The sequence below is a fragment of the Vombatus ursinus genome, unplaced genomic scaffold (assembly GCF_900497805.2).
Source record: "Vombatus ursinus unplaced genomic scaffold, bare-nosed wombat genome assembly UNPS02014786.1, whole genome shotgun sequence".
NCBI classification, from domain to species: Eukaryota; Metazoa; Chordata; class Mammalia; order Diprotodontia; family Vombatidae; genus Vombatus; species Vombatus ursinus.
In genome coordinates, this window is record NW_020954564.1 from 34,137,490 (window position 1) to 34,209,578 (window position 72,089).

The 72,089-nt window shown below is 39.3% G+C and overlaps 1 protein-coding gene across 1 annotated transcript; it reads left to right on the plus strand.

Annotated features, from left to right (window-relative positions):
• Positions 1 to 21,125: 21,125 nt before the first annotated feature.
• LOC114046840 (double-strand-break repair protein rad21-like protein 1) lies at positions 21,126 to 52,046 on the plus strand. Its single transcript, XM_027867379.1, has 13 exons — positions 21,126 to 21,269; positions 22,171 to 22,300; positions 23,187 to 23,286; positions 24,766 to 24,872; positions 29,322 to 29,492; positions 32,459 to 32,563; positions 33,446 to 33,559; positions 35,066 to 35,295; positions 36,000 to 36,099; positions 38,323 to 38,462; positions 41,331 to 41,432; positions 49,994 to 50,074; positions 51,858 to 52,046. The coding sequence occupies exons 1-13, from the start codon at positions 21,126 to 21,128 to the stop codon at positions 52,044 to 52,046; spliced, it is 1,713 nt and encodes a 570-aa protein (XP_027723180.1).
• The last annotated feature ends 20,043 nt before the right edge of the window (positions 52,047 to 72,089 follow it).

The following is a 72,089-nucleotide window of genomic DNA, read 5'->3' on the forward strand; positions in this document are numbered from 1 at the left end:
TGCGGTGGGGATAGATTACACAGTAAAAGAAAGGTGGGGTAGTATATATTGGATTGTGTTAAGGAGAAGAGGACTATAGCAGGCAAACTTCTTGTGTCTGTTCAAGAAAGTATTCCACCTTCTAAAGCAGATGTACCAAAAGCAGAGGCAGGCCACAAGCTGCCAACAAAACTGAGTGTAGCCCAACCTGATTAAATTCTAATTGGGAAATGTTTAATAAAATAAATAAAAATACAATATATATTAATTTATGGTTTTCTAAGTTAACATGCAGGCTTCCATTTGTATTTGAAGTTTTTTTTTTGTTTGTTTTTAGGTAATTGGAGTTAAGTAACTTGCCCTCAGTCACACAGCTAGTAAGTGTCAAGTGTCTGGTCTGAGGCCGGATTTGAACTCAGGTCCTCCTGACTCCAGGACTGGTGCTCTATCCACTGTGCCACTTAGCTGCCCCCCTATTTGAGTTTGACACTACTGTAAAGCCTATTCCACTTCTAACAGTATATAATGTATGTTCTAACATTCTATAGTTCCATGTTCTAAAGGTCCCTTCTTTCAGCTCTAACATGCTGCACTCCAAAAGTCTATGTTCTATGATGCTTTTCAATTCTAACGTCCTATGACTCCATGACTTCGCAGTTTTGCCAAGGTAGCACTGGGACTAGATCTTTGGATAGCACCTGCTCTTATTTTCTGCAAAGTATCATGGCCAGTAAGAGGGTAGAGAAAGTCAGATTAAATTACTGGGGTGGTCTAAAATGGGCCTTTAGGCCCAGAAAGGGTGCATGTGTTTTTGTTTTTCTTACAGTATCATTTTTTGTCGATTGTTTTTAACACTGTAAAGTTGGTAGATTTCTTTTTTTTTTTTTTTAGCCAGGCAATAGGGTTAAGTGACTTGCCCAGGGTCAGGTCACAAAGCTAGTAAGTGTTATGTGTCTGAGGCCGGGTTTGAACTCAGGTCCTCCTGAATCCAGGGCCGGTGTTCTATCCACTGCGCTACCTAGCTGCCCCCAAAATTGGTAGATTTCAAAGAAAATAATAATGACATATAAAACTCTGTTAGTTATGAGCCAATATAGACTCTAATTAAAGAACTACCAATTACCTATTTAAAAGAGAATATAATTATATTTAATACAATTGTTAACAAGTATTTATTTCATGTTCAGTGGTCACACAATTATGATTTGTGACCTGAGCATTTCAAGTAAGTCCCACCATTACTTTCTACACTTTGTCAGTATGGCATGCAATCTCATTTTATTCTTTAAGAATAAATCTTTTCTCTTCCTATTCCATGTTTCACTTGTATAGCAGGCAGTATATGTTTGTTTTATTTTGTGCTTACACATTAATACAAATCCTGTAAAGATTTTTAGTGAGAGAGAGTTCCCTTCCCTCCTTTCTTTTTCCTTTCCTTTCCTCTCTTTTCCTCTCCTCTCTCCCTCTTCATCCTCTTCCTTATTTGCTGGGAGTTCTGAATTGTTTTTCCCCCACAGGGTCCCAAACCCCGGCTACCAAACAGAGTGATGTATGGTGTGAGCACCCGTGTTTACGTGTTCAGTCATTTCCAAAGGAGTGAGCAGAGAAGGTAAAATCCTCAGGGGTCTGGACCTCCTGACTAAAATGTTCTGCTGTTTGAGACTTAATCCAGTCCTGACCTCTAAGTCACCTTCAGCTGTAGCTGCTGGTGCTGCTGGTGCTCAGTGAGCTGCCAGACTGAGGTGGGGCTGTAAAGGAGGGAGAACCATGAATGCTAAGGATTCAGTTCCCCAGCTGGGGATGAGCACCAAGCTCCAGTCAGAACTGAGCAGGCCCTCCTTGAGTCAAAGTCATTGACAGAGATGGATGTCATTTCTTCTATATGCCTCCTTCTCTCTTTGGTGACACCAACACCATCCTGGTGCAGGCCTTTATCACCTCAAGCCTGGACTATTGCAATAGCCAGCTGATTGGCCTCCCTGCCTCTCGTCTCCCCCACTCCAGTCCATCCTCCATTCAGATGTCAAAGTAATCTTCCTAGAGCACTAGTTTGACTATATCACCCACCCCGCCCCCACCATTTGATAAACTCTATTGGCTCCCTAACACCATCAGTATCAAATAGAAAACTCCTGCTTTACCTTTGAAAACGCTTCATAACCTGGTCCCTTCCTATCTTTCCAGTTTTCTTACAAACCTTGCTCCCTTCTGTGTGCTCTGTGATCCAGTGACAATGGCCTCTTTGCTATTCTTCAGATAGAATGCCCCACCTCCGGGCATTTTCCCTGCCTTTTGTCAAGTTTCAGCTATGGTCCTCCTGTCTGCAAGAAGCCTTTCCCAATCCTCCTTAATCTTAGTGCCTTCCCTCTGTTGGTTATCTCCAATTTATCCTGTATAGGTCTTATTTGTGCATAGTTGCTTGCGTTTTGTCTTCCCCGTTAGACTGTGAGCCCCTTGAAAGCAGGGACTGGCTTTTTGTGTTTGATGTTGTTGTTTGTTGTTTCGTTTGTTTTGTTTGGTTTGGTTTGGTTTGGTTCTGCCTTTCTTTGTCTCCCTAGCACTTAGCCTGGAACACAGCAGGCATTTATTGAACGCTTATTTACTTATTGATTTCTAATGGGCTCCAAGCCTTCCTTCTCTTCCTTCATTTCTCTGTCTTCTGGAGGCCTCTAGCTCTCTCCTTGATTGATTACTCCAAGCACTTTTCCCGTCTTTCTAATGCTCTCCTTGAGACACATATAAGGTGGTAGACAGAGACCTAGATATGGAGTCAGAAGATCAAGATCTGAATTTCAGCTCTGCTTCCTATTTCTTGTGTGGCTTTGGGCTAATCTCTGTGTCTTTTTACCTTTCTCTGGGGCTTAGTTTCCTCATCTGTGTGACAGGAATTGATTAGATGATCTCTAGAGGCTCTTCCAGCTCAAAATCCCATGATCCTACATCAGCTCCTCTGGCAGCAGAAGGAATAGCGCAAGCAGCTAGACATATTTTCCATCATACTTCAGAACTGCTCAGCACAGCTCCGGGATGGGGGAGGTTCAAAGGCATCTCTCCAGGTGGTGATGTAGTTGCAGTATCAGCAGCTCCTAAGGACAATAAAGTAGCTTCACAATACCCTGAAGGAGTTGCATCCTCTGCCTGGATCTGGCTTGGGAGCATAATTTTTTAATTTATTATTTATTTTTAACGTTTATTTTTAATTTTGAGTTCCAGATTCTCTCCTTCCCTCCTTCCCATCCTCCACCCACAGAGAAGGCAAACAATAAGATATCAATTATCCATGTGAAATCATGCAAAACATATTTCCATATTAGCCATGTTACAAAAAAAGGCAAGAAAAATAAAGTGAAAAAATTATACTATTTGCACTCAGAGTTCATCACTTCTCTCTGGAGGCATTTTTCATCATGAGTCCTTCAGAATTGTCTTAGATCATTGTATTGATCAGAGTAGCTAAGTCTTTCACAATTGATCATCATTACAAGATTGCTGTTATTGTACACAGTGATTTCCCAGTTTTTCTCACTTTACTTTGTATCAGTTCATATAAGTCTTCCCAGGTTTTTCTGAAACCATCCTGCTTGTCATTTGATCCTGCTTGTCAAATGACGAGCATTTCTTATAGCATAATAGTATTCCATCACAATCATATACCACAACTTGTTCAACCATTCCCCAATTGATAGGCATCTTGGGAGCATCTCCTACACAAGCTAGGGCAGACTCAACAGTCATAGGCAACCAGACTTTCCAGGGAGCCTTGCCTCAGTTTCTCCCAGAGAAGAATAACAGAAAAAACTTCATCCCAAAACAGGGGCTGATGTGGAAGACATTATTATAGCATAAAAAAGAGTCCTGGACTATATAAAATCTTGGTACTAGGATCATTTCTACCACTGATCTACCATGTGACCTTGGTTAAATGACATTCCTCTGGGCTTCAGTTTCATCCTCTAGTAGGCTATATGTGGAAATTGTAATACCTACCCTATTGACCTTATGTGGTTGCTTTGAGGCTCAAATAAGAGAAAAGATGAGAAAGTACTTTTAGGTTATAGTGATCCCTTGGAAACTTGGATATTTTTGTTATTATGGGCCTTAACAGGACAACATCTAGAGACCAACCAGCCTGGTCATTAGAAGCTGAAAGTGATGTTTCCATAGGGGTGATTGATTCTGGCCACAAAGAGAATAAAATGATGTCATCAACCAAGGGAGGCAAGATGGTCTAGTGTAAAGAGCCCTGGAATAGGATTCAGAGCATTTGTGCTCAAATGCAAGTCACACAGTCTTTTATAGCTTGTGTAACCTTGGGCCTCAGTTTCTTCATATATAACTTAAGGGAAATTGAATGAGGTGCCCCCTAAGTTCCCTTATAGTTCTAAATCTAGGATCAATGATGATCAACTCTGTCTCACTGGGGGTAGGCATATCATCTCAGGCCGGCTGTCTCGCTGGGAACCTAGGGAGGACTTCCCTCCCACAACCTGTCATTATCCTGCTAAATCTCTCCACCCTACCCCTGTCCCCAACCTGACAACAAGTGATCATCAGTCAGCATATTCTTATACAATTCAATCTCATTTTGATATTAGCCAAAAGGAAAAAAAAAATCACAGAATTCCCTTTCACTGGAAGAGTTTAAGTTGAGTCTGGATGACAACTGGACAGAAGTGTTCTAGAGGGGATTTCTGAATGTGGTAGGACTAGATAATGGCTAAAGGCCTGTCCCACTTTAAGATTCCATTATTCTTTGCTACCAAACAATACTAGAATCATGAGATCATAGATATAGAACTAGAAGAGTCCTCTGAGGCCCTCTAGTTTACCCCCTTATCATTTGACAAATGAGGAAACTGAGGCCTAGGGAAGTTAAATGACTTGTCTAAGTAATATCAGAGATAGAACTCGAATGTAAGTCTTCTGACACTAAAGCCAGTATTCTTTCCATTGTCCCACTAACTATTTACACATTTATGTAGCTATAGTACAGTTTACAAAGCATTTTTCCATCCATTCGAATCCTGGCTCTATAATTTATTATTCATGTAATTTCGGGCAAGTCAATGCACCTCTGAATCTCTATTTTCTCATCTATTAAAAAAAAAATGAGAGGATTGGATTAGGAAGGCCCTTTCCAACTCTAAAGTCCTACGATCTCATTTAATTCTAATAATACTGTTATGAGGGCAGATAGAATTACCTGCATTTTACACATGGAAAGAAGTGACTTGCCCAAGGCCATCCAATGAGCTGGTGGCAAGGTCCAGGCTAGAATCCAGGTCTCCAGACTGCCAGTTCAGGGCTTCTTCTACTATAGACACTGCCCTTCACATCTTGCTCCCAGAATTACACCCCTTCCATGGGAGTACAGAAGGCAAGTATATGAGGGCTGACTCTAAAATACCCTTCTCATTCCTAGAATATTGTCAGCAAAGTCCCTGAGCACTGAGACAGGCAGTAAGACTGACTGCTAAGTGCTGTCTTGGGAGGAAGCTGGCAAATGTAAGATGTTTTAGGAGACGCCTGTTATCTCCACACTGTGAATTCCATCTGTTACCTTCCTGGCTCTTTTGTGGGTTCCTGAAACTCTCCCACCAGTGATTCTGACTGATTTCAATGACATTTGCTAATGAGGGCAGAGACAACCAACTGTGGTTGTCTTCCTTTCAACAATAGCAATGTGGTGGGCTCTCTAATCTTTCTGTAAAATGATGCCTGGAGAGAGTTGACTGCCTCATGGCTTGTATTGAAACCCAGTCATGAAGGGCTCATTTCTCCCCACCCCTAGTAGTTTCCCTGAATTAAAATGTAGAAAAACAGTGAGGTTTTGTACTTGACAAAATATGGCTCAAAAGCCAGGGGTTTTTTGTAGTTGTGGGCAGATGTACATAATAAAAGCAGGAATGTGGACCACAAGGGTTGAGGGCAGTAACCCTGCCCTCTTCACTTAGCTTTTATTCATGCTCAACTACATTTGCATGCCAATTAGGGAGAATTGGGGAGGGGGTGTGTGCTTTATAGCCTCAGCCTTTATACAGCTTCGGTGGGTTGGTTGTTTTGGTTTTTGTTAAAGTCTCTAAAATTGTCTTAGGGACATAACTTCTCCAAAAGGTGTTTAACAAAAGATACAAGATATTGCTAACCCTAAATCAGATAGTTACCTGGGACCAGGGACTTCGAATTAGCAACAGAAGCAGGCAGGCAAAAGAATAGACTTAATCTTGGCCTAGAAGCACTCTGGTTGCTTCTGTTAGCTACCCTTAACTAAGTGTGGTGACTCATAGACTCAGCAATGAACTAAAGTGCTTCCAGCCTACCCTTGCCAGAGAGAGGAACCTTAGCAGTTAAGAGTCAAGAACTCTGAAAATAACCCTAACAATTGGAAGTAAGGAGGAGCTCAGCACCAGATGATTATTGGAGATACCCAGCAGAAATAATGAGCCCAGCAAAAATGATGCATGCAGCCAGAATAAAGCTGAAGAGAACAGTATGATGACATTACCAGAGGACATCAGTAGCCCTACAGCATCAGACTTATGAGTTGTTTTGTCTATATGTATTTCCTATGTATATGCCCTCCATATTTGTATCCTAGGTACATGTATTCCCAGTGTGCACATCTTCCTAGTCACATGTATGCCCTCCATAGATATTCCTTGATCACACAAGTTTTTGTATGTGCCCTTCTCCACTAATGACCCAGCAAAGAGTGTGACCCATGCAGCAATGTGCTGGAATCATGAGACTGGCTCATGAGAGCCAACTGTTAAATTTTCAGTGCAAACATTTACACCTCAGAAATTGGCAAATGCTATAAACTAGAGCTTGATTTGTTGTTTACTTGATTGTCTAGACTTAAGAAAGGAAAGGGGAAAGTGTGAATGATGAAGATTAAATTTAAAAGTGTTGGGTATACATTTGGGGGGGGTGGGGATTCAATTGTTAAATATTTACCAGAATACCCCTGACTATATTTGTGCACAGAAGAAATCTTATCACTTCATCTGCTATGCTCTTTGGTGAATAAATTAATCAGCAAACATTTAATAAGCACCTACTATATACCAAGTACTGTGTTAAGTACTGTAGAAAAAAAGAAAATAACCAGAAGAAATACCTCAAGGAGCTTACATTCTGCTAATATGTCCCTCAATGGCTGGTAAAAGTAAATACATTATTGGAGGCTCATGACTGTAGTTTTGAGTGGGTATTCACTTAAAGAGTGCCTCAAAATTGGAGTAGTTTTTCTGGGGGTCCATGTGTAAGAGGGTATGCTTCAGGTGCTACATATAACAGAAGGTCAGAGCTGAAAGAGATCTTAAAACAGAGAACATAGAATTTTAGAGCTGGAAGGGACCTTAGAGACCACTAATCCAACAACTTCATTTTATTGATGGTGAAATTATTTGCCCAAGGTCACACAAAGTAAGTCAGTGACAGAGTTGGAACTAGAATTCAGGTTTCCTGATCCCCAGTCCAGGGCTTTTGCCACTACAATCATATTGCTTCCCTCTACTGCTTAACACAGAATCACAGACCTTGTAGGCCTCAGAACCACATTGTTGGGCATGAGTCTATCCTAGAGTGTCAGGCTACTTGACTAAGAAGATGTCAAGCCTTGTCATTGACCAATCCCACCCTGATAATCTGGTCATTTCCAAATACAAGCACAGACTAGTAAGGATTCATGATCTCCTACAACACAAAGGATTAATTGATTCATCAATCAAAAACAAGTATTCATCAAGTTCCTACTATGTATTAGACTAAGGATACAAAGACAGAAATGAAACTCTTAAGGTGCTTACATTCTGTCAGGGGAAAAAATAGGAACATACATAGTTTTGTACAAAATAAAGACAAGGTGATTGATTAAGGGAGGGGAAAGGAGAGCACCATCAGCTAGCTGGGGGATGGGGATCAGAGAAGGTCACGTGTACAAGGTAGTACTTGAACTAAGTCTTCAAGGAGATTTAGGATTATAAGAGGTAGAAATGAGGTGTGTGTGTGTGTGTGTGTGTGTGTGTGTGTGTGTGTATGTGTGTACATTTCAGATATGGGGACAGCTAGAACAAAGATATAGAGATGATAAATGGAGCGCTATGTCTCTTCTGTTACCAGTGCCCAGGAAAGGCTGGCCTGAAAGGAAACACATACACACACACACACACACACACACACACACACACACATACACACACACATTACAAGAATAAAAAAAGGATAGGGCCAGTCATTAGACATAGTGAGAATGTAGGGTATTCCAGAGGATTTGATGGAGAGATTCATGGCGGAACCAAGTACAGAAGCCCTGTCAGTAACAGCAAAGCCAAGAGAGGGTCACTTGAATACCTGCTATTTTCAGGGCCAAGGCTGGGGCGAAATTCAAAGAGCTGTGAGACACCCACCCCACCTTTTAGAAACTTACACTCTAGTTTGGGAAGATAGTTCATATACATAAAAATATAGTAATACAAGACGATCTTTTTCTACATGCCTAATAGATAGTACAGACAATGATTATCACTAATTCTCCAGGAGTTCCTTAATCTCAGTTCAGTGAATAAAAAAAAAAGTTAATATCTTGATTTCAGTATAATTTCTTTGCCTTAGAATCTCATGTATTTTATGTGTTTAAAAAGCATTATTCCAGGGGCAGCTAGGTGGAGCAGTGGATAGAGCACCAATCCTGGAGTCAGAAGGACCTGAGTTCAAATCCGGCCTCAGACACATAACACTTACTAGCTGTGTGACCCTGGGCAAGTCACTTAACCCCATCACCTACCCAAAAAAAAAACCCCCCAAAAAAGCATTATTCTGAGAGGGGATCCAGGGGTTTTCACCAGGCTGCCAAAGGGGTCCATGACATAGATGATAGTGAAGGATCACTTCTCCAGAGTCTCCATTTTCTTATCTGTGAAATTAGAAGGGTTGAACTACATGATATCCAAGGTCCCTTCCAGTTCTGATATTCTATGTTCTATATTTGAAATTTCAATGCAGTTCAGATATTCTATGACTCTTTGAGATTATACTCAGTGTTTAAAGGTGATATAGACAGTAAGTACCATCAGAGTTCAGAGAAGGGAGCTTTCTCCCTACTGTGGACTGGAGTAATCAATGAAAATTTCTAGAGCTAAGGTGTGATTTGAATTTAGGAGCAAACAATACCAACATTCCATAATCCATGATCCAGAATAAAGCAAATCATTTTCCTCCACATAAACATCTTTTCTCAGTCATGCACTTCCAGTTAAAACAGAATAATAAATGTAGTTGGGAACTTATTTGAAGGACAAATAAGAAGTTAACATGAAATGATAGACCATGTTAACTTGAAAATTCAGTTTTAACATATGCATCTGGTGGCCCATATCCCCAGCTCTGGGTATATACAGATTTGAGTTAAATCTTGGTTGGGGGAGGGATAGGAAATCTTCAAAGCACTCTCTTTGGCTCATGTCCCCACTCAGTGTCTTCCCTAGGGACCACAAAAATACAGCTTTGTGTCTAGGTCTCTACAGAAAGGGTAAAAGAGCCCTTGGCTCCCATGCAAGCACTCAGAGTAACAATACATGGGGGTTCATAAAGTCACGATAACTCTTCTTTTCTCTCTAGTGAGCCTTATCTCCCCCAAAATTCTTCTGTAGGCTTCCAGACTTATAGTATTGCCCTATGGTTGAGATATTCTAAAAGGAGAAAATATCTGGGGTCATTTTAGAGTCAACCTCAACTTCCTACAGATATATTTAGTCCATGTAACTCACAACACTAACAAAGGGCAAAGTCTTAGCTTGCCTATCCATATTGTGGCTATCTGTCTCTTGCTGCTCCCCAAGTTCAGCTCTTATTTGGCCCTGGAACTCTTCTGGTTGGTCCAAGAACTTGGAACTCTTCCTCTTTGTCCAGGAGGAAGGCATAGACGGGAATCCAGCATTTTCTGGGAACTCTTCCTATTCTATCCAAAGGGCACTTGGTCTTCTATCTGCTCTGCTGATGCAGGAAACTTTCCATTGTTCCACCAGTACCTCTAGCCTCTGCTATCTTAGTAGTCGTGTGGTTCCACATTTCCCTAAAGCAATGGTTCCGTTGCTGGACTGCAGGTATCTCTCCAAGGAATAGGCATCTGTGTCTCAGCATCTTTCCCTCCCTCCCCCACCTCTTCTCCCTGCCCTGCTATGCCTCCCTTTAAAAGGCTAGTTCGATAGCTATCGCTCAATTGTACACTAATCTGACTCAATCATCCTAATTGTGGTATAATTGGGACAATACCTAGAACAGGGTATTCACACAAACCCTGTCAGAAGACATTACCATTACCAAAACAAAATAAAATGTAGTGCCAATGAGGATGTGTATGCCTTTATGCCTTCTGGAGGAAGGCCAGAACAAAGGACTCATCATCTAATGGGGCAGTTAGGTGGCACACTGCTGGGCCTGGAGTCAAGAAGATCTGAGTTCAAATCTGGTCTCAGACACTTACTAGCTGTGTGGGTCTAGGCAAGTCACTTAACGTCTGCTTCAGTTTCCTCAACTGTAAAATGGGGATAATAGCAGCACCTACCTTCCAGAGTTGTTGTAAGGGTCAAATGGGATAATATTTACAAAATGTTTAGCATATTGTGCCTAGCACATAATAAGTACTATATAAATGCTTATTCCATTCCTCCCTGCCCTTAACTCTCTGACCAGAGAGTTATCCTCACTCTTTCTCCTCACCTCCCCCCATATCCAGTCATTTGCCAAATCCTATCGTTTCTGCCTTTGTAACATCTCTCTATTCTCTCCTCTGACATTGCCCACACCCTAATACAAGGCCTCATGCCTAGACTATTGCAATAGCCCACTGGTTGGTCTCCTGGGCACAAGTCTCCTCATTCCAATCCATCTGGATGGAGACCCAGCTGCCAAAGTGATCTTCTGAAAGCAAGGGTCAGACCATGTCACTCTCCTATTTGATAAACTCCAGAGACTTCCTATCACCTTCAGAATCAAATATAAAATCCTGTTTGGCTTGTAAAGTTCTTAAAAACCTGGTCCCTTCCTATCTTTCCTATACCTTCCTATCTTCCTATACCTTCTTACACCGTGATTCAGTAACACTGGTCTCCTTGCTATTCCTCAGACAAGACACTTCATCTCTAGACTCCAGGTTTTTCACTGACTGTCCCCTATGCCTGGACTCTCATCTCCATCTCCTCCATCTTCAGCAAGAAGCCTTTTTGGATCCCCCTTCATGATAGTGCCTTCTAAGATTGTCTCCACAATATCCTGTATATAGATTGATTGTACATATTCACAAGTGTGTCCCCATTAGACTGTGAGCTCCTGGAGCAGGTCCTGTTTTGCCTTTCCCTGTATCCCTCAGTTCTTAGCACAGTACCTGGCACACAGTAGGTACTTAATACTAATTGACTGATTTATCTTTTAACTTTCACCAGGCTCACACCTGCTCCATATTTATTCTTGAAAAGGTAAAGATTTCTTCATTCCTAAAGGTCTTCAATACAGTTGACTTCAATACTTCAAAATGACTCCAGATTACATCAGTATTCCAAGAAGACCCCAAGCTTGCAAGCCTTCTGTCTGTTTAGGAAATTATTCCATAGAGTTGACATCACCCAGTGCCCAGAGCAAGTGGCTTATCCTTCTGGGCATCTGCCCTGAACTTCGAAGCCAGGAGTGCTCCATGGATGGAGCTCAAATATTCTATGATGTGGGTGCAAAGGACCAGCTGAGAGAGGGCCTGTCTCTCCCTCTTTAGTTCATCTGCATAGGTGAGGCAAATGTCTCCAAGGTCCTTTAGTTAGTCCTTTTACAACACTGAATTTGGGTCATGTATGGGTTTGAGTTGTAGGAGGAAAAAGGACTGGATTTGGAATAAAGAAGGCCTATGCTAGAATCCTATGAACATAGAACTTTAGACCCAGGAAGAATATGAGAAGCAAGTATAGTCTCACTCTCTGATGTGACAGATGGGGAAACTAGGACCAAGAAGAATGGAAATGACTTGCCCAAGGTCACATAGCTAGTGACAGAAGCATGGTGTAGAATTTAAATAGCTCCAACTAGAGAAGTAATTTACCCAAGGTTACACAGGTAGTAAGTGACAAAGCCAGGAACTGAATCCAGATCATCTGAATCCAAATTCCATGCTCTTTTTCACTCTGCCATAATGTCTCTCCTTGGTTTGCCTTCATGATTTTCAGTAGAGAGCTAGGCTCTTCCCAAGCAGAAATAAGCTTTACAGGTTTAAGACATTTCATTCACTCAACAAATTTATTAAATGCGTGCTGTGTTCAGGGCCAGGAATATAACACAGACCTCCCTAGTGATATCTCTCTTGCTCTCAAGCAGCTTATGATCTAATAGGGGGGAAATACGGATACAAATAACTGTTAAAAGGGAAAACGATATAGAGGAAAGGCAGAGAACAGGGAAAGTGTTATGGGAAATCTGAGGCTCTGTGAGAGAGGCTTTCCAGCTTCCTGGAGAAGGTGATAGGGTCCTTGAAGGTAGGGAGGGACTTCAATAGATTGACTTGAATAGAATACGAGGACAGCAAAATTACAGAGATAGGAGAGAGCAGGACAAGAAGGGGGGGGAAGAAGAAAGAACAGGAGAGGAGAAGAGAAAGGGGAGAGGGATAGGAAGAGGGGGAGTGGGATGGGGAGAGAGTGGAGGGAGTGAAGGGGGGAAAGGAAAGAGGAGGGGGGAAAGTGGGAGGGGAAGGACAGAGAGTGAGAGAGGGAGAGTGAGGGGGAGGGGAGAAAAGCCTGGGGCGCGAGCCGGTCGCTCTTGCGCATGCGCCACGTCTTGGCACTGCTCTCAGAGCGCGGCAGCTAAGAGAGAAAGAGGTGATCTGGGTCTCGAGAGGCGGCGACCCCTTTGCTCCTATCGCCTCAGAGCCTCGAGCAAGCATCAGGGAAAGAAGGTAGGGGTAAGGAGAGGCAGAGCGAGGCCAAGAGGCGATGACAGCTGAGAGGCGGGATCTTGAGGAGATGAAACCCACCCAGTCACGGCAGCGCCGGGGCTTTACCTCAGAGATCTTGGAGGACTCCCGGTCTCCGGTTTTAAGGGCCGAGCAGGCCAGTCTTCTTCCTCCTCCTCCTGTCAAGCAGCGCCCCGCCCCGTCCCGTTCCAAGCCCCGCCCCCTCCCCTTGGGTTCGAACGCCGGCTCAGTCACTAACTCTAAGTGGAAGTTGGACGACGTCACATCACAGCTCACCTGCTAGGGAGAGGGCGGGGCCCCGCTCTGACTCTGTGACGTATGGATGACGTCATGCGACAGCTCACCTGCCAGGGAGAGGGCGGGGCCCCGTGCTGACTCTGTGACGTATGGTCATCTCGGCTGTGCCCTCCCTGCCCTCTACCTTCGAGTTTTCTTTCTTTTGGCTTCACCTGTGAATTCTTCTTGTTCTTTTCTTGACCCAGCTATGATCATTTGTATTCCCCAGTTCTGAGATCCATGTATTTCTATCCCCATTCGTCAGTGTTTTGGTCTAGCTATTATTATCCATCCTCTGTAGGCCTTGTGTGGGCCACGTGCCAACCCCCTTACACCTCCTCTCCATTCTTTGTGAGTTTTTTGGGGGGAAGTATTATATTACTATTTTTAATTTTTTTAATTAGTAAAAATGTGTCCCCCCCATTTCTCTGTATTAAATTTAATGGTTCTTTGATCAGTGTTTTAACACCTATTAATTCTCCAATTCTGTAATCCATATCTATGTCCCATCTCTCTCTCCTTTTTTCTTGATTAACAACTTGAGAAAGCCATCTACAATAGGTGCTTCTGCTTCCTGTCATTCTCTTCTTAACTCTCTATATAATCTGGCTTTTGAGCAACTGAAATTGGTCTCTCAGAAGTTATCAGTGATCTCTTAATGGCCTTTGCTCAATCCTCATCTTTCTTGACCTCTCTGCAGCCTTTGACATTGGATAACCTGTTTTTGAGACTCTTCTCTTTTGGTTTTTGGGACACTACTCTCTCCTGGTTCTCCTATCTAGCCCACTGCTCCTCAGTCTCCTTTGCAAGATCTTCATCCAGGTCATGCTTGTGTCCCATACAAGGCTCCATCCTGGGCCACCCTCTTTTTAACTGTGCTGTTTCATTTGCTGATCTCCTTGGCTCCCATGGATTTGATTGTCATCTCTATGCTGATGATCTTCAAATCTGCTTATCCAACTTAACCTCTTTGCTGACCTCCAGTCTTGCATCTCCAACTGCTTATTAGACATCTTTAACTAGATATACAGTAGACATTTTAAAACTCAACCTGTCCAAAACCACACTCATTATCTTTCTCCCCCAAATCCTCTCCCCTTTCAAACTTCCATATTACTGTCAAAGGCACCATCATCTTCCCAGTCTCCCACACTTATAACCTAGGTGTCATCCTCAACTCCTCATTCCCTCTCACAACCTGTATTTAATCTGGTGCCAAGTCCTGTCAATTATGCCTTCATTACATCTCTGGTATAATCCCCCTTCTCTGACATTGTCACCACTCTAATACCGGCACTCATCAACTCACACCTGAAGTACTGCAGTAGCCTGCTGGTTGATCTGCCTGCCACAAGTCTCTCCCCACTGTAGTCCATCCCTCACTCAGCTGCCAGCCAAAGTGATTTTCCTAAAGTACAGGGCTAACCATGTTATATACCCTCCCCTCCCCACCATTCAATAAACTCCAGTGGTTCTCTATTGCTTCCAGGATCAAATATAACATCCTTTGTGCTATTCAAAGCCTCCCTCCACACATCTTTCCAGTGTTCTTATACCTAGTCCCCCACCTGCTCTCCAATTCAGTGGCACTGGCCTCCTTGCTGCTCTTCCTTGAACAAGACACTCCATCTCCTAACTCTGGCCATTTTCAGTAGGCTGTCCTCTATGCCAAAACTGCTCTCCCTTCTCATCTTCACCTCCTGGCTTCCTTAAAGTCCCAGCTAAAATTCCACTTTCTACAGGAAGCCTTTCCTAATCCTTCTTAATTCTAGTGCCTCCCCTCTGTTGATTATTTCCTATTTATCCTGTAATTAGCTTGTTTGTACATAATTATTTGCATATTGTCTCCCCCATTAGATTGTGAGCTCTTTCAGGGCAAGGATTGCCTTTTACCTTTCTTTGCACCCCCCAGCATTTATTACAATGCCTGTCACATAATAAGGTGCTTCATAAATGTTTATTGACTGACTGACTGACCATCCATTCCCCAGGTCTGTGGTCCCTATATTACCATTCAGTCCCCAAGTCTGAGATATTACCATTCCCAAGAAAACTAAAATAATATTAGAAGCTATTTCCTACAAATTCAGTTAAATTTGCCATTCATTTATTAAGCTCCTACTGTGTACCAGGCAGTGTTCTAATGGCAAGGAGTACAATTAAAAAAAACTATATAGTCTTTGCTCTCAATGAGCTCATGCTTTATAGGGGGGAGCAGCAGCAGGGAGAAATTGGTAGCATGCTATCAGAAAAATTACACCTAAATAATTTGAAATCACAAAATGCCTTAAAAAAAGTGACTGATAGTTTTGCATATGAGTTCCACATGAAAATGTAAAAGATCTTTAAAATAGTCAATAAAGAAAAGTAAAGTCTGAATTTAGTTCCAAAATGTTAGAAGGACAGGCTCTTCAATGTTTCAGGGCTCAATGCTATCACAACAATGTTGTCTGCAAAGAGGAGCATCTTGAAGACCTTACCATCTATAGAGAATCCCTCTGACTTAGAATCAGAGGTGGACGTCATCCTTGATTAAGACAAACACCTGGGCAAGCATACATTTTCCTGTTTTATACCTGACTTGATATTAATAATTGGAGGGTCAACAGAGTTTTCCACTCAAAAATTATAGAATCAGATTTAGAGCTGGAAGAGATCTTAGCGTCCATAAAGTCAAATCCTTTCAATTTACAGATGAGGAAACTGAGGCCCAGAGAGGTTAAATGTCTTTCCCAAGTTCACATATTTAATAATAATATTTAATACCTAAATAAGAGGTAGAACATGGATTCAAACCTAGACTCTCTAACTACAAACCCAGTGCTCTGTACCATTTTTCAAGGTATCTCATATGATTTTGACATGTATATGGAACATACTTTTTTGGAGAGGAGCCTTAAGGCAGCATTTCGTTGTAATAAATTAAATGCTTTTTTTATGCTGAACAAACAGCACATTAAGATCTTATATTTTCTATGCCTGTCAATTCTGTGACTATAAAGATATGGTCTTCTAGAGAATATGAAATCAATCAGCAGCAATCATGATGTATTTATTAAGTGCTTACTATGTGTTAGGCACTGTATTACATGCTGGGTATTCAAGTACAAAGAATGAAACAATCCTTACTCATAATGGGCTTCCATTCTAGTGAGAAAGACAAGGCATACATATAAAATTGCGAACAGCATAAATGTGTTTATATGTACATATATCATATAGACACACATAAATACACAAAGTAGTTAAATACAAGATAATTGGAGAGAGCATAAGCAATTGGAGGAATCAGAAAAGCCTTTATGCATAAAATGGTGTCTGAGTTGAATCTTAAAGAAAGAGAGGAACTCAGGCAGAGGTAAAGGGAGATTGCATTCAAAGTATGGAGGACATCCAGTGTGAAGGCACAGAGATGAAGGATGGAGTATCCTGAATGAGGAATAGAGAGAGAAGTTCAGCTTGGCTGGACCACAAAGTGCTGGAGGGGGAATAATGTCCAGTGAGACTAGAAAGGTAAGTTGGGGTCAGGTTATATTGGGCTTTAAAAGCTAAACAAAAGAATTTATATTTTATTCAAGAGGTAATAGGAAGCCATTGGAGTTGGTTGAGGAGTCATGGTCAGATCTACTCCTAAGGAAAATTACTTTGGCAGCAGTCTGGAATGGACTTGGATTGGTGAGAGATTTGAGGCAAGGAAATTAATTAGGAAGCTGTTGCAATAATCTAAGCAAGAGGTTATGAAGAGCTGAACTAAGATGATAGCTGTGTGAGTGGAGAAAAAGTATTTGATGTAAGAGGTGTTGTGAAGGTAGAAACAGCAAAATAGTCAACTAAAGAACTCATAGGATGAGAAGTCGAAGATAATGTCAATAAACCTTGGGAAGATGGTGGTGCCTTTTACAGAAATTTGAACATTTGGAAGAGGGAATAGTTTAGTGGGAAATGTTTACGAGTCCAGCTTTTGACAAAGTGAGCTTAAAGTGCCTCTAGGACATCCTGTTTGAAATGTCAAGGGGACAATTGGTGGTGTAGGCTTAAAGCTCAGGGGGAAAATGAGGGCTGGATATATAGATCTGAGAGACAACTTCATAGAGATGGTAGTTAAATCCATGAAAGCTGATGAGGTTGCTTAGAGAGTATAACATAGAGGTTCTTTACCTGGAGTCCATGAAATTTTTTTAAAAAATATTTTGATATCTGTATTTCAATATAATTGGTTTCCTTTGTAATCCTACATATTTTATTTTATGCATTTAAAAACATTATTTTGAAAAGGGGTTCATAAGTTTCACCAGACTGCCAAATGGGTACTTGAGACCCTAATATAGAGGGATAAGATAAGACAAATCCTCAGAAAAAATCCTTGAGGAACACTCACATTTAGGGATTGTGATATGGGTGATGAACCAACAAAGGAGACCGAGAAGGACAGGTCAGACAAAGAGGAGGAGAATCAAAAGATAGCAGTGTCACAAAAATGCAGAGAGGAAAGAGTATCCAAGGTAATCACAACGTCAAATGCAGCAGATAGGCTGAGAAGGATTAGGACTGAGAAAAACCAGTGAAATCTGGTAAACTAACATCATTTCTGACTTTGGAGAGAGACATTTCAGATGAGTGATGAGACAAAGTCAAAATGCAAAGGGTGAAGGAATGAGTGAGAAGAGAGGAAGTTGAGGCAGTGAGTAGAGACAACTTTTTCAAAGAGTTTGACTGTGAAAGTGAGGGAAAAATAGGATGATAGTTTGAGGAGACTGCAAGGTCAAATAAGGGTGGTTTTTTTCTGTCTTTTTAAGAATAGAGATTTGGAGATGTTTGAAGTCAGCAAGAAAGGAACCAGTTGATAGGGGGGTGATAGCAGATATAGTCTGCTAAAGAAGACAAAAGGGTAAGAGATCAAGTGTACAAGTAGAGAGTTTGGTCTTGGCAAGGAGAGGGATCACCTCTTTATCAGCCTGGGAGAAAGGAGGAGAGAGTGGGAGATGATATTAAGGGGTTTTGAGATGAAGAGAATGGGATAATGTTTAATGGCCTCAATTTTTTCAGTAAAATAAGAGGCAAGGTTTTCAGTTGAAGTGGGGGGAGGGGAGATGTGGGAGGCTCAAGGAGGTAAGAGAAGATTTGGAATAACTTTTATGGAGAGTGAGATTGGGAATCAATAAGAAATTCAAAGGACTGCCTTGCTATTGTGAGAGCTCAGTAGAGGTTGAATAACATGAACGTGTAATGCACAATCAGCTTGTTAGTAGGAGCAGAAAAGAAGCATGATAGGCACAATCTAGGGAAGAGGTTTTAGAAGAATGGTAATAGGACTAGGGGCCAAAGGATTCAAGAAGAGAGGATGGTTGAAATAGCTAACTAGTGGGGTGAGGTTAGAGGAGATTAATGTTATAGGTAATGTCCAGAGAAAATTCTGAGGGGTGGAGGGAATGGAAGTCTTAATGAAGGTCAGAACCTAACTGTTACCATCTTATATTTTCATCAAGGATGTCCCCGGTGCAATTTGTATGCAAATTTTTCATTTCAGACCTATGAATTCATTGGTGTAGGAAACTGCCATTAAGGAAATTCCTTCTGCTAATGAACTCCCTCTGCCAATGCAGATTGGTAACTTCTGCAATTTAAGGTCATTGAGAATTGTCTGGGGGCATTAAGAGACTTGCCTAATATCACACAACTTGCCCAGTATCCCACAGACTATATGCAGGGGAGTGGGTTGGATAGGGAGGGGAATGGAAGAGGTGAGACTTGAACTCAGTTCTTCCTGACCCTGAAGTGTCCTCCCTCTCTACTGTGCCATACATAGTGCCTGTCCTAATAATTTTTTTCATGAAATTTTTGTAGGGATGGTAAATTAGGCATATGAGCCCAGAGTTTTTTAATATTCTCAGCTACCTTTCTTTAACAATAAAATCAGATTTTTTTCCAAAACAAAACCTATATTTAAAAATGTTCTTCTAACAATGCTATAGGGTTGATAGTCATGAAATACAACATTCTCTGAAGAATTAAAGTTGAAGGTCACTCGGAACACAATGGAGAGGCGTATATGGTAGGCATGTCTGTTACAATTGGTTGCTAACCAAGAATTGCACAAGAAAAATGGTGTAGAGGCTCTCAGTCAGAGAGCTGTAGACCAGAAGAGAAGGTGGACTGCTCATTTGGAAGAGTGAGGGGTAACCAACAGACAGCCTGTGTGCTCCATTGGTAAATGTACAATGTCAAGAAACTAGAGAAAGGTCATCAACATGTTAGATGAATACTTTGTGAACGTTTTATGGAAGCACATTGGCCAAGCCTCACAAATTGAGAAGACATGGATAGGTCGTAATGTACTATGTTTAAAGCTACACCTGCATCTGTGATATCATTGATATACTTTGCCTCTTATCTCCTTTAGTATAGAAAGAAAAAATGCCATTGTGGGATACAGTTAAGATTATACATGTTGTTATCTTAATACATATATCTTAGTCAGTAATTTAACTACTCTAAAAACTAACCAAACTATACACTATAACCTCTCTTCAATTTTGCTTCAGCAATATTTCCCAGAATAACAGACATAATATGTTGGAGTGCATACAAATGCATTATGTCTTTGCTTTAAGTGAACGATACCCTTTGTGTTAAGCCATTTTAATTTACTTCTCATTTTCCTTCCTCGTTTTATCCTGATTTCTTCCCTTTCATTTCTAGCTTTCTTCCTCTCCTCTTTTCCACTCTCTGACTCTTTCCTTTTTTCTTCACTTGAAAAACAAATTTTCTGTTTAACAAGTCAGAGCAACAATTCAATTCATTTTGTCATGTTATAAAAGATCATTGGTTCACCTAAGCAGACAGACATCCTGTTTGCCAGTATCAGAAGTTTCTGATTTAGTGTGGACACTTGTTATGTCTTCTATCTCATGTTCCTTTCTTGAACTTTTTTTCTTGTATTATGTTGTTTGTTCTCTTTTCCAGCCCTTTTCTTGTCTTTCTCCTTTTTTCAAACTTGATCCTTTTTCTAAAAAGATATATGTCAACATTGTGTTTACAATTCTAAAATGAAAATTCTGGTTCTGCTTATAATGTCAATATAATTCTGTATTCTACTTAAGACCCAGATATTCTAGATAAGAATTTAATTTAAGCAATATATTCAATTAGGTGGTTTTATAAATGTTGATAAGCATTTACTGAAAAAACTTCAGATTTTCTTATAGTACTTTGTTTGGATTTCTCCTTTACCCCATCACATTCTATCTTGTTTCATACTTATTTGTGTACATGTCATATATGTGTATGTACATGCCTGTAATATGTATACATACAACCTTCATGGTTTTACATGTTAATGTGTGCACAGACTTGTCATGTGTCATATACATGCATGCCACACACTTATTTGTATACAATCATATATACTTATGTACAATATCATTGATATGTCCAGACATGCCACGTATATACTTCTTTGTGTACATGTCATATACACCCTATTAGACTATAAGATCTTTGAAAGTAGGGACTGTGCTATTTTTCATCTTTGTATCTCCACTACCCAGCATAGTGCCTACATAGCAGGTCCTTAGTAAATATTTGTTGAATTGAACAATACTGTCTAAAAATGATAACTTTATATTTCCAAAAGAAAGAAACTTTCTTTAGTATAGGATGATTAGATTTTGAGCAGAAAGGGATGTTAGAAGTCATTTAGGCAAAGCCCTAAATTTTAAAGATTAGGGAAACTGAGACCCAAAAAGAAGAATTGAATTGCCCAAGATCATATTGATAGTAAGTGGAAGAGCTGAAATGTAAACCCAAATCCCTTGATTCCAAATCCAGTTGTACTAAAAGGTTTTGATCCAGTTTTAAATATCTTCTTTTATTGTTCTTTCTAGCTCATTAAATCCAACTACAAAATACAGGCAACATGTTCTATACACATTTGCTTATGAGCAAACGAGGGCCATTGGCCAAAATATGGCTTGCAGCTCATTGGGAGAAGAAGCTCACAAAAGCTCACATATTTGAATGTAATTTAGAGGCAACTATTGAAAAAATTCTATCACCAAAGGTATGTAATTGGTTAAAATGTAATCCTATTTGTGGCAACATTTGTGGGGAGGAAAGGGATTTAAAAAACAATTGGATGGGCCATGGACGTCATACCTCCTTTCTAAACTCCTATAGTACTACTTCTGTGCATTATTTGTTTTGGTACATAGTCATACACCAATGTTTCTTTATTCGACAACTGTCTATTAATCATTTACCACATTCAAAGTATTGTGCTAGGTTTTGTGTCTGGCATAATTTAACCATTTCATAGGTTCATAGATTTGCAACTAGAAAGATTATTATGAGGTCATCTAGTCCAGCCCCCTCATTTTGCAGATGAGGAGGCTGACTTGCCCAAGGACACACAGGTAGTAATAATAAATAGTGGTTGGGATTCCAACCCAGGCCTATAACTTTAAATACAGGCTTTCATCTACTACAAAACACCGCTATGTTTTCTATTTAGGTGACAATGTGTACAAGATTGGTCCCTGAGAAGAAGGGACAATATTAAACCTGTTTTAATGTTTCTGTTATAAATAATCCACTTTCCCTAGCACAATGAGTGCATGCAGTAGGCACTCACTAAATGCTTATTGAATGGATGAAATAATATTTAATAAATCTATAATTCTTATAACAATAGTGCCATATTCATGTTATAGTTTTACTTCTTTATTTTGCATTTCACTTAAGTAGTTCATTGCTTTCAATGAATATGAGAAAATTTTGAATAGTTGAAAAGGAGGCAGAGTAAAACTTAGGGAATCCATTTGGAAAGATAAGGAAATATCTGTGATCTTTAAACAGATAAAATTCTTATTGACTTTCTGATTTCTAAAGAATTTGGTTCTATATCCTAAGTTCCTTATAAACTGATACACTAAACATCTTAACTTTTTGAATTTCTTTAAAAGGTAAAAATTGCACTACGAACTTCAGGACATTTGCTTTTAGGAGTGGTTCGAATCTATCACAAGAAGGCAAAATACCTTTTAGCAGACTGCAATGAAGCTTTCATTAAAATGAAGATGACCTTTCGCCCAGGTACATGCAACTATCAGTTTGTTTTCTTTTTTTTGGTACCTTCTTGCATTTCAATTTTATTTGGAATGTTCCAGTTTGATGCACAGTATTGATTTCAAAGTAAGTGTAGTGAATTTAAAATTCCTTTTGACTGAATTTAAATTTCAAAGGCTACGGACACATGGTATCATTTTTAATTATTTTTTCCTTCCATGTTTGCAGAGAAAAGTAAAAATTCCCCTCAAAAGTTGTATCATTTCACATTTTTTTTGTTTTTAATATATCAAATAGTATTAAAACCACCAAAAGTGTATAATAACTATTCTTTTGAAAAAAACCCTAAAATACAATAAGATTGATTAAAAATAAATATTATTAGTTCTTTGAAGCAGTTTTCAAAATCTTTACAACTTTAAAGAGCTTCAACCATTTATGAAGGAGCTCCAAAATATGGTAGAGCTACAGCTGTGACAGTTATAATACCTTAAAATATAATTTAGCTACATTGTGCATTTGTCAGGTTTTCTTCTCATTCTTCATAATGTTAGCAAAAATTACCAGTGGATTTATGGTTTCATTACATATGATATATGATTGAGAGTATTTTAATTCCCACAGTATCACTGCTTACTTGACCAGCCTGAATGTTTTAAGCATGAAAAGAGCCCTGGACTTAGTTTGAGAAGACCTAGATTCCAGTCCCAGGGCTACCAATTGACTAGTTGTATGACCTTGGGCAAACTACTTAACTTCAACAAGCATCGATTTCTTCTTCTGTAAAATAAGGATAATACTTGAAATATAAGAACAAATGAGATTTTATGTGTTTACCTATATATATATATATATATATATATATATCTTAAAACACTATGTAAATGTGAATTGTTATCTTTATTTCCTTTAGGACTAGTTGATCTTCCAGAAGAGAATTTTGAAGCTGCTTACAATTCTATCACATTGCCAGAAGAATTTCATGATTTCGATACCCAGTTACCCAATGTGAAGTAAATTGTTTTTCTTATATTTCCACATCTCTAATAACATCCTATTCCAGTATTTTATCATTGCATAGACATGACTTGGGTTGTTAAAGTCTGTGCCAATTCAGTACAAACCCAAGGCACAATAAGAAACACTTTTAAAAAGGGGGGGGGGGGCAGCTAGGTTGCACAGTGGTTAGAGCACTGGCCCTGAAGTCAGGAAGACCTGAGTTCAAATCTGGCCTCAGACCAAACACTTGACACTTACTACCTGTATGACCCTGGGCAAGTCACTTAACCCCAATTGCCTTTAAAAAAAAAAAGAAAAAAAAGAAACAATTCAAGTACATGCCTAGGAGGATGAGGATGAGGACAAGGAGGAGGTATGGGGGAAGGTCTTTTGTCTAGGTACCACCTTAGCTAAGTGTGTAGTGGCCCATCACCAGAGGGTTGTTCACCAGGAGATGAATTTTTTTGGGTTCAGTAGCTCATAAAGACATTCTATTAAGGCATAGAGAAATTGTTGTCTCCATTGATAGAGGGAACACTCATACTGATGGATCATGGATGTTTTGAAATAATAAAGTATTTTTCCATATATCTTGGTGAAACAGGGTTTTAAATTTTTTTCTTACATGTTCATGTATAAACTTCCTTCAGAGAAATGGATTAAGTTTTAAAGATGATTACCAAGTAACTCATCAAACACATCTGCCAAAAGTTTGAATTTATTGTAATGACTCCAAGTACAGTGACAAAAATGCACTATATAGTCAATTTTTTCCCCAGCTGAAAACACGTTTTCTGGTTCTCTAATGAAATACAGAGGAAGGGAGGAGAGTAAAATTTTTTTTAAAAAATTGGACAGTTTTGAAGATCTTGAAATAATTTCTTATAAATTACCTTAGGAGACAGGGAAAAGGAGAAGAATGTGTAGATTTATGGCTCATAACGATTAGATATGCAACACTGGGTGAAAATGTGAAACCAAACCAATAATATAAACATGTCACATCACTGAACGCAAACACAATATTCGTGCTTGTACAATACTGAAGGGAAGTAATGACAGGGGTGGGTACAAGAAAGATACTTTGCAATGAGGTCAAGCAAAGGGGAATTTTTTTTCTAAACTTGTGAGACTTTCATTTCTCCTCAAGCTTGGTCTTAGCCTCTAGATTGTAAACACAAAATGCATGGGCAAATGTGCACTTTTGACAAGTTAGCTGTCATTCATCGATTATTTGCCAAGACAGGACAATATTTTATCAGTATATGTATCAGTGCATATCAGCTGAAAAAACATCTGTGGCTATTTCTACAGTATGTTCCTATATAGTTAACTAATAATTTATAAAATACACAGCTGAGAAAATAATATTCTTATATTTCTTGTTTTTAGAATGAAACCATATAGGGGGTGGGGTATAGGCTTTCCAACCTGGTTATAAAATCATGGTGCTTCTGTTCATGTAATAACTTGGATTTTAAACTTCTCTATAGTGCTGTTGATGTTTTTGAGCACTTTACTCTGCACCAGAGCAAAGCTGAAGACATTACACTTAGAGAAGATTTCAGTAATGATCTGCTTTTTCAAGCCGGAAGTTTTGGTGAGAGTATTTTAGAAGTTAGAATTATAAATCATAAACAAGTTTACTTATATTTGTGTGCTGAATAAACACCAAAAGGAATAATTTATCTACTCGAATCTACTTGAATCTACTTGTATCTAAATTGTGTCTTAGGTCAACCATGTCTTTCTCCTTACACAGATGCTGACTGACTTTGGCTAAAGCCTTATTTCCTCAGCCAGGAGAGCTGTAAGAGCTTCATGCTAATCTTCTAGTTTCTTATCCCATTCTACACATGATTCTTTGAACTGTTGTTTTCAAAATCTGTTTTCATCCTCTCCCATCTCCCTATTTAAGAATCGGCAGAAGCTTCCTGTTTCCTATCAAACCTAAAGCCCTTTGCTGGCCTAAAGGCCTTCCACCAATCCCATTTCTCTTTTATGTCCCAACATCTACTTTGTGTTACTGCCAAGCAAATTCACTTGCTACCCCACATATATTTCCTGCCTTCTTGCCTTTGCCTTCCTCACTTCTCTAGCAATCCACATCTTCCTTCAAAAACACATTCAAGCCAACTCCCTCCAAGAAGGCTTTCTTTTCATCTCACACCATTCTTTTTTTTTTAAATTTTTAATTTTTTTTGTTAATAAATTTATTTATTTTTAGTTTTCAATGTTTACTTCCACCAGATTTTGAGTTCCAAATTTTCACTCCATCTTGCCCTCCCCCCACCCCAAGATGGCATGCATTCTAAATACCTCTTCCCGTAGTCTGCCTTCCCTTCTATCTCTCCCCCCCTTCTCTTATCCCCTTCCCCTTCTGTTTTCCTGTAGGGCAGGATAGATTTCTGTACCCCATTTCCTGTATTTCTTATTTCCCAGTTGCATGTGAAAACATTTTTTTTAAACATGTGTTTTTAAAACTTTAGGTTCCAAATTTTCTCTCTTCCTCCCTCCCTACCCACCCTCATTGAAAAGGCGAGCAACTCAATATAGGTTATATGTGTACAGTTATGCAAAACACTTCCATAGTAAACATGCTATGTAAAACTAACTCTATTTCCCTTAATCCTATACTGCCCCCCCCATTTATTCTATTCTTTCTTTTGACCCTGTCCCTCCTCAGAAGTATTTGCTTCTGATTACCCCCTTTCCCAACCTGCCTTCCAATCACACCATTCTAATGACCACAAAGTTTTGCACTTTCTCAGTGTTTATGTAACTCATTTTGCTGTATAGTAAATCACACATTTAAACTGTTGATTTGTAAGTACTCATATTCTTCATGTATATATTCCATTCAAGAAACATCTATTAAGAATAGCTAGCATTAATATGAATGTTTAAGTAGAACCTATATCAGAATACACGCCGCAGTCTTCAGGGTTGGGGGAGAGGAGTGGGAGGGGGAAAAATTTTAAAACTCAAAATCTTATGGAAGTGAATATTAAAAGTTAAAAATAAATTAATTATAAAAAAGACTAACTAGCATTTATATAATGCTTTAAGATTTGCAAAGCACTTTATGCATGCTATCATATTTGATCCTCACACCCATCTTATGAGGTAGGTGTTATTGCTTTTGTTGTTGTTGTTATTATGATATTCTGTACCTGTTATATGAAAGGGACTCTGCCAGGCATAACATGAACAATCCTTGCCCTTCTGCAACAAGGTGTTACTGGGGACTAAGGTGGTTAGAATAAGACATGTACACAAAGAAGAATAGTACAAGGTAAGGATGATGTATATTGTGAGTTTGAAGCACAGCTCTATCATTTAACAGTGCTGGTAAACAAGGTCAACTTAATTAACCCCCTTGAGTTTCAGGTTCCTCATCTGTTAAATGGTGATAATGCTACTTATGATGCCTACCTCATAGGGTGGTTATGAGGAAAATACTTTGTAAACTCTAAAGTACTAAAGCAAGGTGAGCTATTTCCCTCAAATAGATTATAAAATTGAAGGTAGAAATCCTGTCTTTTATGTCTTTTGTATGGTTTATCCCTACTTTCCCATAACCCTAGTGATACACAGTAGGTACATATGTGGCTATACCTTGGGATAATGCTATCTTTATAGTGCCTGGATTATAAGTTACATCTAGATTATTCCCTAAAGGTAGAGCTTGGCCCAAAGTTGTTTTCCTTTTTGGGCTTAAGCCCAGTCTGAAGCTCAGCATTCTCCTAGACCCTTAGTATCTTAACTCTCACAGCCTTCACTGTCACTCCTTTTTGATGTCCTGATTCTAGAATCCACCCCTCTTCTTCTTTGGCTTCCTACCCTTTTTTCCACCTACAACCAGAACTTAGTGAATGAATATAGGAAAGATTTTTATTTATGAGAGGAGAATAAAGTTACAACTTACTTATATAGCAGAGGACAAGAATTCTCAAAGTGTTAAAAAAAAAAAAAAGAAAAGGAAGGATTCATCCACAGGACAAATCTGGTGCTTAGTAAATCTGCTTTGTTCCATCCAATCTCCCCTGCCAGTTATACGCCTCCTTTCCTAGTTCCTTACATGGATTGGACAACAATCCCTCCTGGAACCGTTCTGGCTCAGAGTGAATATAAATAGTAACTGTTTCTCTTTTGGTCAGCAACCCTGAGGGTCTTCCCCTCCCAGTTTGATTTTTTTTTTTTTATTGAAGGAACCATCCCTTGACTCACTGCTTAAATTGAATGGGTGTTGCCTCACTCAAAGTGAGAACCTGAAAAGATCTTCACTTTTTTTTTTAACTTTTTTTTTTTAATTTTTAGGCAATTGGGGTTCAGTGACTTGCTCAGGGTCACACAGCTAGAAAATGTGAAGCGTTTGCTCTGAGGCTGGATTTGAGCTCAGGTCTTCCTGACTTCAGGGTTGGTGCTGTATCCACTGCGCCACCTAGCTGCCCTTAAAAGATCTTAACTTAAAAGGACCAAGGTGTCCCACTGTATCCTGGGCCATCTCCAGTTGCCCTGATCAATATCTGGCCACTGGACCCAGATGGTTCTGGAGGAGAAAGTGAAGCACAGCCCTCCCTCACTCAAATCAAAGTCAATTGCAAGTCACTTGTAATGGTCCTCTTCAACAATGAAAGATAAACCACACAACCTAGGACTATAAAATTTCTTTTCCAAAGACCTTGGCTTTGACTCTTCCCAACTTCTTGTCTCTCAGTTTAACCAACTGGTTAATTTTTAAAAGTCATGCTAAACTCTCAGCTAATCAAAAATTACTACTGACACCTGCTGGGACCTGGCCCTCCACCTCCAACTGGGCATAGCTCCTTCCTTGGGCCAAGGAGGGTGTGGAGATACAGAACCTTAGAGTAGAATGTGGGGTGACTCTGGACTCAAGTTTGTTACTTAGGCAAATCATTCTTGTAGCCTCAGTTTCCTAGTCTATAAATAGTAGAGTTTGGACAAAATGACCTTGAAGGGCCTTTCCAGCTCTAAATCTATGAATTTATGATCACTTACCATGCAAATTAATATACACGATTTCTCATTACCAAAAATATCCATTTGTTTCATAGAATCCTATAAATACTATTGTTAAACCATGGTAGATTTTCCTCTTGGTGTCAGACAATCACAGTTGCCTGAAATCTGGTAGAAAATAAGGAAGAGGGAAACGCTTAGAAAGTACTATCAAAGACACAACCTTTACTGATTTTCTGACGCAAATTCGTCATAGTCAAGTCCCTTTGGTGTTTTCTGGGTCTAGGACCTCAGGAAGCTTAGCAATGTAATCAAAGACACAATTTGTTACCTGGCATTCTCCTCCAGGACAATACTCCTGGAATAGTCCAGAGATAATATACTCACACAAAGGGAAAAGTATCCAGCAACATCTGACCCTTGCAATTACATTGCTTTGCTATAAGATACCACTTTCCCTTTTCCTTCTGTAAATACTTTGATGTATTATATGGGAAGTATGATTACAGGTAGTTTCAAACACCGGCAGTATGAACCTTCTTTTCTCCTGCTTTTATGAGGTGGCTGCAGAAAGTCTCCAAGTAGAAGAAACACTAGTGTCCTACTTAGGGCTATTGACTCTACTACTGCCTATCCTGCCTCACAGTTTAGCTGTTTTGTTTTCTTTGCTGAGTTAGTACTTAGTTATTGATGTCTCATAAGTGCCCATGGGCAAAGTTATAATATTCATTTAGTGAGATTGGAAAATCTGCTTAGTCTTTCTTTACATATGTAATATTGTCATTTTTTTCTCAGATCCTAAGCAATGAACATTTCTTTGGGTAATAAGTTACTTTATTTAACTCTTCTTTTTCTTTACAGCAGATAAGCATTTTGTCTTAGGTAGCATAAAAGACTCAATACCTTGAGTGGCACTCCGTGTTTTAGTTTCCTGGTTAATGTCAATTGAAGTTGAATCAAATTCTTCTATTTTCATTATGGGCCTAATATACTTGCCATTATTTGTACATTTTTGAAGTTATAGGCCTATCTCAGGTTTTCTTGTCCTCATTAATCTTTACTTTAGGTGAGGAATCTGAACTACTTAGGAGACAAAGCTTCTTTGATGACAATACATTGCCACATAACAGTACGATTTTGGCTGGACACAGTTTTGCAAGTCTCCTTGAAGAAAAATCTGCATTGTATTACAGCGGAGATGGATTCGGGGATGAAGGAGCTGCATGGGATATGATTGGTATGCTTTAAAGCTAAACTGACAATAAAGTGTTTCCTTTTTAAAGGTATTTTGGCTAATAAAGTTATAGATTATGTTGAATTTTCAAAGATGCTCCTGAAACTTCCCATTCTGTCTTCCGTTACATTGGTTTCTGATGAAGACGTAATACTGCTCCTCGCCGAAGCCCTCTAGTTGTCTCCTTGATCTTATCCCTTTTCGTCCCCCTGACAGAACTCTCCCACAATCATCCCCTTTCTCCCATTTACTGGCTCCTTCTTGTGACTTACAAACTCACCCTGGTAGCAGGTTTGCTGGGTTGTAAGTATTTGTTATCTTATCTGTTGTGTTTGTAGGTTGCAGGAAAGGAGACAGTAAATTGGGAAGAATTGAAGGATTCTCTTTCCGTTTCTAAAAATTTCTCACTCCATCCTATGACCCTCTCAGTCTATCGTCATTTATCTCCCTTTAGTAGCCAGACTCCTAAAAAAAAAGTTTTCTGTTTGTTCCATTTCCACTTCCCTTTTCTCTTCTTAGTTATTTTCAATCTAGTTTCTGACTCCATCACTCGACCATAACGACTGTCTCCTAAAAATCTTTTAATTGCCAGATACAAGGGCCTTTTCTCAGTATTCACCTTTCTTTCCATAATATTTGACATTACTGAACACCCTCTTCATCTGGACACTCTCTGTCTAGGTGTTTTTTTTGTTTTTTGTTTTTTTGCTCTCTCTTAGTTCTTCTACCTGTCTGGCTATTCCTCAGTTTCGTTTGTCTAATCATATTATGTGCTTTATTCTCTAACTGTGAGTAACCCCTAAGGCTCTTCCATGCACCCTCTTCTCTGACTTGGTGATCTCATTGGCTCCAGTGGATAAAGTTATTTTCTCTATGCAAGTGACTCCCACATCTACATATCCAAGCCTCCTCCTCCTTTAAGGTACAGCTCAGATACCATCTACTTGGAGCCTTTCCTAATTCCCTCAAATGGCTAATATTCTCCCTCTCAGACTACCTTATATTTAATTAACTAATTGGTATATATTTGAATTTTTTAATTTTATATTTATTCTATATATATGTATATAAACATATATGTAGACATACATCCACACATGTATACTTCTTGTTTCCCCATCAGAATGTAAGTGCCTTGTGAGTAGGAATTGCTTCATTCTTTGTACTTGTATCCCCAGCACCTAGAACAGTGCCTGCCACGTAGTAGGTGACATAGATTGCCACATATATCTGCTACATAGATTGATTGATTGAGTAATGAAACATAAGTCTGGAAGGATTAGCTGGAACCAATTTGTGCAAAACTGAGGATTTTGCATTTTATCTCAGAGGCTGTCAGGAGCCACTGAAGATTCTTAAACAGAGACATGGCATAGACCTATACTTCAGGAATATTATTTTGTAGGCTTATGGAGGATCGATTGAATTTGAGACACACTGGAAGCTGAGAGATCAATCAGGAAGGTACTGAGATAATGCAGATGACTGTGCTACCATCACTATACCATACTACCTCTGTCACTCAGCATACCTAAAGAATCTTTCTTAACTCTTTCCACCTCTAATAATTCTGTGACATGAACCTTGTGAACAGTGTTTATTATAGCAGAGCTGAAGTTTATTTAGTTGTTCAGTAAACATTTCTTGAGATGGAAACTTTCGGAAAATAGATTTTGTCCTAAAAACAAGTAGAGACTAACTGAGCAGCTAGGTAGCACAATGGATAGAATGTTGGGCCTGGAGACAGGAAGACTCATCTTCATGAGCTCAAATCCAGCCTCAGACACTTGCGAGCTGTGTGATGCTGGGCAAGTCACTTAACCCTATTTGCCTTAGTTTCCTTATCTGTAAAATGAGCTGGAGAAGGAAATGGCAAAATACTCCAATATCTTTGACAAGAAAACTCCAAATGGGGTCATGAAGAGTTAGACATGAGTGAACAACAACAACAAAGGAGTTCTAAAAGGCAGAGGTGAGGAAGAAGTATATTCTGGGCATTGGATGACAGTCTGTTTAAAGGCCTAGAGATGGGAGATGGAGTGTCGTGTATGAAAAATTGCAACAAGGCTAGTTTGGCTGACTCAAAGGGCTCAAAGGGGAGTATTGTGTAATAAATATGGAAAGATAGAATGGAGCCAGGTCATGAAGAGTTCTAAACACCAAAGACAATGGTTTGTATTTGAACCCAGAGATCTTAGGGATTCATTAGAGTTTATTGAGTTCATTGAGAAGGGGAATGACATGTTCAGACCTTTGCTTTAGAAATATTTAAGAGTCTTTTCATCTTTCTAGTCCCATTTCCTTTTTTATAAAATGAAGGGGTTGGACTAGCTGATTTCTGAAATTCTTTCCAGCTCTATGTGTGATGAACCTGTTATTAGCCCCTCTAAGTCTCAGTTTTATCATCTATAAAATGGAAAACATGACTTGTATTGTCTACCCTGCAAAGCTTTTGTAATGAAAAAAATTTCAAAAATTATAAATCAACATAAATTTGAGGTTTTTGTAATTAGAGAGATGCTGTATGAGATCACAGAATGTGTATATACCAGACAAAGGTTACTAGTTTTCCAAAAATTAGAATTTGATAAAACACATTTAATACTAAAATTCTATTGGATATAGTTTAATCTTGTTTTGGATAGTAATATAGATATGCACAATTGCCAGTAAATATAGAATTTAAGTTGATGAAATGTCAAATAATATTAGGAATAGTTTGCTGAACTACAATATTAACTATGGTAAAATAAAATTTATTAGCATCACAATTGGCCTAAATCTGATTAAATTTGATTATACGTCATACAGGTTTAGTTTTATAAATGATATAAAACCAGTGATACAAGTGACATAAAACTAAATCGGCGAAATGTCGAAATTATGTCCAACATACTTTATTCAACTTTTATTTTCACGAGTATACTTTTTAAACTTTCCATAATAAAATTACATATTATATTTTTAAGATAATCTGTTACAAGATGACCACAATATCCTGTTGGAAGACTTCAATTTGGACAAAGAAATTTCTTTGCCTCCTCAGCCTCTTGAGTCGCCTGAGTCAATAATTGGTCAGTTCATATTTGCCTTTATGTACTTCCTGAAAAAATGAACATTCAAATTAAGTATCAGAAGCACTAAGTTTATATGGTACTATAATATAGAAAGAGATAATAGGAACAAGGGGCCGGGTTAAGTGAGGTCAGAATACCTTCAAGTACTAGGGTTCTAGGAAATTAGGGTGGTGGTTTGAGTTCTGAGATGGTACAACACTGAAGTCTTGCTGCCTGGGAAAAGGAGTGACTACACAAGATTAGTTATGAAAGCACATTTAGATGATTTGCTAAAGTGCTATGCTTTTGAAATTACTTGTGTTGACCTACTTGGATACTTCAGGGATCTATGATTTATCAGCATGGATAGAATTTTAGATTGCAGCTCCTCTACACATTAACAGATGATCTTTATGAGTTTCCAGGGCTGAAAAGTATTTTTGGACTAAGTGATAAAATACATATTATATGTAAGTATGCATATATGCATACAGTTTATAATAGTGTTTTAGAATGTAACTGCATAGTTACTTAATTATTAGTATTTTCCCCTTTGAAATGAGTATAGACTTAACTCACATAACAATTTTTCACTTCTTTAATGAGCCTATAAGTAGTACAGGTATGATTAACTCCAATTCTGACTCTTCTCACTTTTTGATATTAAATTTGCTTTTGACCCTGGGATAGAAATTTGGACAGGAGGGAAGTTATACATGAATATATAATTATAGTTCCTTATGGATCCATAATTATTAGTGAATAATTTATAGTATGTGTCTACTGTTTTTAACTTACATATAAGGTTACTATTCAATTTAGTTCCTGTATTATCCTATAATTTGCAACACTATTTGTGATAGATTTGTTTTCATGGTACTATCATTATGTGTTCAATAGAAGAAACAAGCAATTCTGAGTCTATATATCCACCTGACAGTCAGCAAATGAATGGAACTGTGTTAATGACAAATGAAGAAGAGGAACTTACCCTTGATCCAATTGATCCTAGAGGTCAGAGTTGTTTTTGGTTTTTGTTTCTTGAATATAAAGGGATTAAAACTTAGAACATAATCATATCTGGAATACTGTGGACTATGATAATGTGTTTGAACACCACGTGAAGTATGGCACGGGGTCAGTACAATAACAGGATTTATAATACAGTAGGGGTGTAATGAAAGAACCATGAACAATGCATCCATTATATTCAGCACTTATTAAACTCTATAGCCAGTTTGGTGGTGTATAAAATTTAAAGGTGGCTCTTTGATGAAATCTTTGGAAAAGATCTATAAGGAAATGCTCAAGACTAAGGTGAAAGACTTTAGACTCCCTCACCCTAAAGCAAAAGCTTGGAGTGGAAGAAACAAAATGACAATGATAATCTTCAAATCTATGTAGGAATTTGGTGGAGGGGTGGTGACTCATCTCCAGGTATAACAGAATAAGAGAAAATAGGCTTAGATTGTTGGTGAGAGATAACAAATAAAACAAAGGCCTCTAGTGAGGCCTATCAGATGCTAGAATGAATTGTAAAGAAAAGTTGTGGAATTCCTTTCTCTAAAGAGCTTTAAAAGTTAGATTGGTATTCTATTTGGGAGATAGTTTGGGTGGGGAACCTGTGGGCTTGAGGCCTTTAACTGGGGCCCCACTTGAGGACCTAGAGGACCACCTGTGGCCTAGAGACCACCAGTTCCCCATCCCTGGTTTAGACATTTCTGCCTGAACCATTGTTTCCTAAACTCTTCCATAAAGTACTGGTGTTCTATGAAAAATTATTAATGTGAGTTCTGTGATAGAATTATAGTATATATATAAAAAATACTTAATACATGTGACAATTTTTCTGAATGAAAAAGTCTATTTTGTTCCAAAATTTCTCTGACCCCTATTATCCCAGTGGCCTTTCTATGCCTCCCCAATTCCCTGGATTAGCATTTATGAGTTCCATCAAATGCCAAAATGATCTGTAGCCAAATTAATTTGAGAACTGCTGGTACAGAAGTGACAAAATGAACTAGATAATATGTAGGCTCTGGAAATTTCTTCCACTTCCAGGAGTTTGTTACAAAAGTAAGCAATATTGTCCCTCTCCCCCCTGGCATCCTTCTGTTACTCACAACTATAATTTATGAGAGTAGCCACCATATGTCCCATGGTTGGGACCAGAAGCAACTCTGTGTGTGTGTGTGTGTGTGTGTGTGTGTCTGTCTGTCTATCTGTCTGTCTCTGGTGTGTGCTCCCACTGATGCTCTGAAGAACTTTTGAAAGATACTTGTCAAAGTAAATTATTTAAGGACTACTGGCACTAAGTGAATCTCCACCTGAACTGGACAGGAAGTCAAGAGGAGGACACGGGTGGCATTTCCTCCTCCATGAAATTCTGCAGGACGCATTATTGTACTCTTGAGACCCAGGAAAGGAAAAATCCAGCATAATATATTCTGTTGCTATGAAATCCCTCAGAGACCATTATAATAAGGAGCTTAACTAGTCAAATTTGTGGATATTTCTTAGATATTGCACGGGGAAGGAAAAGCAAACGTAAGAAGAAGGTGCTTATTGATCCAGTGAAGGAGATCAGCAGCAACACCATGTATAAACAGCTTAGTAACTTCATGGACACACTGACTGTGTTGGAACTTGCACCCCCTACTAGACGTTTGATGATGTGGAAGGAGAAAGGAGGAGTAGATACACTTCTGACAAGTGCTACCCAGTTTCTGATTAATCCTGAGCTTAAAATGGTAAACATATCTGTCTTTTTATACTAATATAACATTTATATTATATATCATTAACAGAGCTGTTTCACATCCTCTTTTAAAATTTTACAGTTTGAATAAATAGAATTAAAATAATTAAGAGACCAGCCTAGATGCATAGTTCATTGGGTGGAAAAAAAACCACCTTGTCTTGCAGTAAGAAAACTTGGGTTCAAGTCCTATCTCCCCTATCTGTGTGACTTCCTGTTAATTGCTTATTGTCTCTGAGTCTCAGTTTTTATTATTTGTCAAACATGGATCATATAATCATAGTTTTAGAACTAGAAGGGAACTTTGAAAGTCATTTTACAAATGAGGAGCAGAAGTCCAGAGAAATTAAGTGAATGACTTGCCCAAGGGCACATTGATAATAAGTATCAGAGCCATGATTCGAATGTGGATCCTTGGACTCCAAATCCAGCCCTCTTTCCACTATACCATGCTGTTTTTCTTCCTCCTCTCTTATAGGGTTGTCATGTGAATCAAGGAAAATACTAGATGAAATGTACATTGTAAATGGCCAAATGCTATAAGTGTTCAATATGCATTATGTGTTACATTACTATTATACCTTGTCACTTCTGTGTATGTTTATATGTTATTGGTTTATTTTATGGCATAATTATCTGTGTTTTGTTGATTTACTTAACTTACAAAAATTCACGAAAATAAATGTGTTTTCACAGTTGTTTAGAAAATGCTTTCAGTCAACTGGCTTTAAACGTAGAAGAAAAACTTTATGGACGGGATCTGAAATGGAAGAAGCAAGAAACAGTGACCTGCTAGGTAAGACTTCTAATCCACAGAGACTTCTTTTACATTACACACAGGTGTCCTTTTGGAGTATAAATGTTGATGGCTAACCTGATTCCAAACGCACTCGTGTTCAAAGTCAGCCTCCAGAAAAATTTTTGAAGTTAAGGAAATTGCTACATTGACATTCCATTTTCTTGTCTGTTTGGTGTAATTTTGATTAAAGAGATTTTGTTCATAAGAAGCATTTATGTAAGAGCTATGGCTAAAATTTGGGTTTTGATGCCCCGACGAAGGAAGTTAGCCCTCCAAGATTACATACTAATCGAGTGACAAATACAATTTCATTATTAGCTGGATTGTCATTCCATATAAATTTTTTTGTCATTTTCTCCAATTATATAATCATACTGTTAGTATTTTGATCAGTATAATATTAAATTTATAGATTAATTCAGGAAATATTGATATTGAAAAAATTATTAAGCACCTACTATATTCAAGGCACTGTGCAAGGTTCTGGGACTATAAAGATGAAAAACAAAATAGTTCCTATCCTCAAGGAATTCATATTTTATTTGGGGGGACAGGAATACAACAAGTACACAGATAGGCTAGTACAAAATAATTTCAAGAAGGAGAGAGCATTCACAACTGGGAGGATCAGTAAAGGTCTCATATGAGAAATGGCAACTGAGCTGTCATCAGAAGCTAGAGAGTATGAGAGGTGGAGGTGAGAAGGGAGTACATATTAGACCTTTTGTACAAAGGCATGGATGCAAGCAATACTAGCAGTCTGGTTGGGATCAGAGAGTACACGAAGGAGAGTATGGACTGAAAATAATGATAATAATAGCTAGCATTTGTATAGCATTTTAAGGATTGAAAAATGCTTCACAAATACTATCTCACTTTATCCTCACAACAACCCTGGGAGGTGGGTACTATTATTATCCTCGTTTTACAGATGAGGGAACTGAGGCACAGAGAATCTAAGTGACTTTCCCAAGGGCACACAACTAATATGTGTCTAAGGCTGGATTTGAACTCAGGTCTTCCTAACTTATTGACTTCAGCCAAGTCTAGCATTCTATCCAATGTGCCAATGGAAAGGTAGGTAAGAGATTGATTAGAGAAGCCTTTAAATACTAAACTGAGGATTTCACATTTTATATTAGAAGAGTGATGTGGTCAGAGGTATTTTTTCCTTTGAGTCTCTGCTTGCATTTGTTCTAGTTATTCTTATCTTTTGGGAGATTCTCTAAATTTGCATTAATTTTGGTATTGGTCAATGACTTTTCTGATTCCCTTATTTGTCTAGCTTTAGTTCCTAAATTGGGGCTTTGTTAAAGGTCCAAGCTATACCCCCTGATGTATTTTTTTGGGTGAGGATTGTTGGCCTTAGTCTCATTCTGGGTCCCCTGGGTTCTTCTATGCTGACTTCCACCTCCCAGGGTTACACTCAACCAGGATCTTTAAGGTTCAGAGAGTTGTAACTTCAAGGCCCTCTATGGCATATCAGGAGAGAATGCTAGGCACCTAGAAGCCCTTGATGCCTGAGCTGATCGCTTTTGCTCCCTCACGGTGTGCACCCAAACCACCCTGGAGCTTACTTAAAGAATCCTGCCATTCCTGCTCCCTCTGGACCGAGAACCCTGAAGACTGCAAGTATCTCTGGACCTTTTCTAGTCACACTGGTAAAGTATAGGTTTGTTTGCTAGTACTAGCACTAGCTTTTGTAGTAGCCCCATTTTCTCTTGCTCGTGGGCTGCTGACTTTGTGAATTTCTGGAGCAAAAGAAGTCACATACTGTAGTTTATCATTGGAGTTCTTGATCATTATTTAGTCTTGTACAATTTTAGTGTTTGCTGGTGTAAGTGTGGGGGAATTGGGCAGCTTGCTACCATTCAGGCAACAATCTTGACCAGAAATCCATTGCCTACTTATTAATATATTAAAATATGCTGTGATATCTAGTGGGGGGAAATAGTGCCATGAATAATTGGCTTGTGCAACATGCTGGGCATTTGGAAGTTATTGGAGAGAGATGGGAGAGTGCAAGAAGGTAAGATTATAAACATACAGATTCCATATACACACTCAACAAATGCTTGTTGATTAATTGAGTCTAAATATCCTGTAGTCTCTGTTTTCCAGTTCATCCTTTTACCTAAGTCATGTCCTTTACACATTGGATGTTGGCAATCTCTGAATATTCATATCAAACTCCCTTTCTTTATTTCTTTGTTGATTCAGGGACTTCCATGATGGAAGAGCCTTGTAACCTGAGAGAGTTAACTCATACAAATATGAGGAAAGATGTAACTGAAGATCTGCCATTGATTAAATCAGAGAGTGGCAGGCATGAAGACGCCAATGAAAATGCTGACACTGTGGTAAGTTTATGATTATTTTGGGGCAGATTTTTACATATATAGGGCAATCCTGGTGAGGAAAGTCCTACTACTAAAGCAAAACAGCAAATGTTGTACAATTTCTAGCCTAAGAGAAGTTTTCTGGAGGCACTGATAGCTTAAGTGACTTGATCAAGGTGACATAGTCAGTGATGAAAGAGATGGGGCTTGAATCCGGGCCCTCTGGACTTAGAGACTGACTCTCATATATTATCCTTCACTGCCTGACAAGTTCATTAAATAGATTTATAAAAACATGGTCCTTTATTCTAGTTTATTAAGAGTGATTTTCTCAAGACTGGGCAAAGAATTTTGTGTCTGCCTGTCATATCATATGTTTATACAGTAGTTCACCTCTCATACACTTCTAGTACATATATTGTTTTATAGGTTTTCTTCAGTAATTATTACAGCTCTGCAGGGTGAAACATGATCACTATCTGCTGAGCAATAGGTACCTCAGAGAGTAAATTACAAGGAATGCTATATCTAGTTTTGGACTGAAACAAAATTTCACTTATTATCTTTTTTTAAAAAATTTATTTATTTATTTATTTTAGGCAATTGGGGTTAAGTGACTTGCCCAGGGTCACACAGCTAGTAAGTGTGTCAAGTGTTTGGTCTAAGTCCGGATTTGAACTCAGGACCTCCTGACTTCAGGGCCTGTGCTCTATCTACTGCGCCACCTAGCTGCCCCTTGCTTATTATCTTAAATTCTTTATTTATTTAACAAATATTTATTTCATTAAGTTATTTGAAAGTTACTGTGCTAGGTACTAGGGAAGATATAAAGATAAATAGTGCACTGTCCTTATCTTTAAGGAGCTTACTTTCTAGGAGGGAAGAAATAAGGCATGTAAACAGATTTTTAAAAATCCAGATTCTCATTAGAAGGTGAGATCCTTGAAGGCAGGGACGGATTTTTGCCTTTTCTTGTATCTCCAGAGCTTAATACAATGCTAAGTACATATTAAACACTTAGTAAATGCTTATTGACTGACTGAGCAAGATTTCATGTTCAAGAAAATATCAGAGTTTTAAAAAATATATATGCCATAGAATATTCTTCTAGTTGTCATTTTATTGAACCATACGAGATCAAGTTTTTAGTTCCATTCAAAAATAAATTAACGGGGAAAGCTAGGTGGCGCAGTGGATAGAGCACCAGCCCTGGAGTCAGGAGGACCTGTGTTCAAATGTGACCTCAGACACCATATACTTACTAGCTGTGTGACTCTGGGCAAGTCACTTAATCCCAGTTGCCTCACCAAAAAAAAATAATAATAATAATGCATTTAAAGCTTTTTGCCATACTGTACTATTCTTTTTTTAAAATTCAATTTTATTTTTTTTCAGTTCCAATTTCTCTCCCTCCCCCACCCATTGCGAAAGCAAGAAAAAGAAAACTCTTTATAATTACGTATAGACATGCAAAACAAATTTCTACATTAGTGATATCCAAACAAAAGAAAGAAAGGAAAAGAAAGAGAAGAAAATATGCTTCAGTTTGCACTCTGAGTCCATCAGCTCTCTCTCTGGAGATGGATAGAATGTTACATCATGAGTCCTTTAGAATTGTGGTCGGTCATTGTGTTGATCAGAGTTACTAAGTCATTTAAATTTCATTATCTTTACAATACTACTGTTATTGTATAAATTGTTCTTTTGGTTCTGCTTGTTTTACTTTGAATCACTTCATATAAGTTTTCCCAGGATGTCGTGAAACCATCCCCTTCATCATTTCTTAGAATACAATACCATTCAAATCATCACCATAACTTGTCCAGTCATTCCCCAATTGGGCATCCCCTCAGTTTCCAATTCTTTGCCACCGCAATAAGGGCTGCAATGAAATTTTTTGTACACATGGGTGCTTTTTCTTTGATCTCTTTGGGGTATAGGCCTACTAGCATTATTGCTGGATCAAAAGGCATGCATAGTTTAGTAGCTTTTGAGACATAACTCCAATTGTTTTACAGAATGGTTAGACTAGTTTTCATTTCTACCAATAGACCAGACTATATTTTGTTAGCAACTAATAGAATTCAGTGTTTTGTGGAAAAGAATTCAATAAATAGGTATTAAGTGACTACTATGAGCAAGGTTGTATGCTGGAAATATAAAAGGAAGAAAATGATAGGTAAGAATGAGGAAGGTAAGATAGTATGCATCATTTAAAAATCATAATGTATGTGATAGTTTAAATTATTTACTGAAATAATTGATAAATGTCTTCAAGAAAATATGTTTGGCTTCTTTCTTCTATGGTAGCCATAACCTGCTCTCCCACTTCTGAGCATTCCCTCTGCTTTATTAGCTTCCCCTCCTCTTCCACCTTTTTGTCCCTTCCCAAAATAGTGGACAAGCCAACTTTATGTGGCATTATTTGTGTTGGAGGTGGGAAGGGACATTTTGATGTTGAGTTTTCAACTGTAAGCTCTGGTTTTCCCTTTCAGCTCCTACAAAAGTGAAGGATAACTTCAGATAGGCTTATTCTTATATAAGGATTTGTGTACCACATGAAAAATATATAAATCAAGTGGAAAATAAAATACTCAGAGAAATAAGAACAGAATGAAATTCATGAGTATATATCTTAAATAAGAAAATGCAGTTTCTTGGCTCTGTTTAAATGTAGCTAGAATATCTGTCTATGAAAAATCAAACAAAGTATACTAGCTTGATTCCTTAAAGAATGAAGGAAGTATTTGCAGGAAATCAAATATGTGTATAATTTTTAAAATAATCTATTGAAATGTAATTCATGTGATTAATGTATTTAATAAAATATAATTGCTTCTGTAATAACTACTAGCTAGATAACATTTGTTTTTATCTTTTTTCTCTTAGCAGGAAGCAGCTGAAATGGTTTCTTCCAGTACTGAGAAATCTTTGTCAATGAACAACCTCTTGGGAAAGGAAATCGAAAATTGCCAAATAGATTTGGAAAATGTACGTGTGATCCTGAGAAGGTTGTTAAGTAGTTTTATTTCCTAACACTTTAAGTACTCTATAGTTATTCAACACCTGTCTTTGGAGAACTCACATTACATTCATTCATTCAACAGTCATTTTATTGAGTACTTATTATTGAAGGTGCTAAGGGAGTTACAAAGACAGTAAAAGTGTAGTCCCTGCCCTCTTACAGTGCTTTACTTTACAGTACTTACTTTCATTTGGTAGGGGGGAATGAATATTACAAATATATCTAAGCCAAAAATTCTTAACTTGGGGTTCATGAACCCCAAAGGGATCCATGGATACATTTCAGGTGGCCCACAAACTTGGATGGGAAAAAAATTGCATGTTTATTTCAACATAATGGATTTCCTTTGTAATCTTATGTTTTTTTGTTTGTTTGTTTTATACATTTCAAAGCATTATTTTGAGAAGGGTGCTTAGGCTTTAACACACTACTAAAGGAGTCTGTGATGCAAAAAAGGTTAAGAATCCCTAATTTAAGCACTTGCTAACTTTAATACATAATACAATACAAAAAGGATAAGGGAAAATAGCAGGGCATTATAAGTAGGAAACTGCTTTGGGGTCAGGAAGACCTGAATTCAAGTTCTGCCTCTGACAAATGCTGGCTGAGTAATTCTGGGCAAGTCATTCAACCTCTCAGTGCTCCAGGCTACTCTCTGAGAACAGATACAAATCTACATTGGTAAAGGGAGTTTCCTCACTAGGAGTTTCCTGTACAAATAAAATCACAGATTCTATCTTTTTTTTAAAAGTTCAACAAATAATAAATAGTTGAGAGAATTATCAAGGGCTTTGCAAGGTTCAAGGAAGGAAAAATCATTCCAATTGGGTAGATTATGGAATGTTTCATGAAGGATATGACATTTGATCTGGGTCTGAAGGATGGATAAAACTTCAACAGGTAGATATGGGTAAAAGGCATGAAAAGCAGGGAAAAATTATTTAATGCATCCTTGTAACAAATCTAGAGGAATGGGTAATAGTATTCAGTTATATCCTATTTTACTAATAACCAATATATAAAAATATAAAATATATAAAATAACCAATATATAAAGATCCAGATTATAAAATATAGAGGGTATTTATTCATTTTGCACAAGGTTTCTTTGTTTTACCATCATTTGTTCTTGTTATTGTTCAGTCATTTTCAGTCATGTCCAACTCTTTGTGATCCTATTTGGGGTTTTCTTGGCAAAGATACTGGAGTGGTTTGCCATTTCCTTCTCCAGCTCATTTTACAGAAGACAAAACTAAGGCAAATAGGGTTAAGTGACTTGCCCAGGGTCACACACTAGTAAGTATCTGAGGCCAGATTTGAACTTGGGTCTTTCTGACTCCAGGCCCAGCATTCTACCCACTGCACCACCTAGCTGCCCACCTTTACCATAATAGTATTCCTTCAAATAGTATGTTGTCTTAGTGCATTTCGAATAACATTCAGCTTAAAAAAGGAAATGTAAACACAGCTTTTTCAGGAACATAACTATTATATGGAGAAAGGAAGACTTATATTTAAATTACATGAGGCCATTAAAGAAGGGAGAAGTGAAGTAGCTAAGTAGCCTAGGTCAATAGCAGAGCCAGAAATAAAACCTGGTTCACATGACTTCTGCTAGAGTTTTAGTCTAATCAGCCAAGTAATAATAGAATGTCAGAGCAGGAAGCAGCCTCAGAGAGAGAAGCAGCTGTATTCTTTAGTGAAAATACTATTTACTGACTTAAAGTCAGGAAAGACCCGAGTTTAAATTTTGCCTCTCATACTCACTAGTTATGTGACCATGGACATTCCAGCAAATCTCTAAGTTTTCCATATATGTAAAACAGGCATAGTAAAACCTATAGTATTTAACTCACAGGGTCATTGTTATTGTTATTGTTTAGTTGTTCAGTCATGTACAACTCTTCATGACCCCATGGACCATAGCACACCAGGCCTTTCTATCCTCCACTATCTCTCAAAGTCTGTCCAAGTTCATGTTCATTGTTTCCAAGATGCTATCTATGCATCTCATCCTCTGCCATCCCCATTTCCATTTGCTTTCAGTCTTTCTCAACATTAGGGTCTTTTCCAATGAGTCCCCTCTTCTCATTCTGTGGCCAAAGTATTTAAACTTCGACTTTAGTATTTGACCTTCCAGTGAATAGCCTGAATTAATTTCTTTAAGTATTGACAGATTTGACCTTCTTGCTCTCCAAGGGACTCTCAAAAGTCTTTTCCAACACCACAATTGGAAAGTGTCAGTTCTGTGGCCCTCAACTTTCCTTATAGTTTAACTTTCACAGCCATACATTGCTACTGGAAAAACCATAGCTTTGACTATACAGATCTTGGTTGACAAAGTGATGTCTCTGCTTTTTAGTATGCTTTCCAGATTTTCCATAGCTTTCCTTCCAAGGAGCAGGCATCTTTTAATTTCATGGCTGTACTTGCCATCTGCAGTGATCTTTGAACCTAAGAATATAAAATCTGATGCTATTCCATTTCTTCTCCGTCTATTTGCCAGGAAGTGATGGGACCAGTTGTCAAGATCTAAGTTGTTGTTGTGTTTTGTTTTTTTTTTAGTGGTAAACATCATGCCAGGTTTTACACTCTCCTCTTTCATTCTGATCAAGAGCCTTCTTAATTCCTCTTTACTTTCAGAGTAGTATTGTCTGAATATCTGAGATTATTGATATTTCTCCCAGCAACCTTTATTCCAACTTTCGATTCTTCCAGCATGGCATTTCACATGATGCATTCTGTGTATAAATTAAACAAATAAGGTGAGAATATACAGCCTTGTCATACTCCTTTTCCAATCTTAAACCAATCAGTTGTTCCATGTTCAATTCTAACTGTTGCTTCTTGGTCCCCATACAGGTTCCTCAGGAGACAAGTAAGATGTTGTAGTAATCCGATCTCTTTGAGGATTTGCCATATTTTCTTGTGATCCACATGGTCAAAGGCTTTAGTGTAGTCAATGAAGCAGAAGTAGATATTTTTCTCCCTTGCTTTCTCCATAATCCAACCAATGTGGGCAATTTTGTCTCTAGTTCCTCTGCCTCTTTAAAAACCAGCCTGCTCTTTTGGTAATTCTTTGTTCACATATTGCCAAAGCCTAGATTATAGAATCTTATGCATAAGCTAGGTAGCCTGTGAAATGAGAGCAATTGTTCAGAATTTGAATATTCCTTGGCATTGCCCTTTTCTAGGATTGGGACTTTCCAATCCAGTGGCCGCTGTTGTGTTTTCCAAATTTGCTGGCATATTGAGTGCAGCTGTTTAATAGCATCATCATTTAGGGTTTTAAATATCTCAGCTGGAATTCTGTCACCTCCACTAAGCTTATTGTTAGCAATGTTTCGAAGGCCCACTTGACTTCATTCTCCAGGATGTTTGGCTCTAAATCAATAACCACACCATCTTGGTTATCAGTGATGTTAAGATCTTTCTTGTGTAGTTCTTTTGTGTATTATTGCCACCTCTTCTTAATCCCTTAGTACTTTGCAAACCATAAAGGCTATAAATGTCAGCTAATATTATTTATTTAATACCCTCAATCTACAGATAAAAGAACTTAGGTCCATGTTCTTTTAGAAAATTCTACTCAAAATTTATCTTTAATTTATACTGCCCAAGTGAACATACATTCTAATGGGAGACACAGGTGTATGCACATACATATACACATATGTATATATATATATATATCTTTATGTAAATGATTCTGAGATCTATATATCTAGCTGTGTGTATATATATATTAATGTTCAGTGTTTCAGACATATCTTACTTTTTGTGACCCCATTTGGGGTTTTCTTGGCAAAGATACTGGAGTAATTGCCATTTCCTTTTCTAGTTCATTTTACAGATGAGGAAACTGAGGGTTAAGTGACTTGCCCAGGGTCACACAGCTAGTAAGTGTCTGAGGCCAGATCTGAACTCAGGAAGATGAATCTCCTATACTTCAGACCTGGTGCTCTATCCATTGTGCCACCTAGCTGCCCTCTACATCTATATCTACCTATTTATATGTGTAATATATATATATATATATATATACATACATACATATATAATATGGAGAGAAAGAGAGATGCAAAGTACATACTTTGTAGATGTAGATAACTTTAGAAGCAGATGGAAGATAACTTTAGAAGAGATGGCCTTAGTAGCTGAAGAGACTTGGAAAAGTTTGCACAAGGTGGGATTTGCTGACTCTTGAAGAAAATTAAGACGCAGAGGTGAAGAAGGAGAGCATTCCTCAAATGGGGGAGAGACAAGGAAGAGGCAGAGACAGGTGATGAAATGAACAAGGCCAGTATGACTGGACTGTAGAGTATGTGGAGTGAAGTATGAGAAGAATGGAAAGGGAGGAAAGAGCCAGGCTATAAAGAGCTTTAAATGCCAATGCCTTTTTTATTTGATCCTAGAGGTACTGAATAATAATAGTACTGAATAATAATAAAGAGGTACTGAAGTTTATTGGACAGGGATAGTTATGTGTGTTTTATGAAAATCACTTGGGCAGCTTTGTGGAAGATGGATTGGAGTAAGGAGAGACTTGAGGCAGGGACACCAGTTAGAAGGCTATTACAATTGTCCAGAAAAGAGGTGAGAGGTGAGAAGGGCCTGAAATAGGGTAACAACTGTGTGAAAGGAGAGAAGGTAACGTAAATAAAAGATGTTGAGAACATGTCAACCACAATGATTTGACAATTGTTTGGATACATGAAATGAGTAAGGGTGAGGAGTTGAAGATGACACAAAGGTTGTGAATCAGAATGACTGGGAGGATGTTAGTGCCCTCTACAGTAATAAATATGTTAGGAAGAAAGCTGCTTTTAATGGAAAAGATAATGAATTCCATTTGGGGCATGTTGAGTTTGAGATGCCTATGGAATATTCAGTTCAAAATGTGTAATAGGAAGTTGGTGATATAGAACTAGAAGTCAGGAGAAAGACTAGGGCTGGATATATAGATCTGAGAATCATCTGTATAGAGATAATAACTGAAGCCATGGGAGCTGATGAGATCACCAAGTGAGATGGGGTAGACAGAGAAGGGGACCTAGAACAGAATCTTGGAAAATACCTACAGCTAGTGGGCATGACACAGATGACGACCCAGCAAAGAAGCCTGAAAGGAGTAGTCAGATAAATAGGAGACAACCAAGAGAGAGAAGCATCACAAAAACCCAAAGAGAAGAAAATGTCCAGGAAGAGAAGGTGATTAACAGTACCAAAGGCTAAAGAGAGGTCAACAAGGATGAGCACTGAAAAGGCCATCTACTCAACCAACAATCTTTTATTCATTTATTTATTCATTTACTTTATTAAAATGTTATTTTTTTAAAAGAAAGATAGGGGCTCAGTTCTATTGTTTTCCTTTCCAAATACTTATTTTAAGAATTTTAAAACTACATGGCATATATTAGTATACAAATTTTAAGAAATTAATTAATTTCTATTAATAATAAGGCCCATTGTGGATGGCTGAATTTTGTAAGTTTTGTGAATGAGTAGCAAAAAAATTATCTTCTGAGGATGCCTCTTTGCAATCTTTGGTGAAAATTATTTGTAAATGAAAGTGATTTGTTTTTAACACAGTATAGTTTTCATTATGTATTATGTTATGTGACAGTGTACCCGAAATGATAATTTATAAAAATTATAAAAATAAAATTTCCCTTGGTGAAAAAATTTGACTGCAGAAGCAAGGGACTGAAGATATGAAATTAGGCTGTTCCTATCCACTTAAAATTGAGTGGATAATAAAAGCAGTTATCTGGATAAATCAGACCAAAGCTTCTCTTCCACCATCCAAACAAGAATCAAAAGGTTTTTTTTTGTTTGTTTGTTTGAGAGGGTGAAGGGAATTACTTGAATTATTTAAATGTTTTATTTCATTCATTCACTTTGCATACATAGGTACAATTATCTTTATGTGTGATCCTAGACCACAGACTTCAATTCAGCTGTTTTAATAACCCATTGAGATTTTCGCTCAATTGATTCAGCTGCTAAATGGCCAAATAGATTAAGTGTATAGGCTTTATTGGAGTGAACTCATCAATTCTACCAAACCTTACTCTGTTTGTCCAATGCATTTATAGACATGTTTAATGGTAAAAGTGAGCAAATGTTTCATCCATACTGAGGACAGGTTAGATGGGAATATGTTCTAGTTTTAGCAGTAGCAATTTAGTATAAATGTTATAATAAAATGATCATATTTTGGACCCATCAATTTGAAATGAGGAATGAGACATAGAATCAAGAGAATAAGTTATATTTGCAGCAAAATCTTTGCGTCTAAAGATTTTTAGTGGTATGGGAGATGTAATTGAGAATCCCTGTCTGTAAGTTGCCTTTCTTCAAATATTCATAAATATGCCAAAATTTTCTGGACCAAAAGCATCTTGGAACCTATGGAACTGAAGAAGAATTAGGAAAGTGTTCAGGGTTTCCATGCTATAGAAGAGAGGCCAATAATGTGGCTCACAAACCAAGTGAGTTTTGAGTGGCATGGCTTCTAGGTAGAATCGTGACCTAGGTAAGTTTGTCTAGCTATTTCTTCCCTCCTGGCATGCTTTCAACTAGCATTAATTTTAGGTTCCTATCTTGTACTTCTTTGGAGAGTGTCAACAATCCCTTCTAAGGTTTTAGCTGATTAAAGTTTAATGCTTAAAAGAGGCTCTTCAAAATGATAATTAAAAGGATGAACCTGTAATGGTGAAATGACAGAGAATAGGATTAATATTTTTAAACAAGGGGCAGAATATACATTCTTCTTACTCAAAATGACATCTCTGGTTTATTACCTGTCAAAGTGGTAGAGAGGCACAACGTTTTTTTTAGAGGAAGAAGAGAGCATCAGGGAACTAGCCCCATTGCTCTATTCCTCCTGACCATGAAAAACTAAACATTGGGTAGGTAGAAATGAAAAATGTTTGCTTTTAAAACAATAGTTTAGATGGGATTTTAAAATAAAGTTTTTGTTGTTGTTGTTCAGTCATGTCTGACTCTCTGTGACCCCATTTGTGGTTTTCTTGGCAAAGATACTGGAATAGTTTGCCATTTTCTTCTCCAGCTCATTTTATAGATAAAGAAACTGAAGCAAACAGTGACTTGCTCAGGGTCACACAGCTGGTAAGTATTTGAGGCTGGATTTGAACTCAGGAAGATGATTCTTCCTGACTTCAGGTTGGTGCTCTATTCACTGCACTACCTAGCTTCTCTAAAAATAATTTTCTTGAAAATTTACTTGAAAAACTTGTTGTCATATAACCTTAAAGGGTTTACATGTATATAATAACGAGCAGGGAACCATGTTTTGAAAGTGCTCTTAAAAGGTCAATCACTATATCTTTATTTTAAAAAGTTACTTGAAGTATCAATAATTAAAAAAATAAAAATATCAATAATTCAATTTTTTTAATTGGAAAATGTTCCTATTGAATTGAATTATGTGCTTCAACTAAATAAGTGCATATGAGGTGCTATAAAGCTGGACAGATAGATCTCAGAATCATCTGTATAGAGATTTTATGTACACACACATATGTGCATTACTTTGGGGCAACAAGCAATTTGTGTCAGATAGACACGACAGATTATTATGGTGCAAGCATTATTAATATTTTTATCCTCTGAAGTATGTAAACAAAATAGCTATTTAACTCTTGTTTGAGAATTTTTCAGTTTAACTCTTCGATTTAAGAGTACTTCCTCTTAGCAAAATAATGTAGAAATATCAGACTGCCTTCCTTCTTTAAGTGTTTACATAAGGCTTGAGGAAAAAAACTAACTTTCTAACACTTCTCATTTTGGAGCTAACCAAAGTGAAGGGGCAGCCTTAGGAAGTGTAGTGGATGCCCCCTCACTTGAGGTCTTCAAGCCCAGGAGGGCTGATCACTTATCAGGTACATTTTAGAGAGGATCCTTGCTCAGATCCGGATTAGTCTAGGTAGCTTCTGAAGTCCTTTCCAACTTTGACATTCCGTGATTCTGATCTGTTTGCTCCGTTATTATACCATGGAGTCAGGGCAGCATTCATTGCTACTCTGCCAGCAAGCAGAGTTGGGCAACAGCATGGGGCAGGGGAGGAGGGAAAGTGTGGCCTGAGAATGGTTCTCCACCTTTCAAGTTAGTGAATAATTATTGCCGAAGACTCGGCACACTACTCTAAGAAGCTGCTGACCCCTACTGTAGAAAAAACACTAAGCACCGTAAATTACTTTTGAAGTATCCTATCACCTATTTCATTTAGATACGGAAATTTATGAAGTGTTTAGAATGTTAGGCCTGGAAGAGACTTAGAGAGCATCTAAGTCCAACACATTTGAAAGCACTCCTTCAGACATTCTCTATAGTTACATCTGTACCTGTCCAAAGATATAGGTCATCACAAATTGGAACTATCCCCAACCAAATTGATTTCTTCACTTTTTTTTTAGCAAAAAGGGGAAAATCATCTAAAATCTTTAATAAGGACTAATATAGAATTTTCTTTTGAAATAATTTTTATCCATCTTTTCAACAGGAGGAGTCTTTGGAAAATGACAAAATTACTGAGGAAAATAGGTGGAATCAAAGAACACTTCAGATGTTAGACTATTTACGGGTAAGAAAAGAAATACTGACTTGCTGAAAACTACCAGACATTGATGAAATGACAAGGAATAAGTTATTCCAGAGATTGGCAACCTGTGGCATGTGAGATCCATAAATTCAGAAAAAGACTTGTGCTAAAAAGACCTAAGATATCATCTGATCCAACTCATTTATTTTGAAGATAAGGAATTTAAGCCTCAAAATGGGGAGGGGAGTTTCAGATATACCCAAATGTTAGTGCTCTCCTTCCCAAACTACATTGTGTTTATTCTCTTTATATTTATTCTGTACATACTTACATAGGTCTCCCCCATTAGAATGTAAGCTCTTTGGGCAGCTAGGTGGCGCAATGGATAGAGCACCAGCCCTGAAGTCAGGAGGACCTGAGTTCAAATCCAGCCTCAGATCAAACACTTGACACCTACTAGCTGTGTGACCTTGGGCAAGTCACTTAACCCCAATTGCCTCACTAAAAAAAAAAAAAAGAACGTAAGCTCTTTGAGGATATTTGTATCCCTAGTGCCTAGTTCAGTGCCTGGTATAATAGGTGATTATTGCTTTTTGATTAATGGATTGAAGTCTTTGGCCCAAGGTCATGCACAGTTAGTTGCATTCCTCGGTTCTCTTTACTCCTACTCTATGATTCTTTCCACTTATGCTGTTGTTATAACCAGGCAAAATTATAGTTATAGTTACAGGCAAAAAATGTGGAGTCTGGCTCCCTATCAGTTACCCCTTCCTTCTCCAAGTACATATCTTGTATTCTGCTGCTCTCATCTGTCTGACAATCATTGCTATGATATAGTTTATTGACAGCTGACAACAGGTTAAAATATGACTCCTTCCCAGGGATAGTATATAAGCAGAAAAGCTATCCTTCTGACTTGTGAACCTCACCCCCCACCCTTTCAATGAAGTAAATAATGAGGAATTGGCATGGCACTTTGAGGTCATTATAACACCTGAACTAGTCCTGTGATATCAGATAGAATAATGATTTGGATATACCTGCAGTCAAAAGGCCTGATTAAAGCCCTTGTTGTTTAGTCATTTTCAGTTGTGTCTGACTCTGGGTTTTCTTGGCAAAGGCACTAGAGTGCTTTGCCATTTCCTTCTGCAGCTCATTTTACAGATGAGGAAACTGAGGCAGGCAGGGTTAAGTGACTTATCCAAAGTCACCCAGCTAGTAAGTGTCTGAGGCTGGATTTGAATTCAGAAAGAGTCTTCCTGATTCTGGGCTGGCACTCTATCCACTGTGCCACCTAGCTGGACCATTTAAAGTCAAGTCCTAGCTTCCAAATAAATGTATGATCTTAGACAAGTTATTTCATGTCCTTAAACCTCAGTTTCTTCATTTATAAGATGGAGATAATAATACCTATGACTAGCTTTCTGTAAATCGTAAAGTGATAGACATGAACTATTATTACAAACAACATGGTGAAGTATGGGATTTGAAGTTAAAGGATTTTGATTTGAATACTGGCTCAGCTACTTACTGTTGACATTGAGCAAGTCAGTTAACATCTCTGAAATTCAATTTTTTCTTCAGTAAAATGAGGGGTTTTGACTCAGTGAATTCAAAGTTCCTTTCTGGCTCTAAATTTTGTGATCCTATTTATGTCAAATTTAGGCTTTTTATCATTAAGTAATATTTTGATAAAATTTAGCCAAAATATGCATCCAGAGGTATATCTTCTCTCAAAATGATCTTGATGATGTTCATTACATACCCTGAAGTCTACTTTTGACTATCTTTTTTTTTTCCTTTTCTCCTTTCTTCCCTTTCTCAGCATTCCAACAAGATGGGAATTAAGTCTTTTAGCCTGATGAAACTCTGCAGAAACAGTGACCAAAAGCAAGCCGCTGCCAAGTTTTATAGCTTCCTTGTCCTTAAGAAGCAGCAAGCCATTGAGCTTAGTCAGAGTGCCCCCTATGCAGACATTATAGCAACAGTGGGACCAATGTTCCATCAAATATGAGCACCAGCGAGAAATCCCAAAGCCTGTGGGGCTGTGTCTGCAGAAGAATTTCCATCTAGATCTTTCAATTCTTTGTAGAGTAACTGTAGAACCAGCTAAAAGTCTGGCCCATAGTTGATAGGAAGTCTTCCCACTTTCTATCTCTTAAACCAGAATGAAAGATGAAGACTAGAGTGTACATGTGTTCATGAATGATTAATTATAATGATACAGAGTTTTTTTAATAATCTAGTTTAAAATATTTTATCTAAGCATATTCATCTAGCTAAACATTATATTGAATTTTAAATAGATTTACAATGGACGATCAATTTTGTTTTTATCTTTTAAAAGTGTGTCACTGTGTTTAGAAATTATTTCAGAATGAAAGAGAAATGCTTCTCTTATGACTGGAATATTTTGCATTGAGTTATTCAAATGTTATTGAGTTAATTAGCACTTAACTATTTCCTATTATTGTCCAACGGATAATATAATTTATATTCTACTTGGTATAAATACATGTGTCTTATTTAGCCTAAGTGCCTTATTTTATAGTCCTTGACATTCACCCTCAGTGAATCAAATCACCTGTGTCTTTTTTGTCTATTTACAAGTCATAAATGTTCCCTGTTTGTTATTTGACACTCATTTATATTTTTATAAACATTGTTAACTTGAAAATGTCATCAAAGCAAACACTGTTTCTTATGGTAAAATGCAGAAATGTATCCAGTATACTATCTATACTTGCAGAAATGATACAGATCACTGAAATAAACATTCTTCTCTTACTAAGTATTCAAAAATTAGCATGTGTTAAGTGCCAGAAAGAATATCTGAAGTTAATAGCCATCATTATTCTTATTTCAAAATGAGATTTAGAAATATCTCCCATTATGCTTTTAGAACTCCCTAGGACACTTATTCCATGCTCATAGCAATTATTAAAATACCAGTAAAAACACCCTGAATCATGCTAAAAATCTTACATGACATTCAAATGTACTTCTCCCTAAGAAATGAATGGTTTGAGAATCATATTAGCACTGGCAGGGCCTCTAGAACATAAAATGCCCAAGCTAGAAGATATGTTAGGGATTATTTATATAGCTCTGGCTTGACCATACTCACAGCTCCCTGCCCAAAGATCAGGGTTAAAGGCAGATCTCAGGAATTTAGTTAAATACTCCTCCCATTTTTAGTTCAATCCCCCTTCTTTAAAAAGACATAAACTGAAGCCCTAGAGAATTAACCCTTTTCTTTATCCATAGAGCCATAAGTATAAATATCTCCCTATCAGGCTTTGAACTAGGGAAGAAGCAAGCATAAAAGGTAAAAAGGGAAGCCCTCTGTGATGGAGATCCATTTAATTCATAGTTAACAAAGGGTAATGGGCCCTTTCATGAAATTTTTGCATGTGTGCCCAAAATAATAAATATATCACCTCATGAGTATATTTTGATTCCAGTATTATAACATCATAAATTGATGCTGTCTCTATTAAGAAATTATTTAACACTGAAATATTAAGTGACATTAAATAAATTATATTTTAATTCAGAACTAGTCAGAGGATGTTAGAGCTCGAAGGGACTTCAGAGACCCTATTGTCCAACCCCCTGGTTTTTTAAATAAGGAAACTGGGAGAAGTAACGGAGGCTTATTCACACAGCTACTTTGAAGGGGAGTCCAAACTAGCAAACAAATCTCTAGTCATTGTTCTTTCTCTTGATACACAGGTTATCTTTTCATTAAGGAAAGTAATATACAGGTAAACTTTCCAAATCCAATTGAAATATAACTAATTTCAGTTCTCACTAGCTTCTATCTTATGAGTATTAATGCAAAATAAAGATAAGGAATTATGTTTTAGATTAAAACCTTTTATTTTATACTTTCAATCCCCTATTAGTGTGGTTTTCCTCACTATTCAATTAGGATTCTGGTTAATATTCATTAACCTTGTGTATTGCAACAAAGTCACCTGGTCTGTGATGCATCCCTGATAATTCTTCATCATCTGCTTCTTCTCTGTCTAGAATGGTGGTTGGGAATGCTTTTTCCCACCTCACTGGGAAAGCTGCCAGCAGAGACATCTGGGAAGTGTAGTCTTTTAAGTAAAAAAGCAACAACAGTTAAAAATGGGAGAAGGAAAAGGACTCAAAACATTCCCTGTCTATAAACAAACAGCAATTAGATGGCTTTCTTTGGCTCAGCTTTGTATGTTAAAGGTATCTCTTTATTTAGAGATCTAGGTGGACCTTAAGGCCGAATAATACATTTTAAAAAGCACTTTGACAAATATATGTGCAGTAGAGGATGTGACCAGGAAGAGCCTAATCAAGTTTAACAAATTCAGAGGCTGAGGTCTTGGTTTTTGACATTGAAAATTTCTTCCTTTAGAATGTATAAATATCCTCATTGCCACCACATTTGAGACTTTGTTTCGGAATTCATGATGTCACTTTGACGGCATGTGAACTAGTACCCTTGCCTTGGACTTAACTCTTGGGACCACAGAAGAAGACTGATGGAGTCATGACATTTGAAGATGATTAAGTCACCTCCATATACCTGTTACACACCTGAGCACAACAGTGGATTTGACCTTTAAGAGAGCACAGACATTGCTGAGAGGAGAGAACTGGAGTAGAGATGTCTGAAGAGCAGATAGTCAGATATATACAGGCTCTAATTTTCTGGAGGGAAGATTTGACAACTACATAGCCCTGTTGTGGCTGCTCCAGAAACCTACCTGTGTCCTCCAGGCAGCCATACAGCCCCAGGAAAAGAGGAACCACATGTCCTCAGAAGCAGAGGAACCAGATGGGCAAAGAGTCAGAAGTGACTAGAGGCAATACCTGGATGAGGGGAGGGATTCCAGGACCTACATTCATGGGGAGGAGTGAAGGACAATGCTGAGTCCTATGTCCAAGTAGAAGCTGGAGCTGGAGATAAGGAGCAGCAGGTGACATTCACCAGGCTTCCAGATGACATGAGCAATAAGATGGCAGACTAGACATTTTCTCTGATTCCCCAAAACCTCTCAAACCTTTCCAAAACAGAAATTATGCACCAAAGATAAAGCAACTTCAGCTGTCCCCATGATCTAGGCCACCCAACATCCAAAAGAAGGTTTAAAAAAAATCCCAGGAACTGAAGCTCACCGATCCTGAACTCACTCATAATCCCTCCACTACCAGCAATGAAGCTGTACTAGCAGACTCAAGGACTTGACACAAGCTTACATCAAAAGCTACCCCTCCAGGGGCAGCTAGGTGGCACAGTGTATAGAGCACCGGCCCTGGAGTCAGGAAGACCTGAGTTCAAATCCGGCCTCAGACATTTGATACTTACTAGCTGTGTGACTGGGCAAGTCACTTAACCCCATTGCAAAAACAACAAAAAAAAAATAACAAAAAAAAGCTACCCCTTCACCCCCATTCTTCCTTCCTCTTTCCAGTGCTATGGAAACGCCAGGGCCAGGGTTCGGAAGTTTACTCAGGCCTAGACAGCCAATTTGGCCACAGTCCTTCAGGAGCAAAAGCCTGCCAGGAGCTATAACATGGAAGCCTCAGCACTGCAAACCTCTGAATTGCTGGTCCTGGGGAAAACAAATTCTGAACTGCTGGTGCCAATCTAGAGAACTGAGGGAGTGACACAGGTCACCAGGACAGGACACTGTGTATGTGGGGGGCTATTCAGCACTCCACCAAGCCTTAGGGAAAGAGCACTGAACCTAGCTGGCCTTCACCACCTAAGTGGTGAAAGAGCACTGAACCTAGCCAGCTTTCACCACCCAAGTCACTTGAGGCAGAAACCTAAGCAGGTGAATCATGTATTGCCCAGTGTAGGAGAAAGCTGAGACACTGAGATGCAACCCCCACAGAAACCACAATAAGAAGAGAGGGAGTCAGGAAGTGAGTGACAAGGAAAATAGAGAGATGGGAGGGTGGGGAAGACTGAAAGTACCAAAGATTTTAAGAAGAAAACTCAAAGACCTTGAACATAAGCAGATAAATCAACAGGAAAAACAGTGACAACAGAGGGAAATATGGCCTCCAAATCTAGTAAATTAGTTCAGACATTTATGAATCAATACTGTAAAATAAAGGAAAATGATCCAGCACTTGAGGAGACAGAAGACCCTGTGGAATTTGAGGAGAACATGGAACCACAACACACTGTTCCTGAGTGGTTTAAAAGAGAAAAGAGAATTATGAGAGCAGAATTTATTCCCTCTACAGTAAAATAATGAATGATAGAAAACCTTGAATCTGTAATGGCAAGCCTCACCAAAGAAATAAAGGAAAGAGCACTAGATTAGAAATACAAATACACAGTAGTAAGGGACAACCTCGAAGAAGAAAAGCAAAAAAACAATAATAACATAAAATATGCTTGCTATCCAAGCAAAATATACTGAACTCAAAGAAAGGATGCTCAGAGACAACCTAAGAATCATAGGTCTCCCAAGAGAACATGACGGAACAAAAAATCTTAATATTGTAATGAAGGAAACAATAGGAGAGAACTGCCTAGAACTTTTGAACATAGAAAATAAAAGTTCTTTTTTAATATTTTCTCAATTACATGTAAAAACAATAAAATGAAATTTCAATTGAACGAATTCACAAATCACCTCCAGGAAAAAAAAAAAAACTCAAGGCTGCAAACTCCAAGACACATGGTGATAAAATTTAACAATTTAATTAAGAAATAGCAAGTTCTTCAAGCCTTCAGGAGAAAGACTTTCAAATATAAAGGAAAGGACATTTGAATAATGCAAGACTATTCTGCACCCACAAGAAAAAGGAGAAGGAAATGGAATAATGTGTTCTGAAGAGCAACAGAGGTCAGGATACATGTAGCCCAGGGTAACCTATCCTGCAAATCTGAGCTTAACCATAAAGGTGGACATTCAATAATAAAGAAGAGTTTAAAATATTTTTAGAAATCTCTTCAGAACTCAAAAGATTATTTTTCTCTTAAACACCCCCAAAAAGTAGAAATGCAGAAGTGAATAAATGCAGCAGGCAAGAACCCTAACTGCAGCAGAGTGACAGCAGAGAGACCAGTGAGAGACTTGTTTCTAAGAGTACACAAGGAGACAGGAGTGAAGGCAGAAATCTGGTAGAGGTGATAGTGAAGAGGCGGACAGGGGATATTACAGCTGTTGACACCTTGCCTACAGGTAAATCAATGTTTTTCTTGTAGGACTACATTACAACATGAGAGGGTACATAAAAGCAAAGGGGGGGGAGGGAATCGAGGGACAGAGAGGAATGAGTGATGTAGGAGGAGTAAAATCAAGGGCTAGCAATGAGGGGAAGGTGACCTTTTTGGTCTCTGAAAGAGAAGAGCTATAGGATAGTGGATGAGGAGGAAGGGAGGAAAACTAAAAGAGGGGAGAAAGGAAAGAAGCCTTCCTTTGGAGGTGGGAGGAGGTTCTTCTGGCAAATGCTCCAATAGGTGAAGAAAGAAAAAGATGGTCAGTGAAGGGAGATGAGGACCTTATACTGGATGAAGTCTAGGGGATTTGGTGCTTGAAAAATCTACTTACCTTGGGTGGAGGGGAGTTGGAATTCCTGAGGGCAGCTGGCACCTGGAGGAGTGGAAGAACATGGATATGGGGAGATTTCCAGGCAAAGGTAGAAAAAAGGTCAAGACAGGGTATAGATCAAGGGTGGGCTGCATAATCAGGGACATCATGGAGGAAGGCCCTTACTATGAGGCTGTGTCTGTCCTCCCTGACACCTGAAAGAATTGACTTTGTTCTGGAAGTGAGGCACCGTGGAAAAGGGAAAACCATGAGGCAAGCCCTATAAGGCAGTGGCCAAAAGCACCTAGAGGGGAGAGTCTAGAATGGATATCTTAAAAGCTTTGATTGAATGAAGAATCTATAGAAAAGACCAGATAATAATAAAGGTCATGAATCAGAGAATGAAGGTTTACAGTAAACAGAAAGAGAAGATGAGTAATGAAGAGAGTAAGAGATCCTTTTCGGAAAGAGGTGCAAAAAATGATTTTTAAAAACTAATAAACGAGACTAGCTGAAGGGGAGAAAAAAAGGAGGAATATCAGGCAAAAGGAGGGGATCAGAGGTGAGTGGAAAAGAGCCAGTGGGAATGGGGCCACCTTAAAAAAAGATTAAAGTAAAGGTGACAGACACCATATGAAGGCATAAGTCTAATCCTTGATCTTTGTTAGCACAGTGTTGTGTGCACTAAATAAATATGGAGGAAGTGAGTGTTGAATCCATCAAGTCACAGTTGTTTTCCCCTTTTAAGAGAGCCTCAGTCACAGAGTAGTACTCTAACTCTGGAGAATGCAGAAGTTGTTTTGACTATGGGCTGAGATCTAAGACATTTGTCTTTGTTTTCTGTTAGGTAAAATGAAGCCTGTCCTATTTTCAATAAATTGCTAGTTTAAATGTTTGTATGGGAGCAAAGAGCATTGTACTTTTTCTCTAGATACCTTGACCCACATTAAATTCTCATGTTCCCAGGGCAGACCAGGCCAATGAATGATTTGAGATATGCCCCCAAGATTGAACTTAGTCTGTGTTAACCCGGAGCTGGGATTCTGGGCCACGTTATATATGGTAGTACCAAATTTTCAAGCTAACAGGTTTTATCACTTTTATTTACTTACTTATTCCTCAAGTAAATCCTTGCTTCCAATTACAGTTGTTATTATGTTTCAATTTAAAGCATACAGATGAGGAGGAATGTTTGATGAGGGAATGTCATGTAAAATGATGATGAAAAAAAATTTTCTGGGTTTGTGTTAAAGGACAATGATGAGCTTGTAGCAAATAATAAACATCTAGCAATGCTAGCACAAATAGTACCAAAGGCTTAACAGCAAAAAAAAAAAAAAAAAGAATTATGGAGGATTGAAATTTAATTCTCTCTTTATGTAGATTATGAGACTAGTAGAACTTTTGAGCTGGAAGGGACTTTAGAAGCCATCTATTCCAACACCCTCCTTTTATAGATGTAGAAACTGACGACTAATGTGAAGGGTTATATATTTCAGCATAATCATAGATTTAAACCTGGAGGGGACCATAGAGTTACTTTAGTTCACACACCTCATCTCATTTACAAATGAAGAAACTGAGGCCAGACAGGTTAAATGACATAAGGAAGAATATTCTAACAATTAGTTGTTGTTGAGTTAAGTCACGTCCAACTCTCCGGGATCCCATTTGGAGTTTTCTTGGCAAAGATACTAGAGTGGTTTGCCATTTACTCCTCCAGGTCATTTTACATATGAAGAACTGAGGCAAACAGGGTTAAGTGACTTGTCCAGGGTCACACAGGTATTAGTAATATCTGAAGTCAAATTTGAACTCAGTTCCTCCTGACTCCAAGGGCAACATAGTATCCACCTAGCCACCTAGCTGCCCCTCCTGATAATTAGAGCTATAACAAAATACTGTAGGTTGGCTTGGGAAGGAGTGACTTCCCTGTCACTAAAGTTATTTAAGTAGAGAGCACAAATATCTTATACTAACCCCTTTATTTTGTCGAGGAAGAAACAGAGAACCAGTGAAGTTTAAATGACTTAGTCAAGGTATTTAAGTTAGTACCAGAACCAGGCTCTGACTCATAGTCCAGAATGCTGCCCTTCATACTTCTCCATCAAACCTGAGAAAATTCTCAGAAAATTACTTGGATAAAGGGTGCACTAACAAGTAGCATTTATTTTATGGATTATATCTTGTATTTCCATTGGGTCACAGCCTTCATACATCAATGGACATTTACTGTTTATCTTTATCTTTAAATTTCAACTATTCCTACAATTGAGTATTGTCTTTCTTTTCTTAAAAGACCAAGGTGTTGGGCTAGTTAAATGACATAAATCCTGGAAGTCACTTCTGCTTGTGACAAGAGCTTGGGAGTGAAAGATGTAAGGCAAGTTTATAGAAGGAACAATAGTGACCACGTGAACCTTAACTACAGATACTTCCGTTAATAAATATGTTACAAGTGTTTGGGAGGGAGTGGTAAAGAATAATAGAATGTCAAAGGGAAAGGTATCTTTGAACAAAAAACATGAAAAGCTGAAAAGGCCCTTAGAACATACAATATCAGAACAGAAAAGAACCTTAGGAAAAAGAATGTAAGAGATGGAAAGGACCTCAGAATAAAGGTTATTAATCTGGAAAGGACCTTAGAGTATAGAATGTGAGAGATGGAAGATATCTATAGAAGATAGACCAGCAGAAAAGACAGTATGGTGCAGTGAGGAAAACCTCAATTTAGAGTCAGAGGACTTTAATTCAAATCCCAGCTCTGCCGCTTGCTGCCTCCATGACCTTTGATAAGTCTCCTCACCTCTTTGGGCCTCAGTTTGCTTAACTGTGGGGCTAGATGAATTAGAAGGCTCCTCCAAGCTATCAATCTATGATCTTATTACCTTAGTTATCACAGAATCCAACTCTCTATTTTACAGATTCAATTCAATAAGGAGCTGGCGCATACCATACTGGGCTAGATCTTGGAGATATGAAGACAAAAATGAAAGGTCCTTGTTTTCAAGGAGCCTACATTCTGTTTTATCTACTATGGGAAATCAACACATACATGGAAAACAAATATATACAAAGTAGATTCCCTGTGCCCACCTCTGATTTGTGATTTTATTAGTGTGAGGAGCACCTGGAGAGGATTTCTGTGACTAATAGTCTTAAGAGAGTTGCCCAGGCCTGTAGTCTCCAAATGTTTTCGACAGTGCACCCCATATGTAAAAAGATATTTGCTATGTACCCCCAATATGAGTAAATTTGCTGATTTACAAATTGTAAACATGTATTACTGTACTAATAATTATGTGTTATAAAACTTACACAAAAAAATAGACATTTTAAAAGGATGAAATAACATTTGATTCTAAAGTCAATAGAGAACTACTGGAATTTATTGAGTATGAGAATGACATGGAAAATCCTTTATTTTCAGAAAATCCCTTGGTAGCTGTGTGGAGGATGGATAGCAGAGGGGAGAGACTTTAGGCAGTAGCAGTATGAGTAGAGAAGAGAATAATGGGAAAGATGATGTGGAGGTAGAAATGCCAAGATTTGACAATTGATTTGGATATGTGAGTTGAAGGAGATAGTGAGGAGTTGAAGATGTCACTGAGTTGTGAACCTGGATGACTAAGAGGATAGTGATGTCCTCAACAGTAATCGTGAAGTTTGGAATGGAGTGGGTTTGATGGAAAAGTTATGTTGATTAGTGAAGATCACAACCCATGCATGACTGCTCACCTGGTGAGACCCACTGTTCCACCAAAACAAAAAGAGGGAGGAGGGCAGAGCTCTTGCTCACCAGTTACTTCCTGGGGCATAGATCCCTCCTGCTACAACCCAGAGGAGGTGGGAGTGGGGCAGGGAAAGGGATGAGTATGCTGGTTGAGGGTGGAGGCAGTCCCTAATGATGCCTATGTTACTGTTGCTGTGCTTAGGTTTGAATTGCTGAAAGAGGCCAAGCTCTGAGTCAGAAGCCCACAGGTTAGGAGCTTGTACAACAAAGGGAGTCGGAAGAGTGGGAGAATGTTAAGGGTGATAGGGAAGGTTGTGGGGTGTCAGACACAAGCCCCACAATTGGTTCTTGCAGAGAAAGTGGGATGAAATACATCTTCCCACACTCTGATTGTTCTTCATACATGCTTTGGGGACAGGTCATGACCACCATTTTGAGGCTACTGGTCTAGGGCATGGAAAGGTTAAGAGAATTGCTGGAGGTTCACAATGCCAGTTATATGAAAGAAAAAAGAACTGAACCCAGGTTGTCCTGACTCTAAGACTAGCTCTCTTTCTACTGTACTATACTGCCTTACTATCAAAGTAGATACAAATTAGTTTCTCGGGTTCGAGAGGAAGACAGAGGAACACTAGCAATCAGAAAAGGTGTCCTGTAGGAGGCAGCACTAGAGCTGAGCCTTGAAGAATGCTAGGGATTCCAAGGGGTGAAAGGAAGATGTGATATCATTTGCAGCACAGCGAATATGTTGTTTTTTTGTTTGTTGTTCATCATTGGTTCTCAAAGAAGAATAATGACATCACAAGAGTGATGTCTTGACTTGCATGTGAAATGGAGATGAGTGAGGCAGAGCTGAGCAAAGTTATCAGCCTCCCTCTCTCCTCCAGTGTCCTCAGAGTCCAATGGCAAGACAAAAATCAAGATGACTGGCAAGGGCCCCGAACAGATTGTACAAAGAAAGAGAAATAGGAGATGGAACATTATATCCACAGAACATCAAGCGACCTAGTTTGGCTGGAATGTAAAGTAAGTAAAAGTTGAACGTTTAATCAGTCTAGGAAAATAGATTGGAATTAGATTATGAAATGCCAAACAGAGGAATGTTAATGTCATTTTAGAGGCAATAGGGAGCAACCATAGCTTCTTGAGTAAAAGCATGACATGATCAGACCTCAGCTTTAGGAATATCAATTTGACAATTATGTGGAGGATGGATTAGAGAAGGGAGATGTTTGAGTCAGGAATACCAGTTAAAAAGCTACTACACTAGTCCAGGCATAGTACAGGAGAAAGAATGTTGGATCCTGTGTCAGAAGACCTGGTTTGAATACTGACTCTGCTACTTATTACCAGTGTAACCTTGGACAAATCATTTAACATCTTCACTTTTCCCTTCCCCTTCCCCTTCCTTAGCTTTCCCTTTTTTGTCCTGTAAACTGAGGATTCAATGATATATAAGGTCCTTTCCAGCTCTTTATCTCTGGTCCTATGATAGGTGATGAAGGACTAACCTAGGGTGGTGGTGAAGTGAGTAGAGGGAAGAGAAGTGATATAAGAGATGATGTAGAAGTAAAATCAACCTGGAAAATAATTGGATACAGGGTGGGGGAGGAAAGGGAGGGAGAGGGATAGGTACAGGACTAATCAATCAATCAACAAGCAAGTATTAAACATTTACTGTGTGCCAGGCACTGTACTAAGAACTGGGGATAAAAAGAAAAGTTAGGGGCAGCTAGGTGTCGAATCGAATAGAGCACCAGCCCTGAAGTCAGGAGGACCCGGGTTCAAATCTGAGGTCAGACCAAACATTTGATACTTACTAGCTGTGTGACCCTGGGCAAGTCACTTAACCCCAATTGCCTAAACAAATAAATAAATAAAATAAAAAGAATAATATTTTTTAAAAAAGAAAGAAAGAAAGGTTAAAAACAGACACTGTCCTTAAGGAACTCACATTCTACTAGAGGAATCAAAAGGTAGATATTTTGTTGTTCAGTTGTGTTTGACTCTTTGTGATTCCATTTGGGGTTTTCTTGGCAGAGATATTGGAGTGGTTTGCCATTTCCTTCTCCAGCTTTTTGTAGATGAGGAAACTGAGACAAACGGGGCTAAGTGGCTTGCCCAGTGTTACTCAGCTAGTAAATGTCTGAGGCCTGATTTGAACTCAGGCCTTCCTATTCCAGGTCGGGTGCTCTATCCACTTCACCACTTAGCTGCCCAGGTAGATATTAGATACATACAAGATATCTACAAAATAGATGGAAGGTAACCTTAGAGGAAAGGCACTAGTACCTGCTGTAATTGAGAAAGACCTACTGCAGAAAGTAGAATTTGAGCTGAATCTTGAAGGAAGCCAAAGAAACTGAGGCAAAGGTGAGGAGGTGGGCAATAGTGGCAGATACTATAGAGAAATCAAGATAAAGACTGAGAACAGGCCTTTGGTTTTATCAATTCACTGGTAACCTTGGAAAGGGCAGTTTTAATTGAATGATGAGGTCAGAAGCCAGATCACAAGGGATTGAGAAGTGAATTGAGATATATGGAGCTAGAGGCTACTAGCATAGAAAGCTTTTCATAGGAATTTGAATGGAAAGAGAGAATGAGGAAACTGAGGCCCAAAACTGATGTGTGTGTGTGTGTGTTTTCTCCAAAGATCACAGAGCTAGATTGGGATATTAAACTACAGATCTAGAGCTGAAAGGTAGTTCATATTTCACCCATTCATTTTAAAGAGGGGAAACTGAGGTCCCGAGGTTAAGTGACTTGCCAAGAGTCACACAAGGTAATAAGTGGCAGAACTGGGATTCAAACCCAGATCTTTTGGTTCCAAACCCAGCACTTTTCCTGTTACCCCACATTGCCGCCTAATTATAATCCACTTCTCTTTCCACTATGCTGCAGGTGAGGAGGGGATCACGTTTCATGCTTATCCCAAGAGATGATACAATTGAATAGTTTCGTCCTCTGGTTGCGCCTCTGCTTCTGCCAGGTGCCCACTATCTCTTTAAGAGGAAAAGTGAAGACAGACAAATTACGCAGCTGCATGTGAACAGACTGGCTCAGCCCTCCCTCCAGCCGGCTCTCCCTTCTTCCTTTCCCTTGCTGCAGCCGAGCCAGCCACCTCCAGTAGGCGCTCCCGAGAGCGGCTCTGCTCAGCCGCAGCGGAGCAGCCCTGGCAGCCGCTGCTATGGAAGCCGAAGCAGGTGATGGGACTAGCTCCAGAGACCGCTGACCCCCGACCTCCCCTCTCCCTTTCTGTCCTCTCCTCTCCCCTTAGGGCTCCAGCCTAGCCCCAAGCTGGGGACACCACCCTGAGTCTGCAGAGGGCAAAGGGTGTGGTGGGGGAGGGGAGAGACCCCTGGCATTTTGCCCTGGTGTTGTAAGGAAGGGACTTGCCCCTGGGAGGGACCACTGGCTTTGCCCCCCTGTTGATGCGGGCTCATCCTCCTGTCTCCTGGGCCGCAGGTTGCTGAAGCGAGTTGGCCGTCTGCAGCTGCTACTGCAGAGGCGCTGCGCCAAGCGGGGCTGAATCGTGCAAGCCGGTGCGGGCCGCGGAGCGGACTCAGGTGAGAGGAAAGGGCTGGGGATGGGGGGGATAGGGGGGATAGGGGGAAAGTGGGGTGGGGGGAATTGCACTGCATCACAGTGGGAGGGAAGCCTGCGGCCACGGCGGGAAGGGGGGGAGTGAGGGAGCTGCGGTAGAATCCCTCTGAGAACGCTAGGCCCGGGAGGGGTTAGTCGTGACTCATCCTCCCCACCTCCCCTTCCCCTTCACTCCCCTGCATCCTCCCTTTTCCAGACCCCCTACAGCATAAGCAAAACTTAGTAGAGGAAGCCAGTGTTTATCGGGATGCGCAGATTAGTGTGTGTGTGTGTGTGTGTGTGTGTGTGTGTGTGTGTGTGTGTGTAGGAGGGTGTAATTCTCCCCCCCCACAGAGATGGTTTCTACCCTCTACCCTTTTCCCTACATTATTCCTCTTCTGTTTTCCACTCATTCCTCCAGCATAAGAAAAACTTAGGGAAGAAGCAAATGTTGATTGGAATGGGGAAGGTATAGGTAGATCAGGGCAGGTGAGGATGGAGTCATATGGAGTCAGACCCTAAAGAGGTAAGGGAATGGAGGTCTTCGGTCTTGGGGCAGGGAGTGGAGAGAAGAGTGAGGAGTGAGAGGTGGTAGGGAGAGGGGAGTGGTGTGTGTATATATGGGGAAAGGAGGTAGGGGTTAGAGTATGACAACACCTTACCCTCCTCCCTCCCCAAGGTCAGTGCTTATAACCATCTCTCAGAAAGAAACACTGAGGCCCCAAGGGTGGCCAGGCAAGTCTGGGAACATCGGCCCCCTTCAGGGTGAGAGACTCAAAGGCTTGGTGTCTCCTGGAGTGACCTTTGTTAGGAATCCCTCCCCCAGACCTTTACCAGGTCCTGGTGCTGATCTTCAGTGTTCCTGTTCTTGGTCCTTTTGACAGATGCTGCTCTAATCTAATCGTCTTTCCCAGATTTTCTTTCCTTTGCACAGAGGGAGGAGGCCCCCCCTGAAAGGGTTGGGACTACAGGGGAGGGGAGAGTCAGATAATCCTGAAGAAGTTGACAGCCCTTGGGTGCAGTGGGATATAGTAGGAAAAGCACTAGCTTGGGAATCAGGATACCTGGTTCTAATCTTGACTGTTGCTTTATTAGTCATGTGCCTATGGCAAGTCGTTGCCTTTCTCAGAATTGCATATTCTCCATCTGTAGAATGAGAAGATTGGATCAGATGATCTTTGTGAATACTTCCCAAGCAGGTCCTGAATCTCCAATGGAGAAGAAAAATGTCCTCTTCCCACAGCTCAGAATTTAGACTTAGGCCAGGTTGCTTGGATGGCTTGTGTATCAAACCTGTCTAAGGCCTGGGGTTGCAGCAGGTGACCTCTTCTGACTCTTAAGATCAGACAATTCCCTGGTGAAGCACTGACCTTGTAGGCCTAAAAAGAGCAAAGGAGATGCCCTGACATGCATGCAGCCTCCTTTCCTGGCTCTCCTTTCTTCTTCTCTTCCTTCTTTCCCATCACACCTAGAGCCTTATCAGTCATGTTACTGTGCCTTCCTTAGGCCCTTGGGAAGCAGAATTGGGCAGGGGGAGAGAAGGGGGTAGGTGGCATAGACAACACACACACACACACACACACACACACACACACACACACACAGCCTCTTGTCTCTTCCAACCCAGGGCTGATGGTGTTTCTGCTAGGAGATAATGAAGGCCCAAGTCTGCCCAGGAGGGAGGGAAGCTGAGGGATCGACCATAATAGAATGTTTCCATTGCAAGGGTTTTGACAGCCTCGAATGTACAAATGCCTCTCCGTACTTAGAGCACGCCCCAAGAAACCTTAGGGACCCTAGCTTCCACAGAGGATGGAGGAACGAAGGAGTTGGGGGGAGGGGTGGGGAGCTATGAGTCATTAAAACTCCAATTGAAATGGTGAATACTTCTTCAATTAGAACTCCCGAAGAACATTTGGTGAAACCATTTCCTCATTGACATTTTGTACCTGTCTCCCACTCTACCCCCCCCCCACCTCCCCAAAGCAAAATACTTTCTTGGCCTGGGTATTTTCTCCCAAAGTGTATTTTTTTTTTCAATAGTTACCACAAGTTTGAGTAGATAGCTTCTAATGCTTTGAACTGTCTGTCTATGACAGCCCCTGCTCAATGCTGGAGAGAAATGGGGCCAAGTTCAAGGAAATTGAGCTGCCAGACCAAAAGAATGTACAAACCTGGATACGCCAGTGGCTGACAGATGTTTTATGCTCCCCTCAGAGGCAGCATAGTGTAGTGGGAAGAATATAGAATATTATCCTTTTATCAAAGGGTTAGAACTCTAGCCCTGCTATGTGCTTGCCCATGGTCACACACTTATTTGTGCCTCATTTTCCTTATCTGTAAAATGAGCAGGATGGACTAAATTTTTCCAATAATAATTTGCATTGATCTATTATGTAAAGGTTTTGAAGCACTTTATATGAGAGGTAGTATGGAATTCTGGTCTCAGAGTCAGGAGGACCAGCATTCAAATCCTGCCTCTAAAATATACTGGCTATGTGATATTAAACAAGTCTTTTAAACTCTTAGTGTTCTAGGCAAATCTTCTTAGTTGCAGAGAAGGTGCCAACGTGCATTAAGAAAAACCTTTACCTCATCTAGTAGTTCCCTATACCAGTGAAATCATAGGTCTGCTCCCTACCCCTAAAATACCTTATATCCATTATTTTCTTTGATCCTAAGGTAGGTAGCATATGATCTCGTTTCCAGTTGAGGTAGCTGAAGATTACCTCTGATATTCTGTGACTCTGTGACATGGGACAGATGCCAGACAGTAAAAGAAGCAAATGGACCAGGACTGAGACATTTACTTATCTTCAGGCCTATTTGAAAGGCCTGTGGTGAATAGTCTTCTCCGAACTGCCATTAACTCATTTCATGACCTTGGGCAAATCATTTCTCCTCTGTGGGCCTCAGTTTCCTCATTTGTAGAGTGAAGGAGTCAGATGAACTTGCTTTTGGTTATCTATAAGATTCCTTCCTGTTTTTAACATTCTCTATTTTGTATTCCCTGCCGGCCTTATGAATTGAAAATACAACCTTTTCCCAGTACAAAGGAAAACAGTTACATTAAGATAACCTGGCCTTACCCTCTGCACTGTACCTAGATGGAATCATATTTAATTCCCTCTCCCCTTAGAAGTCTTAGCCTTAGAAACCAACCAAGTTGAAGTCCATGACCAAATCCCCAGGCAAGGAGACATCTTCTCCGGTTCTTACAGCTCTCTAGTGACAGGATTCCATGGGGGCCCTTGGAGAATTTGTTCCATGACTTACTACTCTGATTCCTAACATCTACCCTCAGGAGGCTAATAGAGGATTCTCTGGTGCTCAGAAAGTAAAGTGACTTATCTAATGTCATGCAGACATTGACCAATCTGGGATCAGCATTTGTGGGAAAGGTAGGGTCTGGATTTTCAATCTGTTTCTCAGTCCTATAAACCACATGAAGTCTTCTGAAACCTAGGCCATCAGTGCGGTTAGAGATCATTTCTGCATTTCCTGAGCAGCTAGTACTAAACAAAAGTTCAATTTGGCTAGCACAAAGCTAGTGCTGCTATCCTGGGCAGGAATCCTCTGCTAATCTTGGGGAAACACGAGGTCGTGTTTGATACATTGCATCTTTATGTGGGGTCCTGAGTTTGCCAGACCATTCCACACTTCTTATACCATCAGCAGGTATTTAACAAGTGCCTGTCGTGTTCATAGTCATACAAGGAACTTTAAAAATAAAATTCAACCTTTTCATTTTATAGAGGTGGAAACTGAGGTCCCAAGGGAGAAAGGGACTTGTGTAAGGTCACGCGACTGATTAGTGGCAAACCTGAGACCAAAACCCAGGTCCCAGGCACTTTCCCTTGTAGCAGTCCTCTGAATTGAGGAACCAAGTGATTTTCCTTGAAACATTGTGGATGAGAAATCTCAAACCTAGGTTCAGTAGGCAGCAACTGGCTAGGTGATATCTGGCAAATTGTAAAGGGGATTTTATTTCAGATGCAGCTCATCTACACCAACCCTTGAGGTCCTTTCCAACACCAAGGGAAGAGGATTGTCCCTGCCCTCCTTAATCTGAGCTCATGGTATTAGATACCCCAAAGGTTCCTCAGCTCTGGATTTTTATATTCTAAGGTTCTAATCCTTCCAGTGCTAAGAGTTTGTTATTCCATGACTTTGTTTGAGCATAAGAACTTTCTTTGGTTGCTTGTATCTGCACATGCCCCTGCAAGAATGCCATTGAGCATAGTTGTGGCATGATTGTTGTTCACAAGATCCCTTCCCTACTTTTATGGTTTTCTCGCAATCATGGTGGATAGAAGGGGCCAGATTTGTATCTTTCCTCTCCTTGGCCTAGTAATTGTGGCATAAGTACTTAGGCTCCTGTGCTCCCAGTTTGGGATATGCCCTCTGTGCCCTGTCAGCCTGTGTCACTTGGTGTAGGGATAGTTTTAGTCCAGGATTGGTCAAGCTGGTGTTATAGAAGGCTGTGCCATAAAGGCCTTTGCTGAGGACAGTGGTAGGGCATGGTGGCTTCTCTGAGCAAGGCTCTGTACAAATCCAGCAGAGGTGGGGACTTGGCAGGGCAGCCTGTGAAAGCTGGCACAGATGCCTCCTCCAGAGAGACGCAAGGAAAGGTTGTCTGGCAGCTACTGGCTTGGAGTGGCAGTTCTATCAGAGAGCAGCTGCCCTAAGGCTGGAGCCTGGAGGTACTAGAACTGAACCATCTAAGGGTCAGAAGTAGGGGTGTTGTTGGGGGTGAGAGGAAGGAGAATGTGTCAGGAAGGGATGGCAAAAGCCTTGGAGGAACTAGCCTGATCCAGGAATGTTATCTGTTATAGAATTTTGTGATTTTGAGCTCTAAAGGGCCTTAGAGAACTAGTCCTCATTTTCCAAATGAGGAAACTGAGGCCCAGAGAGGGAAAGATGATTTTCCCAAGGTCATGCAGGTACCAGAGCCAGCATTTGAATCCAAATCCTCTGACTCCAAAACCAGTCCTGTTTCCAGGGCTTTACAGCTACATCTGGTCCCCCCAGAACCCCTGCAGAGGCCAGAAGGTGATCTACGGGAGGTCTTAGAAAGGATGAGTTCTCTCCCTGCAAGAGTTACTGGTGGTTATTGGACAGTAGATTCAGGGGGCCTCCTAAAATATTTACTGGAGTGGGGATTTCAATTTTGCATACTGTCAAATACTCAGTGAGCCTCTACTCAGAGAAGAAAGCTCTACTCTGTGAAGGAGACAAAGAAGTGTAATACATAGTCTCTCCCTTCAAGGACCTCATAGTCTAGCTCTGGTTCTGGTACCTATATAATGTGGAAAGCCCAAGAAAACAGTGCCATAAACCCCTTGGGGGAGACATGATTCCTGCCTTCAGATATCTGAAGGGCTGTTAGGGAGAAGAATTCAATTTATTCTACTTGCCTTCAGAGCCTAGGACCTGTGCGCAAAAGTCACTGAGAGGCACATATCAGCTTCACATAAACATAGTTCTAAGGAATTTTTGCCTTGGGTAAGAGATTGAACGAGACTTTTTAATCCCTTCCTTCTGTGAGATTCAGTGATTATAATGCATACATGTGTATAAACACATATATTTCCAAACCTGTATAGGAAACTCCCAGTGTGGAAACTCCCTCCACAGATACAGATCAGTTAAGAAACACAGAAAAGGTAAATAAGTTGTGCGTGGTCACACACATAGCATGTGTAAGAGGAAGAATTCAAACCCAGGTTTTCCTGATTCCAAAGCTGGCCTCTATTCAATATGCCATCCTGCCTGTCTTTGACAATATATAAATGCTCAAAATGGTATAAACAGAAAGTAAATATTGTTAGATATTTTGAGGGTAAAAACAGAGAGGGCAGTGCTAGCCATCATTAAACCAGCCTGCCCCAAAGGCCCAGACACAAAACTCTGGTTCAGCATAGACCATAAAGTTAATTAAAGGCAAATGAGTTTCCAACAAAGACAAAACTTGGCTAGGAAGAAAAAACCCAGGTAGAATGATAGGATATTGAACTAGCAGGAATCCTTAGAGATCTAGTCTAGTTCATTCTACAGATGAGGAAACTGAGGTCCAGAGAAGGGGAATAACTTGCCCAAGGTCATATGGGTAGTAAAGAGTTGAAAGGGGATTAGAACCTAGGCCCTCTAACTCCATTTCCAGGGCTCCTTCAGTCTCCACTGTATCATTCAGCACCATTGTGGTAGAGTGTACTAGATTCTGCTGCCTGGTCACTTAATGATAAATCACTAAATCTCTCTGAACCTCAATTTTCCCTTTCTAAAATGGGCATAATTCCTTATGGGATGATGTGGAAGATGACTGAAAAAAGCTAGGTAGGGAAAAAGAAAATGCTGGTATGGCACTTAGAAGCACTAGTTAAATGCAAGTTCTGTTTGCCTAGTCTGTTCTTGGTTATGTGTATTTTAAAGGGTGGAGCAGTTGCTATTTGCCCATGGGAAGGGGGTTTGACCTTTTCCCAGATTACCCTGGCGGCTGATTTTCTTCCCTGTGTCTTTCCAGCTGAATTGAATTGGTCTCAAGAAATTTTCCCTGAGATATTTTAACTACCCACCCCCAGCCCTTCCTTCTAACCTGGTAGGCTGGCTCCATAAGCCATCCCAACATCCCACAAAGAACAACATCGTCCTGTGTAATGATTCATCAACAGTCAGGTCTCCAGTCCTTACTGAAGCCATGTCCAAGTGTAGAATGTGGTCTGGAGCTCAGAAAAGGACTTGCAGGGGATCAGGAAGAGCCGAAGAGCTAGGATCATCGAAGCTGGTTGGATCGTGATGCTAATGAGACCAAAGAAGAGCACGGATTGGCCTTTTGCAGATACCAATTAGCTTCTTTCTTTTCCTCAGCCTCCTTCCCCCATCCCCCACAATCTTTGCAGAGGCATGCCAGTAGTCACAAGGGAGACTGCTGTGAAGGTGGATGGATGATTCAGACCAACCCAAACCCATTATGGGAGGCACAACAAAATACCAGATTTCATGAGTGTGGGACTGGGAGCATCTATCTATCCATGTACACAGACTACTGGGGAAAGTGTACCCACTGGTCTTGAGAAGTTCCAATTGCAGCATTTTGTAGTTGTGTGACGCTGGGCAAGTCACCTAACCATTCTGAGTCTCAGTTTCAGCCACTGTAAATGAGGAACAAAAAATACTTGTACTGCCTCTGTGAAGAGGGTTGTGA

Bases quoted from the DNA above. Each gene is read 5' to 3' on its own strand.
- LOC114046840 (XM_027867379.1), top strand. From the start codon at position 21,126: ATGTTCTATACACATTTGCTTATGAGCAAACGAGGGCCATTGGCCAAA. The intron at 33,560-35,065 runs GTCAGAGTTGTT...GATATTTCTTAG, and splicing joins TGATCCAATTGATCCTAGAG to ATATTGCACGGGGAAGGAAA. The intron at 38,463-41,330 runs GTAAGTTTATGA...TTTTTCTCTTAG, and splicing joins ATGAAAATGCTGACACTGTG to CAGGAAGCAGCTGAAATGGT.